Source organism: Haliotis rubra, unplaced genomic scaffold, assembly GCF_003918875.1.
Source record: "Haliotis rubra isolate DU_JTF1 unplaced genomic scaffold, ASM391887v1 Scf76, whole genome shotgun sequence".
In the NCBI taxonomy this organism is placed as follows: domain Eukaryota; kingdom Metazoa; phylum Mollusca; class Gastropoda; order Lepetellida; family Haliotidae; genus Haliotis; species Haliotis rubra.
Window position 1 is genome coordinate 1,649,690 of NW_025767479.1, and position 72,089 is coordinate 1,721,778.

General features: G+C 40.1%; 2 protein-coding genes across 2 annotated transcripts; both read left to right on the forward strand.

Annotated features, from left to right (window-relative positions):
• Positions 1–1,113: 1,113 nt before the first annotated feature.
• Positions 1,114–38,846, forward strand: LOC124260333 (fibrillin-1-like). Its single transcript, XM_046694620.1, has 21 exons — positions 1,114–1,158; positions 4,491–4,607; positions 12,055–12,177; positions 13,210–13,332; positions 13,738–13,860; positions 14,558–14,680; positions 15,103–15,228; positions 15,832–15,954; positions 16,774–16,896; positions 17,695–17,820; positions 18,521–18,643; positions 19,311–19,433; positions 20,323–20,445; positions 28,855–28,980; positions 30,607–30,726; positions 31,748–31,876; positions 33,063–33,288; positions 34,469–34,686; positions 36,066–36,215; positions 37,762–37,913; positions 38,549–38,846. Exons 2-21 carry the CDS (start codon positions 4,508–4,510, stop codon positions 38,726–38,728), a joined length of 2,760 nt encoding a protein of 919 aa, XP_046550576.1. The 5' UTR covers positions 1,114–1,158; positions 4,491–4,507; the 3' UTR covers positions 38,729–38,846.
• A 3,748-nt stretch (positions 38,847–42,594) lies between these two features.
• On the forward strand, positions 42,595–49,856 carry LOC124260334 (chymotrypsinogen B-like). The gene is made up of 7 exons (XM_046694621.1): positions 42,595–42,753; positions 45,586–45,732; positions 45,947–46,175; positions 47,037–47,242; positions 47,939–48,082; positions 48,645–48,793; positions 49,566–49,856. The coding sequence occupies exons 1-7, from the start codon at positions 42,660–42,662 to the stop codon at positions 49,734–49,736; spliced, it is 1,140 nt and encodes a 379-aa protein (XP_046550577.1). The 5' UTR covers positions 42,595–42,659; the 3' UTR covers positions 49,737–49,856.
• The last annotated feature ends 22,233 nt before the right edge of the window (positions 49,857–72,089 follow it).

The following is a 72,089-nucleotide window of genomic DNA, read 5'->3' on the forward strand; positions in this document are numbered from 1 at the left end:
TGAAGCATGAATACCCCACTCAGACACATTATACTGACTCCGAGCCGACCAGTCCTTGTTGTACCCATTAATGCCGAGCGCCAGGCAGGGACCAACAAGTACCATATTTTTACGTCTTTTGGTATGACGTGGTTGGGGATCGAACCCGCGACCTTCCGCTCTCCGGGCGGACGCTCTAACCACTACACCACGGATCATGATGGATGGCTTGACACTGATGCTGCAGATGTAGGAATGGTAGATGTGATCACTGGTCCAGCTTGGGGAACCACTCTTTGAGTGACTGTATTGAATATGGAGGCATCAGTCGTGATATGATACAAGGGAGGTAACCAGGTTTCATATGCATTGAAAGATATGTACCGGTTCGAGCTCATACGCTCATAAATAAACATTAAGCTTCCTTGGATCGAGTATTGCCACAATTATTATTAGATAGTGACACATAGGCAGATGCATTCTTTCCTTAATACTTTCAGGCCGCGGGCCAATGATACATCGTGTTCAAAATAATGAAGGAGTTGTAGAATTTATTACGATGAATATCATAGCTTGATGCATGGTAAATGTATCGCCATCTTAATGTTGATACTTTACATAAATGAAATATCTTTTTCTTTACATTAAATTCACAAATACATTTGGTTGTTTCTGAGTGGTTCAAATAAATTTTTTTTGAATGCATTGCGTATTTCACAACCACGACGGATTCGTATAGAGCAGTTGAAATGCCTTTAAAATTACAATTATGAACTATGATTACCAAATTATGAAATCAGTGACTTCAATTTCAGAGAATAGTAATTTGGTAATTTCCCAGACAAAGAGGTGAATTAAGAACTGATATGCCAGTCATCCAGAGAACATTGATTTAATTGATTTTATATGAATCGAATTATTGGTTTCTTAACCATAGAAAATCATTCTTGGGTATTAGAGTGACTTTTTATTAACCATGTTGACCAGAATAGGAGATCAGAATATGTTTCCAAGCTAACAGATTTTGAAGATGTATTGTTCACAAATTGTTTATGTGTTAGCTAGGTCATCCAGGGCAATGCAAGGTCATTCAGGACAATGCAAGGTCACCAATCATCACTATACCGAGCCGTTAGCAGTCAATTAAGAATGTTCGCGTCAGACAACCTCAATGACTAGGTAATGTTCATTCTCTTTTATGCTAATGTAATGCTAATGTAATGTAAAAACGACATCTTCCTACTTGACCACCTGGCTGTGATGACCAAACCACAATTTCATCTCCCACAACCTTGTCCATGTCATCTCCACGTGCACAGGTCAAGGTTGACCTAAGATGGTGTTGGTATATGTACATTGAATGTTGGTGCTTTGACCTTTGGCGCCTAGACTAGCGTCTACCTTTTGGATATTGACGATGAATTGTAAACATTTATGAGAACAGCCATGTTTACTATTAACCGCTACATAACCTGTGTTAATTAACTATACCAACCCTGCGTTAAACGGACTAAACCCGAAGCTATTAGTTAAAATGTGAATGCTGATGTACTGACAACGTTAAGAAGAGTCTTCCATGACTATTAAATCTTCAAAAGTAATAAGGTGCTTACTTATGTCTTTAATTCATGTTCAAGCTGGGCGGCAGAGTAGCCTTTTGATTAAAGCGTTCGCTCGTCACGCCGAAGACCCGGGTTCGATTCCCGACATGGGTACATTGTGTGAAGCCCATTTCTGGTGTCCCCCGCCGTGATATTGCTAAAAGCGGCGTAAAACCAAACTCACTCTCTCACTTTAATTCAAGCCTCTTCATTTGTGCAATGGCAATTCTTATACTGAATACATTCAGTAAAACTCGAGAAGCTGGTACTGAAAAGTTATTATCACCAAAAGTCGAATAGTAAGGTTTATTTCGTACGAGGAGTAAACACCAACATAGACAATCTGATTATTGTCTAAATTATGAAACTGTGGACGAAAGCATTGTACTGTGAGGTTACGATATACCGATAATTAAGTATCACAGTGAAATAGGCTGAAGTTGTTGGATATTGTTGACTAAATGAATGTGGACTATTGGAAGGTTTAAGTCATCCTTCTTGTGATGCTGTCTTGTGGATTGTTTTGTTTTTTGTCTCTGAAACAATACACAGGCGTAGCTATTAAACAGAAGAGGATGATTCACTGGTCATGTTTATTTACATTTCAGGTTATTTAATAAGTGGAAGGACATTTTCTGGCCACTATTGAATCTGAAACAATACACAGGTGTAGCTATTAAACAGAAGAGGATGATTCACTGGTCATGTTTATTTACATTTCAGGTTATTAAATAAGTGGAAGGACATTTTCTGGCCACTATTGAATCTGAAACAATACACAGGTGTAGCTACACAGGTAAGCTATTAAACAGAAGAGGATGATTCACTGGTCATGTTTATTTACATTTCAGGTTATTAAATAAGTGGAAGGACATTTTCTGGCCACTATTGAATCTGAAAAAATACACAGGTGTAGCTATTATACAGAAGAGGATGATTCACTGGTCATGTTTATTTCCATTTCAGGACATTTTCTGGCACTAGAATCTAAAAAATTTTAACAGAAGAGGATGATTCACTGGTCATGTTTATTTACATTTCTCTTAGCGCTAAGATAGAGTCGTAAGTTAATGTTAACGTATGGCACTTTACGACTATCTTAGTAAGAGAGCTAATCAAATTAATGTATGCCTGGGTTATTAAATAAGTGGAAGGACATTTTCTGGCCACTATTGAATCTGAAACAATACACAGGTGTAGCTATTAAACAGAAGAGGATGATTCACTGGTCATGTTTATTTACATTTCAGGTTATTAAATAAGTGGAAGGACATTTTCTGGCCACTATTGAATCTGAAACAATACACAGGTGTAGCTATTAAACAGAAGAGGATGATTCACTGGTCATGTTTATTTACATTTCAGGTTATTAACTGGTCATGTTTATTTACATTTCAGGTTATTAAATAAGTGGAAGGACATTTTCTGGCCACTATTGAATCTGAAACAATACACAGGTGTAGCTATTAAACAGAAGAGGATGATTCACTGGTCATGTTTATTTACATTTCAGGTTATTAAGTAAGTGGAAGGACATTTTCTGGCCACTATTGAATCTGAAACAATACACAGGTGTAGCTATTAAACAGAAGAGGATGATTCACTGGTCATGTTTATTTACATTTCAGGTTATTAAATAAGTGGAAGGACATTTTCTGGCCACTATTGAATCTGAAACAATACACAGGTGTAGCTATTATACAGAAGAGGATGATTCACTGGTCATGTTTATTTACATTTCAGGTTATTAAATAAGTGGAAGGACATTTTCTGGCCACTATTGAATCTGAAACAATACACAGGTGTAGCTATTATACAGAAGAGGATGATTCACTGGTCATGTTTATTTACATTTCAGGTTATTAAATAAGTGGAAGGACATTTTCTGGCCACTATTGAATCATATGAGATTATGGACGTACTTGAAGTTCCCTTGTGTTGACATCACCAATTCATATGCATAAAGAAACGGATCAGTACAAGAAAGGAGCACAATTGATACACATGGGGATGTCTGCCTGTCATTTCTCCAAGTTTCGTATAAATTATATCATTGATAACGTCCAACGTATCAAATATTGTATTCATAGTCAGATGACACTAGCTTTCATTTTGTCAATTCGTCTTGAACTTTTGAAGGTAAGGATGTAACAACTATGGTCTGTAAGTTCAGTAACAAATCCCCGTGTCTGAAGGCATGAAGATCGTGTCATCTGAAATCACTGATGGACAAATACTTGTAATATGACCGACCGGGTTTCTTTGTAAAGTTGGCATATTGTCTGACTTGATGCAAACATAGCTCCTTCTAGTAGGCAACTTCGTGTCATATTCCCAATTTCCTTACGTCAGAAGCAATCAAAATCCTTTTCAGCCTCATCCCACACCCGAGTGTATACTATTGTGAGAACTAAACATCACTGTTTGCATTGATATTATATTATACATCTGTTTGACCTAGCCTTTGAAACTTGACCAAACCTTGCTGCATTATCAGGCGCTATTCAGGGGAAACCTAAAATGAAACACTCTTTAGTGCTTAAATTTACACAAGATACACTTCAGAGATAAAAATTAGACGTCATGAACTGACAATAAACGTGATCACAAAATTGAAAACATTTGTGAATTTTCTACAAATGTTTCATCGTCAATATGGCAAAGCCTTTATCACAAGGAGGGTCCTTAAGCAGAGGTTTCTAGCGGAGAGACCTCTTTTACACCTTCCACCCTTTTCTCCCTCTATGACCTCATGGGCCGATTTGCTTAATCCAACAAGTTCTATTCAATGCCCATGTTTAAGCAGGGTGGCTTCCACCGTGCCTAAGTTCACGACACATTGTTTGCGTACGAAGCTCAATGAATATATATATTTCAGTTTATGACGGTTAGTTCTTTGCGTTTCTCCAGTACGGCAAGACAACAATATGGCGCCCGCCAACTCAGGAAAGGTTTTGGGGCTGCTGTTTGTCTTTATAACGGTGGTTAATTCCGCGACCATTATGGAAATGATCTGGAGTATAAGCCGTGAGTATTTTACAGATTAACGATGTTTTAGTGTAAAAAAAAGTTAAGATATCCTCTCATTTAAAAAAAAAATTGCAAAGGGAGTTGAAATTGAAATTGTGTGGACATGTACAGTTTATTATGTAGGTTGTTTTATCATAATTGTCCTACATGTATGAAGCTAAAATATTTTCAAATGATGTCTTTACGAACATTTTCGTTCTTGTCATTGGACATCGAACAAGTACAACATCTACCATATCAAGTACAACTTCTGAGTGACACTAATGAGCAGGGCTATGTATTGTTTTGCTTAGAATGGATACGCTTTCTTGTGATGTTTTATTAAGTTTGCATGTAATTCCAGGATTCACAAAGATAATCACTTTAATACGTACTTTATCGACAACAGAGCCTTGGCAATAGTGTGTCAAAGATATAAAGTATATTGAAGTACAACACATTGAGTAGCAGTATATATGTATTTATAGTATCCGATTTTAGATGCCTGTGTAGTGTCTATTTAATGTATTTAATATCATAGTTTGGTTCCATCACTGTAATTCAAAACTAACGTTCAAGAAATATAGTTTTACTAGTTATTTTCCCAATATGAAGTTGAAAGGATACACATGGCTGCTCCGTGAAGATCCGGGTTAGAATTGATCTTCAGTAACCATGCTTGTCATAGGAGGCGACTAACGGGATCGTGTGGTCAGGCTCGCTGACTTGGTTTGACCCATTTCATCGGTTCCCAATTGCGTAGATCGATGGTCATGCTGTTGATCACTGGATTGTCTGGTCGAGAGTCGATTATTTACAGACCTCCGCCTTATATTTGGAATATTGCTGAATGCGGCGTAAAACTAAACTCACTCACTGACACAGTTGCTGAGACTTTAGGTCACATCACGGTAATTAAGATAACAGCAGAACATCGTCATTCAGATCATATTCAGTTTCTAGGTTCGAGCCTTGCAACTGTCCTTGTAGGCCTCATGTAAGCTATTCAAAACCACATTTAATTGTCCCATAACTGAATCAAGAACACCAGTCTCATGCATTACACCACGTTTTGGTCCTGATTGGAAATAGGCATCAGAGTTTAGAGCTCTTTTTTCAAGAGAATCCGTACTGCTTGCGATACGTGTACGAGAATGTTCAGTCAGATTATAGAATGACTGAAATATCTACTACAATTGCAGTTTGTAAACTGTATGAGTGAATCAGGCAATTTATGAAAAAAATAAGTGACTTGACACATTGCCTGTGCCATAAACGTGTATAGGCAACTTTGGAAAATAATGAGACAACTTAAATCATATTTTCGAAAAGACAAAATAAGGCATACATTGTTCAGAATTTCGATTCTTTCGACATTGGTATTTCATTAATACGAAATAGGCTGTATGTGAGCGTAAGGTTCGTGGAATGTGATCGATGTTGTTTAATAGCATATCAATCATATTGAAGAACAGGTTTAGGAAACAATATATATATCAACTAACATTTTTCCCGACGCCCACCCAGACCACAGCATATATTGGGACAACATTACCATACTTACTGGAAATGATGCCATCAAAAACGATCAAGGGTGTTACATTCCAGCCGAGAAGGTACTCATCACTAAATAATCTTCATCTCATTTCAACTGTACATCCTTATGATCTTAATAGTCCCACATGGGTACAATGTGTGAAGCCCATTTCTGGTGTCCCCCGCCGTGATGTTGCTGGAATATTGCTAAAAGCGGCGTAAAACCAAACTCAGTCAGTCAGTCAGTCTTAATAGTCGCTTATATGCCTGTTGTCCACGTCAATCAGTGCTTTGATATACCTCATCATATCTGCAGTCATTTTGTACCCTATAGACATCATCCAGGCTTTCTTCTGCAGCCTTATCGATCTATTGGAGTATCGCCCCTGTAAAAGCTGTTATATAAGGGCAAAACAACCGTGGTGACGCTAAAATTGAACTCTGTTCAGAAACAATATTAATTCCAGTCGACAGTTACATTTTACACATGAAGTTGAACCTAATGTTGACGGTTACATACCTGGAAGTAGACATTTGTGATGTTTAAAACAACAAACCAGTGGAGCATGTAAGGATTTTCAAGTCCACTGCCTCCAGAGAACAATGGAGGTTCTATGTTATTTCAACCACATGGGTCATACAAAAATGAGTTAATAGATGGAATACATCCACAAACCATTCCCAAGGTAAAAACAAAATACATAGCATAGTTTCGTTCTTACTTTTATTTCATAAGTCATATGTATACAATAAAGTTCAATAAATATACACAAATATCACAAAAATGATATTGTCAACACTGTCATGTACAAGTATCAGGTATCACTATTTTATTTTATTAGTTCATTTACATTAATATTACATACATAAATTAAATAATAATATACACAAAGCATGATTAACATTGCATTCAGTACTTAGCACTAGGTCTACTGCATCACACTTCAAAGTCACACACTAAATGTCAGTTCACTGTAACTTCATTAGATGCGACACGGCATCAGCGTAAACCATGACACTCATGGCACCATCTCGGAGTTCTTGCTTCAGAGTCTCTAGTCTTGAGTTGACATGGATGTACTTCCTCCTTTTTGGTGGCGGTTTCCTCCCAGCAGCGTACTGAACAAGCTTGATTTCGTTCAGTTTCTGCTCTTTCCTGAGGAAAGACAACATCTCGAAGACATTGGGGTGAGCCTTAGAAATAATTTTCTTAAGGCGACCATGCCAACCTTCCAGGTGGTTATTGGTTCTTGGACCGGTGTTCTGGTAGTGGTTCCACGCTGTCTTGGGTATATGTCCTTCCACCCACTGGGTGGTCACGTAGTCGGCGAGACGGAGGCAGCGAGGGTCGTCAGGCATGTCTGCAAGTGCGTTCAGCCACACGTCGTCTACCTGGAAGCACAAGATTATTTTATGAATACATAATTTGTGATTATTGATCATCAGCCGCGAAGTACACAAAATGAATGACATAGTTTAAGCATAGTAATATATGATTTATAATAATAAAATCCGATGGGTGGGAAGGTGGATCTTCGGGCCTGGTACAGTCTGTTCTTGACGGTGTCGTACGTCGGCATTTCTGCGATGAACGACCTGTTCTCTTCCGTCCAAGGACCATCGCTCACTGAGGCCAGAACCTCGTTGTACAGCGTCGGTATCGGACCCAGAGATGACTTGGCCACCATCTTCATCCTGTCCAGTGTCTCTCTGACCTGTAAATAAGATATAACCAAAATTAATGTAATGTTATGGCTGCATAAATCTAATGAAGTGCTTTTCGAACACATTTGTCTAAAATTGTGCAAATAATGAACAAATGTAGCAGAGCTTTATACCATTTTAATATTATAATTTATAGATACATTTACGCACAACATACCTTTATCTCATTATGGACAGGTCCATGGTTATGTGGGCTGGGATGCTTGGTGATGATGTCGTTCACAGTAGAGACAGTCGCAGCACATGTCTTCTCCTGGCATCTCCAAGATGCCCATGAAGCATCGTTGCGTCTTCGATTCAATCGAAACACAAAGCCTTCAACAACTAGATAACGTCCACCACGTGAAGTCGGGAGAAACTTATAGTCTAACTGCTGGTTTGCCATTTTTGACAGTGATAGATTCTTGGTGGAATTACCATGATATATACCCAGTGTGAGTTTATATCAATCAATCTAAATTCTATAGTTAATTTGTGAGTTGATATCAATCAAATAATCATAATTGTGTTATTTGTCATTTAACTAGTGAGTTCATATCAGCAACTATGTTCATAGTTAGAACTAGTGAGTTCATATCACTAATTAGTGAACTCCGAGTTCACTCACCAGTTCAAGTTTTAGTGTCACCCATCTCATTAATCCTTTAAAACAACATGTATCTACCTCGGCCGAACATCAAAGGATTTTTACTGTAATAACAAATGTCTACTTCCAGGTACGACACCGTTGACGTATACCAAATGTTATTCAAGAGTACACAATAGTATCAACGTTAATCTCTCTGAAGAAGGATACTGTAATCGTAGATATTTTCGCGTGGGATTAATTTTCGCGCTTTTAGCGCAAAATGATTGTGCGTCAATAATCATACCAAGCGAAATATTCATGGTCAAGTCATGACAAATACTCAAGTAGGAACAACATGCAATTTGTTTATTCTCTCAGATAACAACTTCAAAACAATATACAAAGGAATAGAGGCATATACTAGTATACTAGTAATAGCGATCACAATCAGCAAATGTTTGTTATCAGTTTGTCAGCTAAGTGATAGCTGATTACTCGAAATCACAAAATGAACGAAGCTCACTTACATCAGTCACAAATCACAATGTTGACACAAGTATAATCCCACCTCTCTCTGATTGTTTTAGTAAACACGATTCAATTATGGCGGCTAGCTTTGATTATTGCATGTCTATGGGTTGTGAAAACTTTGTGATGGACACCACCACTCAGGCGTTTGAAATGCGCGAAAAAACTACTGCGCTAATAGGTCTTTTGTGAACTTTCCGCGAAAATTGCACCCCGTGAAATTATATACGATTCCAGTACCTAATAGTTGAAAGTCATGTAAGGGCTTACCAATGAAAGACACATCCACACTGTTTACCCAAATGTGCTTAATAAAGGTATTAAAATCATTAAAGCAACTTGTTAAATATTTAACGATGTATAACTTCTTTAAGTGGTATTTAGAAGCAGGTAATGTTATGTATCACTTGCTTGATAATAGTGTTAGCATCGACACCGAAACGGGGCGGTAGGCCGGAGGGTAGCCTAGTGGTTAAAGCGTCCGCTTGTCACGCCGAATGCCCGGGTTCGATTCCCCACATGGGTACAATGTGTGAAGCCCATTTCTGGTGTCCCCCGCTGTGATATTGCTTGAATATTGCTAAAAGCGGCGTAAAACGTATCTCATTCACTCTACACCGAAACGTCGCATCTGTTGCTATAAAGAAGGTGTATCCATATTAATTATGTTCTATTTATGTATGGAAAACACTTAGTTCTATGTCAGAACTGTTGCAGTATTTGGATGTTGGTAAAGTAATTACGACGATGCGGATATAGTTAATTTATCATTTGCGGATTCTCAAGGGAGCATTTCAGTGAGAGGTCTGTGTCTTTAGAAAATATCAACTTTACAGTATGGAATAAGGTACTTGTACGAAGTAACCTAATTGAAGAGGGTGGTATCTTGTTGTTCAAACATTTCATGTCAGACAGAAACTTTTATGCCCAGAGGCGGCGATGGAAGTCGCCCTTAGAGTACACACACACCTCTCTTCCATCGTATTTGAATATGCTGGGTAACATCTAACCCAACAAGTATGTAAACAAGAGAGATGATGAATATTTACTTCATGCGTAGTGCTGCATTTATGATGGCATCTCGCTCTGAACCAGTCTTTGATAATTATTATGTAGGACCTTTCCGTTCCATTTATAAGTATTTTATACATGTTTGGCTATGGTGTTATTAGAAGTATCGTGTCATAAAATGATTGTACGATAACAAATTTTTTCGAACAGATGTATGAGCCGTGAGTTTTAAGATAACCAAAAATACTTTGTTGTTTCTCATAGAAAAGGTGTAAAAAAAGTTTTTCGCCGAAATGACGCAAGTAGCCTTTGTGATACTCGGATGAACATAGGTGACTAATTATAAATATGAGCGACAAAACACTCTCCATGATAATAGGGAATCTGTGATAGTAGAAAAGTTCACTGTATAATTCCGATCATTTCAGAAGCACGAGTTCATGAATCATTCTCAAATAGTGCTGACATCAAGTGCTCGCGACAAAGTAAGGGTATCCTGCCCGCCCATGTACTTTTAATCTACCCGTGAAGGTCCGGGTTGGAATTGATCTTCCCTGTTGATCAATGTATTACCCGGTGTGAGGTCCCTGTTGATCAGTGTATTACCTGGTGTGAGGCCCCTGTTGATCAGTGTATTACCTGGTGTGAGGTCCCTGTTGATCAGTGTATTACCCGGTGTGAGGTCCCTGTTGATCAGTGTATTACCTGTTGTTAGGTCCCTGTTGATCAGTGTATTACCTGTTGTAATGTCCCTGTTGATCAGTGTATTACCTGGTGTAATGTCCCTATTGATCAGTGTATTACCTGGTGTAAGGTCCCTGTTGATCAGTGTATTACCCGGTGTGAGGTCCCTGTTGATCAGTGTATTACCTGGTGTGAGGTCCCTGTTGATCAGTGTATTACCTGGTGTGAGGCCCCTGTTGATCAGTGTAACCTGTTGTTAGGTGACTGCCTATGGGTATATCGTAATGGTTATAGTTCTCCATTAATATTTTTAGGCAGCAGAAGAGCGCTAGCCCCTTGTGGTCTGGCATCATCAAGGTGGCTTTCAACCACACAGACCTTGTTAGAAGATGCAAAGGCCAATGATCGGGATCGGGTGGTCAGGTTTGCTGACTTGGTTGACACATGTCATCGTATCCCATTTGCGTAGATCGATGCTCATGATGTAGATCCCTGGTTTGTCTGGTCCAGACTCGATTATTTACAGACCGCAACCATATAGCTGAAATATTGCTGAGTGTGGCGTAAAACTAAACTCACTCACTCACTTTTAATCTTACGAGATGTGTATAAATTCCCACTATCATGTCAATTCAATCAACCCATTTCAATGACTAGTGTAACGACATGACGCTCATAAAACAAGGGATTGGCATCATGAACATCGATCTACTCCATTGGGATGAGATGACAGGCATAAACTAAGTTTGCGAACCTGGTCTACCGAAGCCGTTAGTCGCCTGTTACGACAAGCATGGTTTACTAAAGATCAATTCTAACCCAGATCTTCACTGGTCACAATGACATACATAATTGTGTCAATTGCCCATTATAGTAGGCGTCAGCCTTGTCCTTGCACTGTCCTTGAACTTGCTCCACCCGAGTTAAATACTAGGAGATTAAAATATTTACTTGTACATACATAATGTTGAGGAACCCGAGGAAGTCGGTTTAAAAGATTCTTGAAAATTCAATGTATAGTAATAGATGTTTCTTATAAAATGATGTCAATCTTACAAGTTACATTGATCTACGCAATATATGTATTTCTGTGTGAATGAAAAACTTTCATAAGAAATGAAATGACGCCCCTCAAAACACACACACACACACACACACACACACACACACACACACACACACACACACACACACACACACACACACACACACAACAACAACAACGGCAAAAAACACAAACAAACCAAAACAACCCCAAAACAGACAAAAAACACAGCAACAATAACCCCCCCCCCCCGAAAAAAAAGAAAAGAAAAAAGAACCAAACACTCGCAATCACACACAAATCTATGACTGAATTAGTTTGGGCCCTTTTCGTGAGTGATTAAACTTGAAATATATACCTTGTTTCAGAGTGCCAAGTCAGGAACACGGCCAGAAAGTGCTATGCTACCGCATGTCCGGCAGGTTGGGAAAAAGATCCTCCCTTCAGCAACAACCTCCTCTGTTATTCTGGCGTCTGTTGTATACAGACAGGTGCGTAGAACTACGTTCATGCTTACTGCAATCACAGCCTAAATTGTATGGTGTATTTAACACTATACGCACGCCAATTTGTAACGAGAGATGCACTGCAAGGAAGGAAAGCCGGTATTTGAAGTATGTTAATTAAAATGTATCTAAAATAAATACTCAGTGAACCTACATCAGCTCTATCACATTTTCTTGTTCATTTGTACACTTAGAACAGTAAACACAACACAACCCCTTATTATTAAAATCCTGAATCCTGAATTGTAAAGTGTTGTTTTAAGAAGGGTAATTTTGAGACCCACAAAAAAATATTCTGGAGGGATGGGAGGATTTTTTAATTAAAACAAAATTCTGTAAAGATATAGTTTAGCTTAGGTTTTGCTCATAAGCAGTCTTGTCAAGTAGAAGGCAAGACAACAAATATTTTAAGAAGTGTATGTTCAAACGTTGGCAGCATAGATTTATTTTTAAACCGAAAATTCTCATTGTTTCATTTTTCGGTGATGTTTTTTCGAAACTTCTTTGTTAGTTCATGTCTATTTTAAAAACTGGGAATTTCTAGAAAATAATCGAAATTACGAGAAAATAATAAAAGTAACGGTAACAAAATGGAATTTCGAAACAAACACTAATATTTGACACGACAAATTTCGGTTAAAAACAATACTTTTAGTATTCTCCAAATCAATTGGGTCTTTTACATGCGCTTGTTTGGAGGGTTTCACTTTTCATCTCCTAGTCCATAAACTCAAGAAAAGTAAAGTGTCTCTGCCATTTTGTCAAAAAGATACGTATTGGATCCATCTGAATCGTTGAAAACCCATCGGAATAAAACATAAACGAATACCATTAACTTACAGATACAGTGGTGATCGCCCACTGACTTGCTTGGGGCAAATTATTTCCCAGTATTTCGTAAGATAAATTTGCTATTGCTACTGCGGTGTGACGCAACAATCTAACAACAACCCCCATTTTCCTGGTTCACTTGGAGCACATTTACTAAAACTATACTGCAGTAAAAACGGTTTTCAGATGTAAACGAATGTCTTACTAACAACGGTGGATGCGACAGCAACGCTGCGTGCGCCAACACTATTGGTTCCTTCACCTGCACCTGCAACAGCGGCTACACCGGCAACGGATTCAGCTGCACAGGTACGGTAGAAACTGAATTATATGAAATCATTAAGTTGCTGTCGGATGGGATAACAGTTATTATCATAATGATATTTTACAAAAACATATCGCTGCACATTCATTTAACGTATGAAGTTCTTTTGTCTTTAAAACAATCGGTTTCTGAAACTCGCCAGTTTTCACAGTGTGAGTAGCAGTTTGAAACGACATTCTCGGTAGCCAACGTAAACGAATACCGTAAACCTACAGCCAAATATATGTTCAACCACTCCCTACCTGTCTCAAATGAAGTCGATGTAAACTAAAATTGTTTTCAAATGTTTGCTGCGTGGGAGTAAAGCAACAATGAAATGCTACGGTTTTTTCCATGTTTTTCAGGGATTAAAGGTATGAGATTATGCAGAGTTTAACATCCACTTTCAGATATAAACGAATGTAGCACCAACAACGGTGGCTGCGATAGCAACGCTGTGTGCGCCAACAGTATTGGTTCCTTCTCCTGCACCTGCAACAACGGCTACAGCGGCAATGGATTCAGCTGCACAGGTACGGTACAAACTCTTAACTGAATTATGTGAAACCATTCATGTACTTTCGGGTGGGGGTTGTAATCATTATTAGAATGATATTTTCAGATTTTAATTCCGCATTAATGTTTTCGTTGTCATGGTTACAAGACAAGACCATTTCAGCCATCCGCTGGCAGACTAAATACAAGGGAAGTATTGACACGGACGAGATGATAGTTAATTCTCTATATGAATGACCTAATGAATCCGACAAACAATGTCAATAACCTTGAGAAATTGAAAGAGTCCATAGGACGATTCTAATTGTATGATATGCATGTGTTTATTCCTCATTATCAAATAGTGATGATGAGATGGAGGTCGCCACCTCACTCATGGCACCCGTCACAAATACATAGTGTCAGTGCTAAACGCGTCTTAACTATTCTCAGAAACCAATTCCTTAAAGGGTAAACACTACATGTATGAATCACAAAAACACGTGCAAAGGCAGGCCAATTGTACTCGAGGAGAAAGAATGGGAGCACACGGTGCAAGTCAAAATAGAGATTTGCATCAATGTTTTATCACGTGTGCATTGAAATTAAATATGCATTCCACGTGAAGATGAATGGATTAAACACGAAACTATGTTATAATTGCTTATGTTTTCTTGTTTGATAATTCTTGTTTAAAATACATGGGATAAATGCAGCAGTAAAATCGATTTTCAGATGTAAACGAATGTCTTACCAACAACGGTGGCTGCGACAGCAACGCTGCGTGCGCCAACACTATTGGTTCCTTCACCTGCACCTGCAACAGCGGCTACACCGGCAACGGATTCAGCTGCACAGGTACGGTAGAAACTCTTAACTGAATTATAAGGGGACATCAGTAATACACCTTCACAGGAGGTTGGGCGGTACATAAGGGGCATGTTCTAGTTCAGGGCATTACAAATGGTTTTAGTTAATATGTCATGGCCATGAAACAATGTGTTTTTAATGTTCTGCGGAACATATTTCTAACTTATGTCAAGCATGAATTTGATATCAAAACTATGTATCGGACCCATCGTTTCTACAGCCCGACGGGGCCTTATTTTAAACAGTCAACTTGATGGTGGTTTTCAGTGAACTATTTATTATAAACTTATCAGGTAAGGCGATCTGTTCTACGGACATGGTTAAATTAAGTGTAATATATACATAAATATTCATGTGCACAGAACAAATTCATGTGGGAAAGTCAGTTATTTTCTGGAAATCACTTTCAGATATCAACGAGTGTACTTCTGGAAGTAACAACTGTGGCACAGCTGCAATATGTACCAACTCAATTGGAACCTTTTCCTGCGCATGTCCGAGCGGGTACACCGGCACACCAACCATAGCTTGCACTGGTCAATATTTATTTCGATTACTGACTCTCTGTCTGACTGACTGACTGAATCTCTGACTGACTGACTCTCTGACTGACTGACTAACTTCTGACTCTCTGACTGACTAACTTCTGACTGACTCTCTGACTGACTGAATAACTTCTAACTGACTCTCTGACTGACTGACTCTCTGACTGACTGACTAACTTCTAACTGTCTCTCTGACTAACTGACTGTCTGACTGACTGACTAACTTCTAACTGACTCTCTGACTAATTGACTAACTTCTGACTGACTCGCTGACTGACTGACTCTCTGACTGACTGTCTGACTGGTTGACTCTGTCTGACTGATTCTCTGACTGCTAACTCTCTGACTAACTTATTGGCTCTCTGACATAACTATTCATATAAAGACGTCTAAAGACGTCTAAAACATGTCTGGCATTTCAGTGTGCTTTTGATGCTATAGATATCCATGCAAAGAAAGAATGACAAACATGTTAATTGTTAAACGAATTGAGTTTGCATAACCGTTGGTCAGTATCCTATCAAGAAAAAATGTTGAAGGTAATATATATTTATTGACTTGCGTGGTTCTGATTTGAAACTGGTCTTGTTTCAGATATCAACGAATGTATGTCAAGCAACAACTGTCAAGCAAATTCTGTGTGTGAGAATTCGGTTGGTAGCTACGCTTGCAACTGCTTGCCTGGGTACACCGGAGATGGTTTGGTTGCATGTACAGGTAAATGTTGTCTTCCTGTATGTTTTATGATAATATGAAGAGGGTACTTGCTGTAGTCTCAAGAAAGCACCCTTGGCCCAGTTGCCCCAACCTCAGCAAGTCGCTGTAATGTTGTGTCCGTATGTGCGGAAGTGTTTGATCATGGGTTCGAAATAGAAGCGACAAAACCCTTTCCACATCCATAAGCAATCTCTGCTAAAAGCAGAGTCGATTGTACAATTGGGACTATATCGTGAGTATATATTTGACTCAGCGGTATTAAAGCTGCACGATTTTGTGATTTCCCCAACATGTCCACCATAAATCTTCTTGAAAGCTTTACTGAGGCATTGTGTGGTGTAACCCGATCTAATATTTTATGAGTTGTGATCTGTCAACACCACACCAGTGGTTTCAGCAACTGGTAAACGTATAACACATGAACCATCTCGGGATTATCGGATACAGCAACTGACACGCTGTGGCATATCTGAGACATTGTTCAAAGTGACGGTATAGCAACCTTACCATCTCATCACACCATATAAAGAAACTATACGCATGTGTGCCATGCTGATTATTTGATACGAGTGTCAGAACATAAAATCTTCATGATCAGCCATGATGTCTTGTCTTTTATGACGACATTTTGGGCCACATATATGTATAAAACTGTCCCCGTTGTATTTGAAAAGTTGTCTGAGAAATAGTGCCGTTTTCTTCCGTCCTGCTACCGTTGTCTCAAGCAACACACACGCAATCACACAGGCTATTGGAAATGCCGTTTACCGTTAGTTCTTCACCAGGTTCAGGGATTAAATGTATGATATTAACTTTCAGATGTAAACGAATGTCTTACCAACAACGGTGGCTGCGACAGCAACGCTGCGTGCGCCAACAGTATTGGCTCCTTCACCTGCACCTGCAACAGTGGCTACACCGGCTCAGGCACCTTCTGCATAAGTAAGAAGACTACCACTACGTTGCCAATTTAGTGTGTTGCTGTTCACCTGCATGAGATGCCGGCAAGGTGTCCGATATTGAAATATATAATGAAGCCAGTTCAAGTCATGAATAATTTAGCAAGTCTAGATTGCCTCAGGTTTTGGCTGAAACATTGTTATGGTCTCCTTTTTGATTTTATTAAACACCTTGTTGCATTATATTTACACATAAGATAAGGACCCCGAGAGCAGTGGCACCAAGTTTATCACCCTTCATCCTAAATTCATCCCAAATACGACCATGGTCTGTCTGAACCATGTGCATTCGGTTTTTACTTTAGTGCCCATTTCTGGTGTCCCCCGCCGTGATGTTGCTGGAATATTGCTAAAAGCGGCGTAAAACCAAACTCAGTCAGTCAGTCAGTTTTACTTTAGTAAGTGCATCCCACCTGTTTTACGTGTCTATGTAGCCAGCAAGTTGTGTTATAATTTGAACATCTGTTCAAACTGGTGTTGAACCCAACCCACTCACTCACTCCAACCCTAGGGCGGGGGGAGGGAGGTGGGGGTAATCCAGTGGTTAAACCCGAAGGCCTGGGTTCGATTCCCCACATGGGTACAATGTGTGAAGCCCATTTCTGGTGTCCCACGCCGTGATATTGCTAGAATATTGCTAAAAGCGGCGTAAAACTCACTCACTCTTCATGCCTTAAAATAGTGGCAGAATTCCGGACTTGTATGAGTTGCCACGTGAACACACGACCATGGATCTAGCAAACAAATGAAATATTTTAATCTCACTCTCTCACTCTTTCAGATATCAACGAGTGTTTGACAGGCAACAACAACTGTGTTGCCCCTACAGTCTGCATTGACACACCGGGTTCATTCACCTGTGGGTGCCCCGCGGGATACACCGGAGATCCGGCCGTCAGCTGCATAGGTGATTAGCTTCTAAAGCTTCTGTGATGAAGAATCTCAACCATCCTCTTCAGTTTACATACAATTCTGTTAATTTGATAGAAAAGCATAAGTACTACATTCTTGTGGACCCGTGAAGATCCGGGTTAGAATTGATCATCAGCAACCCATACTTGTTGTAAGAGGCTAATAACGGGATCGAGTGGTCAGGCTCGCTGACTTGGTTGTCACATCGGTTCCCAATTGCGTAGATCGATGCTCATGATGTTGATCACTGGCTTGTCTGGTCCAGACTCTATTATTTACAGACCTCCGCATTATAGCCGTAATATTGCTGAGTGCGGCATAAAACTAAACTCACTCATTCACTGGTTTGTTATTCTCAGGTCGCCGCAATATAGTTTAATATTTCTCAATGCGGCGTAAAACAACAAATGACTGGTATATATATGTTCAAGAATATACAACAATAATGTCAACCTTTTGATGACAATAGTAGTTTGAAATGACACTCTCGGTAGCCAACATAAACAAAGTACTGTAAATATCCCATATGGTGATCGAATGGCTTGCCTAACCCAGTGTAAGTGGATGTAAAGTAAAATTCCTTTTAAATGTTTACTGCATTGGGGTAAAGCAACAATCAAATAACTATGTAGGTTTTCCCTGGTTTACTGGGGTGAAATCTAAGGGAATAATGCAGCAGTAAAATCGATTTTCAGATGTAAACGAATGTCTTACCAACAACGGTGGCTGCGACAGCAACGCTGCGTGCGCCAACAATGTTGGTTCCTTCACCTGCACCTGCAACAGTGGCTACACCGGCGATGGATTCAACTGCTTCAGTTAGTGTGTTCCTTGTCCATACATATGTTTCTTTTACAATTAAATCATAGCATGTATGTTCTTTCTATTATCACAAGGGGGCGGTGGGGTAGCCTAGTGGGTCAAGCGTTCGCTCGTCTCGCCGAAGACCTGGGTTCGATTGAAGCATGGGGGCAAAGAGTAAAGACCATTTCTGATGTCACCCGCAGTGATATTGCTGGAAACTTAAACTCACTCACTCACTCTATTATCACATTCGGGTTTGAACGTTCAGGAATAGTTAAGCTATTTTTCTATGAAATAACAATTGTTATTGTATGATTTAGATTCCAAGTGCTGTATCAGTTGCAGGGATGATTCTTGTATAACGTGACACCCTGATACCCTGACTCTTCATGGGGAAGTCTTGTTTTGGGCAATAACTTTCGAGAACGTTTTCTGAACTAAAACTATATGTATGAATCAGAAATTGTTAATCAAAGCGGGTGGACCTATAACGATAAAGTCCGGATTGAAGGAGTTTCAACGTGTGTGTGTGCAGTTTGCTTTCACGTTTCTCCGGTTGCACAGGAAACTCTGATGATGCAAACTATGCGCTGATACACTATAACACAGAATTTATTATCAGGTAACGATTATCTGTTTCATTGTATTTTGATCTTCCTTATTTCTATGTTTCCGTTTCAGATGTTAACGAATGTCTCAACGGAGCCACATGCGGAGCTAATGCTGTCTGCATTGATACATTTGGCTCCTATACCTGTCCCTGTAATACTGGTTACAGCGGAGATGGTAGAGTTGGATGTATAGGTAATATTTCAAATTTATAGCCGAAGCCCGGAGTTCGATTCCCAACATAGGTTGAATATGGAAGCACGATCCTCTTGTTCTTGGTTTTGCTATACCCAGCGTTAAACCTCACTCATTGATTCTTTTTTGACAAAAACTGGGTGTCCGTCGGATATCGAGAGGCGTGTATATGCGTTTTAAATGGTGTAATGGTTCTACAGTTATATGTGAAGGTTTATAGGAGAATAGTTTTCGTAATTAATTTACCGATTCTCTTTATCAAGAAGTGGATGTCCGTCAGATATCGAGAGTTCTGTATATGCGTTTTAGATGAATGGTTCTATATATGTTAGTGAAGGTTTATAGGAGAGTAGTTTTCGTAATGTGGATGTCTGTCAGAGATCGAGAGTTCTGTATATGCGTTTTAGATGAATGGTTCTATATATGTTAGTGAAGGTTTATAGGAGAGTAGTTTTCGTTAATTTGTGGAGGTGCTTGAGATTGGCAATACGAATACCTGTGCTTACGTTTCTTTCCTAATTACTACAGACCCGTAAATACCCTGGTTAGAATTGATCTTCAGTAACCCTGAGGGGCATCGGGTTGTCGGGCTCGCTGACTTGGTTGACACATGTCATCATATCCCAATTGCTGATGCAATATTTCATCTATATGGCGCAGGTCGGTTAATAATTGAGTCTTTCCCAGACAATCCAGTGATTGACAGTATGAGCATTGGGGTACGATGACATCATCAACCAAGTCAGCGAACCTGACCACCCGATCCTGTTAATCGCCTCTTAAGCATGGGTTAATGAAGACCAATTCCAACCCCGATCTTAATGGGTATTGTTTTCTAACTGGTTTATGGGATTATACGAGATGATGCAGCAATAACATAAACTTTCAGATGTAAACGAATGTAATACCAACAACGGCGGCTGTGACAGCAATGCTCAGTGCAGCAACACCATTGGATCCTTCTCTTGTGGCTGTTTACCTGGCTTCACTGGGAATGGACTTACCTGCAACAGTAAGATCACTTAGACTCTTGTAGAACCTCTGCTGATATAACCAGTTAGTCTGTCTGCATTATATCGTGTGTGTCGAGTGTAGATCGATGCATATCCTCGCATCTTACTGCGTTTAAACGTATGCATGTCCTTATACTGCATGTAGACGTGTGGGTGTCCTTATACTGCATGAATACGTAAGCATGTCCTTATACTGCTTGTACACTTATGCATGTCCTTATACTGCGTGAATACGTATGCATGTCTTTATACTGCTTGTACACGTATATGTCCTTATACTGCGTGAACACGTATATGTCCTTATACTGCGTGAACACGTATATGTCCTTATACTGCGTGAACACGTATATGTCCTTATACTGCGTGAACACGTATGCATGTCCTTATACTGCTTGTAGACGTATGCATGTCCTTATACTGCATGAACACGTATATGTCCTTATACTGCGTGTAGACGTGTGGGTGTCCTTATACTGCATGAATACGTAAGCATGTCCTTATACTGCCTATACACGTATGCATGTCCTTATACTGCGTGTACACGTATTCATGTCCTTATACTGCGTGTACACGTATGCATGTCCTTATACTGCGTGTACAAGTATTAATGTCCTTATACTGCGTGAACACGTATGCATGTATTTGCAAGATACTGCGGATACACGTATGCATGCCCTTGCATTATACCGTGTGCAGATGCATGCATGGACTTAAAGTATACTGTACTGTACTTTTGTCCAGTGTCTATATTTTTTCTGTAAGGGTCGGTTGAAAAGGATGCTTGTAATAAATAAATCTTCTGTGTCGTCTATTTCCAAAATTGTATTCATTTAAGTCACAAGCATGATATTTGTGGAGATGAATAGATTACATTTATACAGACACTGGTGACAAGTATACATATAGCTTAATGGAAGGAATTGCATACTGTACGTGTACACACGCACGCACACGCACACACACACACAGAAGAAACATTAAGTGTTGTGAAACGTAAACGATACCATTACGATTTTGTTCTTGCTGATACTAATACTCTTATATGAATTTGTGTTTACTCTTTCAAGGGGGTGGACTACTGTCTATATTACTCTTTCAAGGGGGTGGACTACTGTCTATATTACTGTTACAAGGAGGTGGACTACTGTCTATAATACTCTTTCAAGGGGGTGGACTACTGTCTATATTACTGTTACAAGGAGGTGGACTACTGTGTATATTACTGTTTCAAGGGGGTGGACTACTGTCTATATTACTCTTTCAAGGGGGTGGACTACTGTCTATATTACTCTTTCAAGGGGGTGGACTACTGTCTATATTACTCTTTCAAGGGGGTGAACTACTGTCCATATTACTGTTTCAAGGGGTGGACTACTGTCTATATTACTGTTTCAAGGGGTGGACTACTGTCTATATTACTGTTTCAAGGGGTGGAACTACTGTCCATATTACTGTTTCAAGGGGTGGACTACTGTCTATATTACTGTTTCAAGGGGTGGACTACTGTCTATATTACTGTTTCAAGGGGGGTGGTCTACTGTCTATATTACTGTTTCAAGGGGTGGACTACTGTCTATATTACTGTTTCAAGGGGGTGGACTACTGTCTATATTACTGTTTCAAGGGGGTGGACTGCTGTCTATATTACTGTTTCATAGGGGTGGACTGCTGTCTATATTACTGTTTCAAGGAGGTGGACTAGTGTCTATATTACTGTTTCAAGGGGGTGGTCTACTGTCTATATTACTGTTTCAAGGGGGTAGACTACTGTCTATATTACTGTTTCAAGGGGGTGGTCTACTGTCTATATTACTGTTTCAAGGGGGTGGACTACTGTCTATATTACTGTTTCAAGGGGGGTGGACTGCTGTCTATATTACTGTTTCATAGGGGTGGACTGCTGTCTATATTACTGTTTCAAGGAGGTGGACTACTGTCTATATTACTGTTTCAAGGGGGTTGTCTACTGTCTATATTACTGTTTCAAGGGGGTGGACTGCTGTCTATGTTACTGTTTCAAGGGGGTGGACTACTGTCTATATTACTGTTTCAAGGGGGTGGACTACTGTCTATATTACTGTTTCAAGGGGGTGGACTACTGTCTATATTACTGTTTTAAGGGGGTGGACTACTGTCTATATTACTGTTTCAAGGGGGTGGACTAGTGTCTATATTACTGTTTCAAGGGGATGGACTAGTGTCTATATTAATGTTTCAAGGGGATGGACTACTGTCTATATTACTGTTACAAGGAGGTGGACTACTGTCTATAATACTGTTACAAGGAGGTGGACTACTGTCTATATTACTGTTTCAAGGGGATGGACTGCTGTCTATATTACTCTTTCAAGGGGATGGACTGCTGTCTATATTACTGTTTCAAGGGGATGGACTACTGTCCATATTACTGTTTCAAGGGGGTGGACTACTGTCTATATTACTGTTTCAAGGGGGTGGACTGCTGTCTATATTACTGTTTCAAGGGGGTAGACAAGTGTCTATATTACTGTTACAAGGAGGTGGACTGCTGTCTATGTTACTGTTACAAGGAGGTGGACTACTGTCTATATTACTGTTTCAAGGGGGTGGACTACTGTCTATATTACTGTTACAAGGAGGTGGACTACTGTCTATATTACTGTTACAAGGAGGTGGACTACTGTCTATAATACTGTTTCAAGGGGGTGGACTACTGTCTATATCACTGTTTCAAGGAGGTGGACTACTGTCTATATTACTGTTTCAAGGAGGTGGACTACTGTCTATATTACTGTTTCAAGGAGGTGGACTACTGTCTATATTACTGTTTCAAGGGGTGGACTACTGTCTATATTACTGTTTCAAGGGGGGTGGACTATTGTCTATATTACTGTTTCAAGGGGGTGGACTACTGTCTATATTACTGTTTCAAGGGGGTGGACTACTGTCTATATTACTGTTTCAAGGGGTGGACTACTGTGTATATTACTGTTTCAAGGAGGTGGACTACTGTCTATATTACTGTTTCAAGGGGGTGGACTACTGTCTATATTACTGTTTCAAGGGGATGGACTACTGTGTATATTACTGTTTCAAGGGGGTGGACTACTGTCTATATTACTGTTTCAAGGGGTGGACTACTGTGTATATTACTGTTTCAAGGGGGTGGACTACTGTGTATATTACTGTTTCAAGGAGGTGGACTACTGTGTATATTACTGTTTCAAGGAGGTGGACTACTGTCTATATTACTGTTACAAGGAGGTGGACTACTGTCTATATTACTGTTTCAAGGGGGTGGACTACTGTCTATATCACTGTTTCAAGGAGGTGGACTACTGTCTATATTACTGTTTCAAGGAGGTGGACTGCTGTCTATATTACTGTTTCAAGGGGGTGGACTACTGTCTATATTACTGTTTCAAGAAGGTGGACTACTGTGTATATTACTGTTTCAAGGAGGTGGACTTCTGTCTATATTACTGTTTCAAGGAGGTGGACTGCTGTCTATATTACTGTTTCAAGGGGGTGGACTACTGTCTATATTACTGTTTCAAGAAGGTGGACTACTGTGTATATTACTGTTTCAAGGGGTGGACTACTGTCTATATCACTGTTTCAAGGGGGTGGACTAGTGTCTATATTACTGTTTCAAGAGGGTGGACTAGTGTCTATATTACTGTTTCAAGGGGATGGACTACTGTCTATATTACTGTTTCAAGGGGGTGGACTACTGTCTATATTACTGTTTCAAGGGGGTGGACTAGTGTCTATATTACTGTTTCAAGAGGGTGGACTACTGTCTATATTACTGTTTCAAGGGGGTGGACTAGTGTCTATATTACTGTTTCAAGAGGGTGGACTAGTGTCTATATTACTGTTTCAAGGGGGTGGACTAGTGTCTATATTACTGTTTCAAGGGGATGGACTACTGTGTCTATTACTGTTTCAAGGGGGTGGACTACTGTCTATATTACTGTTTCAAGGGGATGGACTAGTGTCTATATTACTGTTTCAAGAGGGTGGACTAGTGTCTATATTACTGTTTCAAGGGGGTGGACTACTGTATATTACTGTTTCAAGGAGGTGGACTACTGTCTATATTACTGTTTCAAGGTTTCAAGGGGTGGACTACTGTCTATATTACTGTTTCAAGGGGTGGACTACTGTCTATATTACTGTTTCAAGGGGTGGACTACTGTCTATATTACTGTTTCAAGGGGGTGGACTACTGTCTATATTACTGTTTCAAGGGGGTGGACTACTGTCTATATTACTGTTACAAGGAGGTGGACTGGACTACTGTCTATATTACTGTTTCAAGGAGGTGGACTACTGTCTATATTACTGTTTCAAGGAGGTGGACTACTGTCTATATTACTGTTTCAAGGGTGGTGTATATTACTGTTTATACTGTCTATATTACTGTTTCAAGGTGGACTACTGTATATTATATTACTGTTTCAACTGTCTATATTACTGGAGGTGGACTACTGTCTATATTACTGTTTCAAGGAGGTGGACTACTGTCTATATTACTGTTTCAGGAGGGTGGACTACTGTCTATATTACTGTTTCAAGGGGGTGGACTACTGTCTATATTACTGTTTCAAGGAGGTGGACTACTGTCTATATTACTGTTTCAAGGGGGTGGACTGTTGTCTATAACTGTTTCAAGAGGGTGGACTACTGTCTATATTACTGTTTCAAGGAGGTGGACTACTGTCTATATTACTGTTTCAAAGTCTATATTACTGTTTCAAGGGGGTGGACTACTGTCTATATTACTGTTTCAAAGGGGTACTGTCTATATTACTGTTTCAAGGGGTGGACTACTGTCTATATATTACTGTTTCACTGTTTCAAGGGGTGGACTACTGTCTATATTACTGTTTCAAGGGGGTGGACTACTGTCTATATTACTGTTTCAAGGGGTGGACTACTGTCTATATTACTGTTTCAAGGGGGTGGACTACTGTCTATATTACTGTTGGACTACTGTCTAAGGGGGTGGACTACTGTCTATATTACTGTTTCAAGGAGGTGGACTACTGGACTGTTTCAAGGGGGTACTGTCTATATCTATATTACTGTTTCAAGGTGGGGTGGACTACTGTCTATATTACTGTTTCAAGGGAGGTGGACTACTATATGGACTACTGTTTCAAGGGGTGGACTACTGTCTATATTACTGTTTCAAGGAGGTGGACTCAAGGGGGTGGACTACTGTCTATATTACTGTTTCAAGGGGGTGGACTACTGTGTATATTACTGTTTCAAGGAGGTGGACTACTGTCTATATTACTGTTTCAAGGAGGTGGACTACTGTGGACTACTGTCTATATTACTGTTTACTGTCTATACTGTTTCAAGGAGGTGGACTACTACTTTCAAGGGGGTGGACTACTGTCTATATTACTGTTTCAAGGGGTGGACTACTGTCTATATTACTGTTTCAAGGGGTGGACTACTGTCTATATTACTGTTTCAAGGGGTGGACTACTGTCTATATTACTGTTTCAAGGGGTGGACTATATATTACTGTTTCAAGGGGTGGGATTACTGTTTGTCTATATTACTGTTTCAAGGGGGTGGACTACTGTCTATATTACTGTTTCAAGGGGGTGGACTACTGTCTATATTACTGTTTCAAGGGGGTGGACTACTGTCTATATTACTGTTTCAAGGAGGTGGACTACTGTCTATATTACTGTTTCAAGGGGGTGGACTACTGTCTATATTACTGTTTCAAGGGGTGGACTACTGTCTATATTACTGTTTCAAGGGGTGGACTACTGTGTATATTACTGTTTCAAGGGGTGGACTACTGTCTATATTACTGTTTCAAGGGGGTGGACTGTCTATATTACTGTTTCAAGGGGTGGACTACTGTCTATATTACTGTTTCAAGGGGGTGGACTACTGTCTATATTACTGTTTCAAGGGGTGGACTACTGTCTATATTACTGTTTCAAGGAGGTGGACTACTGTCTATATTACTGTTTCAAGGGGTGTACTGTCAGGGGGTGGACTACTGTCTATATTACTGTTTCAAGGAGGGTGGACTACTGTCTATATTACTGTTTCAAGGGGGTGGACTACTGTCTATATTACTGTTTCAAGGGGGTGGACTACTGTCTATATTACTGTTTCAAGAAGGTGGACTACTGTGTATATTACTGTTTAGGAGGTGGACTACTGTCTATATTACTGTTTCAAGGAGGTGGACTACTGTCTATATTACTGTTTCAAGGGGGTGGACTACTGTCTATATATCAAGGGGGTGGACTGTCTATATTACTGTTTCAAGGGGTGGACTACTGTCTATATTACTGTTTCAAGGATGGACTACTGGACTGGACTACTGTCTATATTACTGTTTCAAGGGGGTGGACTACTGTCTATATTACTGTTTCAAGGAGGTGGACTACTGTCTATATTACTGTTTCAAGGGGGTGGACTACTGTCTATATTACTGTTTCAAGTGGGTGGACTACTGTCTATATTACTGTTTCAAGGAGGTGGACTACTGTCTATATTACTGTTTCAAGGAGGGTGGACTACTGTCTATATTACTGTTTCAAGGGGTGGACTACTGTCTATATTACTGTTTCAAGGAGGTGGACTGGACTACTGTCTATATTACTGTCTAGGTGGATTACTGTTACTGTTTCAAGGAGGTGGACTACTGTCTATATTACTGTTTCAAGGAGGGTGGACTACTGTCTATATTACTGTTTCAAGGGGTGGACTACTGTCTATATTACAAGGAAGGTGGTTTCTATATTACTGGAGGTGGACTACTGTCTATATTACTGTTTCAAGGAGGTGGACTACTGTCTATATTACTGTTTCAAGGAGGTGGACTACTGTCTATATTATTACTGTTTCAAGGAGGTGGACTACTGTCTATATTACTGTTACAAGGAGGTGGACTACTGTCTATATTACTGTTTCAAAGGTGGACTACTGTCTATATTACTGTTACAAGGGGGTGGACTACTGTCTATATTACTGTTTCAAGGGGTGGACTACTGTCTATATTACTGTTTCAAGGGGGTGGACTACTGTCTATATTACTGTTTCAAGGGGTGGACTACTGTCTATATTACTGTTTCAAGGAGGTGGACTACTGTCTATATTACTGTTTCAAGGAGGTGGACTACTGTCTCTATTACTGTTACAAGGAGGTGGACTACTGTCTATATTACTGTGTCAACTGGAGGTGGACTACTGTCTATATTACTGTTTCAAGGAGGTGGACTACTGTCTATATTACTGTTTCAAGGGGTGGTGGACTACTGTCTATATTACTGTTTCAAGGGGTGGACTACTGTCTATATTACTGTTTCAAGGAGGTGGACTACTGTCTATATTACTGTTTCAAGGAGGTGGACTACTGTCTATATTACTGTTTCAAGGGGTGGACTACTGTCTATATTACTGTTTCAAGGAGGTGGACTACTGTCTATATTACTGTTTCAAGGAGGTGGACTACTGTCTATATTACTGTTTCAAGGAGGTGGACTACTGTCTATATTACTGTTTCAAGGAGGTGGACTACTGTCTATATTACTGTGTCTATATTCTGTTTCAAGGAGGTGGACTACTGTCTATATTACTGTTACAAGGAGGTGGACTACTGTCTATATTACTGTTTCAAGGAGGTGGACTACTGTCTATATTACTGTTTCAAGGAGGTGGACTACTGTCTATATTACTGTTTCAAGGAGGTGGACTACTGTCTATATTACTGTTTCAAGGAGGTGGACTACTGTCTATATTACTGTTTCAAGGGGGTGGACTACTGGTTTCAAGGAGGTGGACTACTGTCTATATTACTGTTTCAAGGAGGTGGACTACTGTCTATATTACTGTTACAAGGAGGTGGACTACTGTCTATATTACTGTTTCAAGGAGGTGGACTACTGTCTATATTACTGTTACAAGGAGGTGGACTACTGTCTATATTACTGTTACAAGGAGGTGGACTACTGTCTATATTACTGTTACAAGGAGGTGGACTACTGTCTATATTACTGTTACAAGGAGGTGGACTACTGTCTATATTACTGTTTCAAGGAGGTGGACTACTGTCTATATTACTGTTTCAAGGAGGTGGACTACTGTCTATATTACTGTTACAAGGGGGTGGACTACTGTCTATATTACTGTTTCAAGGGGGTGGTCTACTGTCTATATTACTGTTACAAGGAGGTGGACTACTGTCTATATTACTGTTTCAAGGAGGTGGACTACTGTCTATATTACTGTTTCAAGGAGGTGGACTACTGTCTATATTACTGTTACAAGGGGGTGGACTACTGTCTATATTACTGTTTCAAGGGGGTGGTCTACTGTCTATATTACTGTTTCAAGGGCGAGTATTATGGAGGATCCTCCGTTAACCTGTACATTATCGTCCATAGATATCAACGAATGTACTGCATCCAACCTCAACAACTGCCACCCTCAAGCCGCTTGCACTGATTCCATTGGATCGTTCACCTGTGCCTGCAATTCTGGTTACACTGGGGATGGCTTCACCTGTACAGGTAAGAGGACTGACTGACTGATTGAATGATTGTTCTATCGTCCCCGAGCATGTGTTATCGTCTCAGGGCATGTGTTATCGTCCCCGTGCATGTTCTCTTGTCTCAGGGTATGTTCTATCGTCTCAAGGCATGTGTTATAGTCTCAGGGCATGTGTTATCGTCACTGGGAATGTGTTATCGTCCCAGGGCATGTGTTATCGTCTCAGGGCATGTGTTATCGTCCCGTGCATGTTCTATTGTCTCAGGGCATGTTCTATCGTCTCAAGGCATATGCTATAGTCTCAGAGCATGTGTTATCGCCTCAGGGCATGTGTTATAGTCTCAGGGCATGTGTTATCGCCTCAGGGCACGTGTTATCGTCCCCGTGCATGTTCTCTTGTCTCAGGGTATGTTCTATCGTCTCAAGGCATGTGTTATAGTCTCAGGGCATGTGTTATCGTCCCCGTGCATGTTCTATTGTCTCAGGGCATGTTCTATCGTCTCAAGGCATGTGTTATAGTCACTGGGAATGTGTTATCGTCCCAGGGCATGTGTTATCGTCTCAGGGCATGTGTTATCGTCCCGTGCATGTTCTATTGTCTCAGGGCATGTTCTATCGTCTCAAGGCATATGCTATAGTCTCAGAGCATGTGTTATCGCCTCAGGGCATGTGTTATAGTCTCAGGGCATGTGTTATCGCCTCAGGGCACGTGTTATCGTCCCCGTGCATGTTCTATTGTCTCAGGGCATGTGTTATCGCCTCAGGGCATGTGTTATCGTCCCCGTGCATGTTCTTTTGTTTCATGGCATGTGGTATCGTCTCAAGACATGAGTTATCGTCTCAGGGCATGTGTTATCGTCTCAGAGCAGGTGTTATCGTCTCAGAGCATGTGTTATAGTCACTGGGAATGTGTTATCGTCCCAGGGCATGTGTTATCGTCTCAGGGCATGTGTTATAGGTCCCGTGCATGTTCTATTGTCTCAGGGCATGTTCTATCGTCTCAGAGCAGGTGTTATCGTCTCAGGGCATGTGTTATCGTCTCAGAGCAGGTGTTATCGTCTCAGAGCATGTGTTATCGTCTCAGGGCACGTGTTATCATCTCAGGGCATGTGTTATCATCTCAGGGCATATTCCATCGTTTCAGGGCATGCATTATCGTCTCAGGGCATATAGTGTCGTCTCAGGGCATGTGTTATCGTCCCCGTGCATGTTCTATTGTTTCATGGCGTGTTCTATCGTCTCAAGGCATGAGTTATTGCCTCAGAGCATGTGTTATTGACTCAGGGCATGTTCTATCGTTTCAGGGCATCTGTTATCGTCCCCGGGCATGCGTTATCGTCTCTGGGCATGTGTTATCGTCCCCGGGCATGATCTATCATTCCAGGGCATGTTTTATCGTCTCTGGGCATGTGTTATCGTGTCTGGGCATGTGTTGTCGTATCAGGGCATGTGTTATCGTCTCAGGACATGTGTTATCGTATCAGGGCATGTGTTATCATCTCAGGACGTGTGTTATCGTCTCTGGGCATCTGTTGTCGTCCCCGGTCATGTTTTATCGTCTCAGGTCATGTTTTATCGTCTCCGAGCATGTTTTATCGTCCCCAGGCATGGTTTATCTTTGACGCCAGTACATTAATTGTCTGCAGATGTCAACGAGTGTAACACTAATGGAATATGCAACTTACAAGCTACCTGTGCCAACGTACCAGGATCCTACACATGCACATGCAATACCGGCTATACCGGGAACGGAGTCACCTGCAACAGTGAGTTATATTTTGTTTAGGCAACGAGTTTCGGTGGAAGTAGCATATTTTCAGTCACTGACACAGAAAACACACAACACGGAGCCGAACATATTTTAGAGACAAATGTTTCAGTGAACAAGTTACCTTTCCGAACATCAAGAAAGTATATGGACAATTTCAGTCTCATGCAACAACCCATGGTCTATCCCTAAAGTGTGATTACTTATTAAACGTATGAGTCAATATCATATGTAACTCAACGTTCCAACATTAATTCATTGTAAACACTGGCACACAAAGCTTTAATAAACACCCGTGAAGATCCAGGCTAGAATTGGTCTTCAGCAACCCATGCTTGTCGTAAGAGGCGACTAAATAAGCAAGTTCTGTGTGTGAGAATTTGGTTGGTAGCTAGACTTTCAACTTCCTGTCTTGGTACACTGTAAATGTATGTAAGGTAAATGTTGTCTTCCTATATGTTTTATGATAATATGAAGAGGGTACTTGTTGTAGTCTCAAGAAGGCGACCCGTGAAGATCCTGTTAGAATTGATCTTCAGTAACCCCTGCTTGTCGTTAGAGGCGACTAACAGGATCGGGTGGTCAGGCTCGCTGACTTTGTTGACACATGTTATCGTATCCCATTTGCATAGATCATGCTGTTGACCACTGGGTTGTCTGGTCCAGACTCCATTATTTACAGACCGCCTCCACTGAGCTGAAATGTTGCTGATCATATTTCCTTAAAGTGGTTTTGAACACCGCAACTAAGGTCAATGCATTAATAAGTACGTCACACGATAATTGAGGCGGTGGGCTGGCCCAGTGGTTATAGCGTTTTTTGTCACGCCGAAGACCCGGGTTCGATTCACCACATGGGTACAATGTGTGAAGCTCATTTCTGGTGTCCCCCGCCGTGAAATTGCTGGAATATTGCTAAAAGCGGCGTAAAACAAAACTCACTCACACAATAATTGGTGAAGGTGAGCTTCAGAAGCGCATAAGGGTCTATATTGAAATTATGATTTTACCTTTTCCAGACATTAATGAGTGTTTGACCGCTGGTAGCTTTACGTGCGGGACTAACGCGGACTGTCTGGATACGGAAGGATCTTACACCTGTGTTTGCAAAACAGGTTTCACGGGCGATCCGAAAACAGAGTGTATAGGTAATAGCATTAAATCTCATTAATGTAGTTTTAGAGGTGTCTGGGATTATTTGACCAGAGTGGAATAGTTTTTAATATTTTTTTATCCGTGGGTACTGGTTCTGTAGTCACCATTTTGTGTTTGTGTCGAACATCGGATAACTCGAAGTATTAACTTAGCTTCCTTGAACTTGAAACTTACCGACCCATAAAACTAGGGGAGATATTTTGACTTTGTGTAGAAGCCTAACGGTAGCCTGGCGCCTAACGGTAGCCTGGCGCCTAAAGACCTGGTTCGTCACCTCGAGGTCTTGAGATATATCTCGGATATAGTTCAAATTTGTAAAGTTCATTCCCCCTGTCAAATGGAATTTGAAAATACTCACAATACAGTAATATAGTTTGTTTTTGAGCACGAGTAATATGTTCATGGGGAGTACTCAGTATTCAGTTTTGTGTGTGCGTTTCATGATTAGTTTCATATGAAATCGTATATATAACATTAGGGAACTTGGTTAGACTCGTTTCTCTGGGTTCAATTCTACGCATGTGTATTTAAGTTAATAATTTATGGCGCTAGTGAGCTGATAAAATTTTAGGGAAAATCATGTACAATGTGAATGACACTCTAATATTTATGTACAAAGTAAGCCACCCCCCCATGTCATGTGCAAATCCATGATCCCCACCCCCTCCCATAATTTTTAAGTAAATATGTTTTATATTTGTATGTACAAACTTGCTGACTCCCCTAATACATGTGTACGAAATTAATGACCCCCCATTTCCCCAGAACAAGATTGATACCTCCCCATTATTATAATCATCAACACGAACGCACGCACGCACGCACACACACACACCCCCACCCACCCATAAATTATGAACGGTCCTTAAATGTAGATCACATGTATGCTGCCCCTCACTGTCACATGGCTTGAGTATTCCTATGCGAGGAATTAATCCTACTCACCCACTGAAAATGATGTCACAATGGGAAACAGATCTGAACATTCTCCGGGTCGGTGGGGTAGCCTAGTAGCTAAAGCGTTCGCTTGTCACGCTGAAGATCCGGGTTCGATTCCCCATGTTGGTACAATGTGGGCAGTGATATTTCTAGTGTCTTGCCGTGATATTGCTGGAATATTGCTGAAAGTGGCATAAAACTGAACTGACTAACTCTGAATATTCTCCCTTTTTTCCTCAGCTGTAATTAACCACCCCGACTGCGGCACTGTACCAACACCAGAAATAAGAATTGCGTTCGGTGAAAATGAACAGAAGTGTATCAGCCCCTGGCAGGTATCCTTCAGAAGGTTTTCCAACACAGGAATTCTGAACCAAGTACCATCTTTGGCCAACTCAGCGCATCAAGCCGGCGGAGTTCTCATTCAGAGCAAGTGGGTCCTAACCACAGCTTTTGCTCTGATAAGGTGAGTTGAGATCTTGGAGGTATCCTTTCTACTGTTCAGTGTTGAGTGAGTGAGTTAATTTTGAGTAGTAAGATACGTTTTACGCCGCTTTTTGCAACATTCCAGCAATATTACACCGGGAGACACCAGAAATGGGCTTCACACATTGTACCCTTGTGGGGAATCGAATCCGGTTCTTCGGCGTGACGAGCGAAGCGCTTTAACCGCTAGGCTACCCCACCGACCCCGATCAATTTTGAAGACCTAAGTTTGTGCCTTTTCGAGCAGTATGCCCATCTAAGTCTAATTGTTATTCAGTATCCCAGTTGCGTAGATCGATGTTCATTCTGTTGATCACTGGATTATTTACAGACCATCGCCGTATAGCTAGATTATTGCTGAGTGCGGCGTAAAACAACATACAAAATCAGAACGAACAGTTTGAATATGCCGCTGATATATAGGTTTTATATGATACATGACAATTAATTTGGACTGGAGAGCAGGCATGCAGTGGATTTGGGCGCTGAAAGGTTTTGAACTCAGAGTACTCGAGACCTTCAATGTAGATGAAATCATTCTCTTTTCTTTAAAGGCAGAATGTCACACCACACTTCTCTAAAAATGCATAATGCATTTCTCTCAATAATACTAACTATCAGCCCTCTGGGAAGCTAACATATAATTTTTTTTTAAAAAAAATACGCATTTAGATTACAAATTAAAAAGTTCGAATGAATCAATGCAACGTGGTATTAAATCGACTCTCGCGCCCTCTACCGCTAGTATTATTTCAAGCGAACCCCATAGAGTTATGTCCCTTGGAGCGCTCTTTGCGAATATCCTACGCACAACGTGTGATTAAAACCAGTTCGGCAAACACCGACAATACCTCGTGCGACAGTTTTCGAGGCACGGAGCAATTGTTTACATTCCATATATGGCAAGTGTTCTCTGTTTGGAAGCTGTTCACCTAGAAGTTTCAATTATCGATTTCAGGCAAGTCGTAAGGGATAATAAGTATCTTTTATTGCATCAGTAGGAGACTAAGGTGAGTGCATATCCCAATATATAAAATATAGGTCAAAATATTGTCAAAAATGTGTGACATTGTGCCTTTAAGCGCTTTTGTCCAACAACCGTGATGATTGTGTAATGCACTGTAATATAGTTTCAACTAATTCATGTGTATGTATTCCAGAGCCGGTAGACAATCAGCTGCGGATCCCTTTTACACAAACACCCTGTTTGCCTCCATCGGAGATCACAACATCGACGATAACAATGGAGATGAACAGTTCATCCGAATTAAGAATGTTACATTCCATCCACTGAGCCGCTTCCAGATCTCTACCGACTTTTTCTCCTTGATCCTAACTGGTGTTATTTCCCCTGTACAAGTCTCGCTTCCTTACCAGGGTAGGCAGCTTTGTGTTTCTCTGTTGACCTTATATACTACCCATCAAAGGTTTAGACTCACTAGTACCCGTGAAGGTCCGGGCTAGAACATTGGCCTTCAGTAACCCATGCTTGTCGTAAGAGGCGACTAACGGGATCGGGTGGTCAGACTCGCTGTCTTGGTTGACACATGTCATCGTATCCCAATTGCGCAGATCGATGCTCATGCTGTTGATCACAGGATTGTCTGGACCAGACTCGATTATTTACAGACCGCCGCCATATAGCTGGAATATTGCTGAGTGCGCGCGTAAAACTCAACTCACTCACTCACTCACTCATTAGACTCACAAGTGTAAAGTAGCCTCTCACTTCAGTCAACTGTTCTAAACTAAATTTTGCAAAATACTCCACACTGTTTAAAGGTACTGTTTACACATGAACAGATGTATTGTAAAACAAATTCATAACGTTGAAAAGATTATTGTCATGAGTTCAGTAAATGATGAAACTCAGTGAACATTGGTGAATTCTTAACAAAACTTTACACCGAAACGCAGCTGTTCACATGCACGATATTTGCACATGCATTTCAGCAATTTGATGTGCAATGGTTGATTTTGTCTGGTCCAGACTTGATTTTGTACAGACTACCGCCATAAAGCTGGAATACTACTGGATGCGGCGTAAAACAACAAACTAACAAACCTCCGCCCACATTATATGTACTTACATATGCCGCAGCAACTGAGTGGAATAATCTGCCCCAAGAACTCAAAGACTCTCAAACGTTGTCATCCTTTAAATCCTTACTAAAAACTTTCCTCTTCCGCCAAGCTTTCCCTGACTCTTAATATCAAACCATGTTTGTGCGCTTTGAGCATCCTTATGTTTGGAAATAGCGCTATATAAATGCACTATTATTATTATTATTATTATTTACTTCGAGATATACGTAAGAAATACTAAGAATACTGTTAGTGTATGAATTAATTTTGAAAAGTCACTGGTCAGGAGGGCTAGTTAAGTAACATATATTGCTAGCCCACATCATACTGCAAAATATCAAAATGAAAATGCACATCGGTCAGAATTGGTGCGATGTTTTCATTTCTTTTCTTTCGCGCAACGCTAATAGAACAATTATATAACGATCTTCGCGTGACTAGAGATAATGAATATCACGAAACTTTTGCGGACGGACTTTTAACACAGTAATAATTCATGCATTAAATAAAAAGATAAATCGTCTAAGATTTTCAGCTCGCCAGTTGGGATAGCTTTATCAATATATTACTGGCCCGACTCACAATCAGCTAGCATTTAGCTAGAGGGCCAGAAGCTATTTCGAACGCTGTCTGTTGATTGATAAGACTTTCAATAAACATTTCTTTCTCCAGAATATTCTTTCGCTCTGGTTGAGCTTGAGAGGGATGTGACACTGACAGACTGCGCCCGTCCTGCATGCATCCCGACTGTCCAGGACTTCCCCCAGACGTGCGGGTCACCAATCTGCAAGATAACTGGATGGGGTACCAATCAGGACGAAAGTAAGTCGCTTGCCGCGAGAGCTTGATATGAATCTTGTGGTTACAATGTGTGAAATAGCTGATTGTGTGTCTTGTAAGAGTTGAGTAAGGTGGATCAGATGGTTACAATGTGTGACCTGGCTGATTGTGTGTCTTGTTGTAAGAGCTAAATAAAGTGAATCAGATGGTTACAATGTGTGACTTGGCTGATTGTGTGTCTTGTAAGAGTAACTGTTTAGTAATGTAGATTAGATGGTTACAATGTGTGACCTGGCAGATTGTGTGTCTTGTTGTAAGCGTCGAGTACTGTAGATCACATGGTTACAATGTGTGACCTGGTTGATTGTGTGTCTTATTATAAGCGCCGAGTACTGTAGATCACATGGTTACAATGTGTGACCTGGCAGATTGTGTGTCTTGTTGTAAGAGCTAAATAAAGTGGATCAGATGGTTACAATGTGTGACCTGGCAGATTGTGTGTCTTGTTATAAGCGCCGAGTACTGTAGATCACATGGTTACAATGTGTGACCTGGCTGATTGTGTGTCTTGTTATAAGCGCCGAGTACTGTAGATCACATGGTTACAATGTGTGACCTGGCAAATTGTGTGTCTTGTTATAAGCGCCGAGTACTGTAGATCACATGGTTACAATGTGTGACCTGGCAGATTGTGTGTCTTGTTATAAGCGCCGAGTACTGTAGATCACATGGTTACAATGTGTGACCTGGCAGATTGTGTGTCTTGTTATAAGCGCCGAGTACTGTAGATCACATGGTTACAATGTTTGACCTGGCAGATTGTGTGTCTTGTTATAAGCGCCGAGTACTGTAGATCGCATGGTTACAATGTGTGACCTGGCAGATTGTGTGTCTTATTATAAGCGCCGAGTACTGTAGATCGCATGGTTACAATGTGTGACCTGGCTGATTGTGTGTCTTATTATAAGCGCCGAGTACTGTAGATCACATGGTTAACGTTGTGTGACCTGGCAGATTGTGTGTCTTGTTATAAGCGCCGAGTACTGTAGATCACATGGTTACAATGTGTGACCTGGCTGATTGTGTGTCTTGTTATAAGCGCCGAGTACTGTAGATCACATGGTTACAATGTGTGACCTGGCTGATTGTGTGTCTTGTTATAAGCGCCGAGTAGTGTAGATTAGATGGTTACAATGTGTGACCTGGCAGATTGTGTGTCTTTTGTAAGAGCTGAGTAATGTGGATGGTTCCAGACCCCGACTTCTCGAAACAATCTTATGTTTTTACTCAAATTTCAAACTGAGTTTGACAATTCGAAACAGCTGAATTTTAATCTTAACTGCATTTTAAAAAATTTTAAAGCCTAAACAACTTAAGTAATCTATGCTCCAAATTCAAATTTTCTACTATGTTTGGGTTCAATATCGATTTTAGTGTATTCTGGAAAATGCATTTTTCTGTTTTCTCAAATTTGAGTAAAAACTCTAACTTAAGTCAAAACCAGATGGTTTCAATAAGCGCCTTTGGTGAGTGTGTGTCATCAATCTCTGACTGTGCGGATCACTTATTATTAATATTGTTGTTATAGACCTGCTGGGCGTTCTCCAGAAGGCTGAGGTCCAGGTGTTTGATTTCAACGCATGTGAAGCCCTCAGTTATTATCGCAACAACCAAGTACAAACTGTTCAACCTCTGACGACCAAGTGTGCCGTCAACAGTACTGGAGCCACGCCGTGCTCAGTAAGTACAACACGCCTCCTACATGACACTTATGTATGCACCCGTAAAGTTCCGGGTTAGATTTGATCTTCAGTAACCCATGCTTGTCGTAAGAGGTGACTAACGGGATCAGGTGGTCAGGCTCGCTGACTTGGTTGACACATGTCATCGTATCCCATTTGCGTAGATCGATGCTCATGCTGTTGATCCGGTCTGGTCCAGACTCGATTATTTACAGACCGCCGCCATATAGCTGGAATATTGCTGAGTGCGGCGTAAAAGTAAACTCACATACTCAACGTGCAGAGTTCAGCAGTGAGTGAGTGAGTTAGGTTTACACCGCTTTTAGCACTGGGCTATTCTACCGCCCCCATCCGTCGGGCGGGGCGGGGCATACCTCGGTGGTTAAAGCGTTCGCTCGTCACGCCAAAGACCCGGATGCGATTCCCCACATGGGCACAATGTGTGAAGCCCAATTCTGGTGTCCCCCGCCGTGATATTGCTGGAAAAGTGCTAAAAGCGGCGTAAAACTAAATTCACCCAAGCCACCCACTTCGGACATGTTTACCACATCGACCTGATCCGCCGTGATCATCCTTGAACACAAGGCGGCGTATAATATTAATCCAAATGACTAACACAACTTTATCTTGTAGGGTGATTTCGGTGGCACGGTGATATGCCGAGACGCTGCCAGTGGCAAGTACGTTGCGGACGGTTTATCTCTCATGGAACAGGTCACCTGTAACAGTAACCCCACAAGTTCACAGTTTAACATTGGTGATATCAGACAAGCGGTCGACTGGATTGAACAGGTCATCAGAGCGAATCCTTGAAGATAAGGACGTCAAAATGAACACCGTCTATTGGACATGATTAATATTGTTATTGCATCATAATTGGCATTTGCAGATGTGTATTGTATTTAAGGTTATATAAAATATTGGCACAAAATATTTTTTATGTGGTCTGTTTATCGAACGATCGTTGCCCTGAAGATCGTAACAATTTATCAGCATTATTGTACTACTTTTCGTGGTTGTAATTGAAATGTCAAATTGTAATGGTTATGGAGCCTTTGAAAAGAAAGGTAAAAATGTTTTCAAACGTAAGGTTTTTTGGAGTGAAAGAAGTTGCAGTAGACGGAAACTGCCAAACAAAAACATGCTGCCATGCTGCTTCTTTCAGCAACATCTTTTAAATTTATTTCAAAGCGTTAACTTTTATAACTTCAATAATAACATTATCAAATGAATTAATCCAGTCTAAAACTTCAAACTGCGATCATTTTTGTACACAATTATTTCCATTTTTGAACGTTCGGTGTCTAGTAGTGAAAGGGTTTGCCGAGGCCAGCTTTGATTTTCAACATGGTCACATATTAAGGTTAGTCTTGTAGGGCTGGGACGGGTAACTGTGTCTAATAGATTAAACAATGTAATATGTTATTCTTTTATGATTGAATGATTGAATTGTCTTTGAAGATTTAGACATCATTTACAGTCACCTGTTTTCAATATGATGCATGATTAAGATAGTGAAAAAACTCGAAATTTTAGCCTCCGAGCTGAAGAATATATTGCCATTTCTTTCAAATTTGATGTCAGGAATTAACATATCGTTTATCCGGGTAGGGTAATAGGGTGTGGGGTACCCGGTAAGAAATTTTGGACCCATCCCAGCCCTATAGTCTTGGTTTTTCCTTCGTACAGTGATAACGATGGAATGTCACTAAACATGGCGGATGCTAAACAGTCTCCTGCAAGTCACAAGAGGTGTGTTCCGATTGAAAATTTCATATAGCTGCGTGTGGCAACGCAAATACTCCTCACGTGACTAGATGTGAAAATGTTGTAATGAAAGAAGTCGTTTGTGCGATTTTCTGTAGTCGTATAATCGCGTCCGACGCGTCAGGTTTGAAAAGTAAATACAATCTCTCAGTCTGAATTAAAGCTGTATTTATTTTTAAGGAAGGGCGTAGCGTTGGATCTATTGTATCGTGTACAGAGCAGGACATGCTGCGAATGTTTGGAGCTGTCAGTGATAACCCTTTGTATAATGTTTACTCAGAATCTCAACGAAAATTGTCCCATGGTAATTCCGATATTTAAGAAACTATTTATTCATGAAGTAAACAGGACATGTGTTCATATCCTTTAATGATGTCACAGATGTATGCATACCCTGGACCCGTGAAGATCCGGGTTAGAATTGATCTTCAGTAACCCATGCTTGTTGTAAGAGGCGACTGACGGGATCGGGTGGTCTGGCTCGATGACTTGGTTGACACATGTCATCGTATCCCAGCTGCTTAGATCGATGCTCATGCTGTTGATCACTGGATTATCTGGTCGATTATTTACAGACTGCGCCATGTAGTTGAAATATTGTTGAGTGCGGCGTTAAACAACAAACAAACAAAACATACCCTAGTTTAAGAATGATGTTGTGGAAGATTACACAGAGACTGACTTTCAGTGACAATATTTGCAGTCATGAACAGGGTTGTGTCTTTTCATGTGGAGATGCATGAACACTCAGCTTCATTTTGTTCACTGATGATCCGGATAGAGTGATTGATAAATGTTCAATCTTTCATCCTTCAGCAGATCCATGACATCTCTCCACATCCTTCAGCAGATCCATGACATCTCTCCACATCCTTCAGCAGATCCATGACATCTCCCCACATCCTTCAGCAGATCCATCACATCTCCCCACATCCTTCAGCAGATCCATTACATCTCCCCACATCCTTCAGCAGATCCATCACATCTTTCCACATCCTTCAGCAGATCCATCACATCTCTCCAAATCCTTCTCATTGAGCAGAGGGGTGGAGGACGGACTTACATTCAGAAAAACGACTCCTGAGAATTTCTTGGACTTTGGTCTTTCCCATATTTCTTTAAGCAGTTGATGGGTACCTGGTGGTTTATAACTGAAGGCTGGGAGCATGGTGCTAATGGTACCATGAGTATTAAATTAGGGAAAATATTGGCGCTTTATCAAATGAAAACTTTAATACAAATGAAAATTTCAAAAGCAAAAGATCCAATAAAGCAATCCCTGCAAAATAGTAGAAGAAGCACCATCAATTCATTATTTAATGCATTAATATAAATATCAAACCATGCAAAATTGATTTATTTTAAGCTAAGCAGCAGTATCTTGATTTCATGGACCATGAAGGAAAATAGCGACGTTTTGTGATAGGAGTTATCTCCCTTTCATCACACTACTCCCGATGACTTTATATATCATCGAACCAATGGACATCAATTTTGTTTTGAGTCAGATTTGTTGTTTCATTCCAAACAAACATCTTGAAGAGAATATATGATGCGCCTCTTATTCATCAGTGCATGAATGTGACATGTACTAGATATATGTTATTATGTTATATTCCCAGTCATTGTCAGTATGTTGTTTGTTTGTAAGCCAGATACGAACTCATAGTCAATCTTTAGTTTACAATCTCAAAGAAATGCACATGAATAAGAATTGCCATATTGGCAAAAGTAAAACAATGGAATTATGTCACATAATGGTGAAACAACTACTGATTTGCCCATCTCAGCTCGAGAGAAAATAGGCCAGTGACACTAACTCATGTTTAATCAGTAGATCGTTTAATCAGTAGATCGTTTAATCAGTAGATGTATACAGATTCAAATTAAAAAATGCCCGACATTATTGTAATAGTCAAATGCCCCTTCATGTCAAGCAATATTCCAACAGGTACATTTTCCAACTTTGGAGGTACAATCGAACAAGGGCTTAAATGAAATCCACATAATGTTTGATATGAATTCTCAGTAAAGCTTTCAACATGCTCAATGTGGCATATTCTAAAATTGTCATCAGTGATCAACATAGCGTATTTTGCAATTTCCTTATTTTGACATTCACTATTTGTTCCTAAGTTGTTTTTTTAGATGAACAATTACCCTGTCTCTGCATGTGTTTGTGATGGTACCAGCGGTAGATAAGGATGCGGTCACCTTTGTGCAAACACCTGGTATCATTGTATATGAACCATAGACACATGCTTAAACTTGATATTTTAGGATTCGAAACGGACTCTGTTTTAGAAGAGGTTTCTTTTAATTTTTGAAATGTTTTTGTCGCTTCTGTTAAGAAACAAGAAAAGTAAGCGTTAGTTTGTTTTGAAACCTGGGAGTTGTGGTATTTATTTATAATGATACAAACATTATTTTTTAGTTATGATATCTTTTTATAGATACATGTTAGGACATCGCAGACACATGTTTGTATTCATGAGTCACGAATCAAACATGATCATACATTTTTATTAATTTTATTCATAGCTCAGTCAAAACAAAATGTAATGTCAAACAGTCAAAGTTTTACAGAAAGTATTCTTCGTTATACTTTTAAAAATAGTAAAGGCTTTCTTTTATGTTAAATATACATCGGTTTTAGTATAATTCCATTTGACTCGTTGGAAACTGGTAACTATATCTCCAAGAACAATTCTCTAATTTCCGTTAAATATACCAGGAAGTGTTGACTCAGTGTGTCTTCGTGGTTTGTTTCTAAGAGTAGCATCATTTTAATTAAACCTTCCAACCACCAAATCTCAGCACGGGGAGGTTATCCCCGCTACAGTGTGAGTGTTTGGCTTGGGTGTGGAAACATCACACAAATTAGGCCTGGGCGACATTCCCGGAGAGTGTTTGCAGTGCTGGCAAAGGTGTACCAAGCCGATATATAACGAGATCAACCGTAGATTTGAGGATCAAAATGGCGACCAGACTGCAGACTCTTGTCCTTCTTGTGGGCTTTCTGGGAAACTCTGCCTTGGCGCAGCTCCCGTGGGCATTTCAGAGGAACAGCTGTAAGTATAGACATTATAAAATCATAGATTTTTTTATGTACATATATATTTCTTAAATACTGAAGTTTCCTACATTTTACGTCAAATAATTCCCTCAAGCGCAATGATAAAATTATCAACAATTTGGTTTTAAATTCTTTAAATTAAGTCATGAATATGGATACAAGTTGGCTGTGTTTATGCCTTTTCAGTTTAATATGTTTCGTAAATTTTGGTTTGTAATAATGTTTAAACGAAATTAGCAGTGTAGAACATACAACGTACAACAGCGCGTATCTAATAAACCTGGATTTGTTTTTAAACGTGTCCTGAAACAAAAAAAGCAACCCAAAATCAACTCAAAGCAAGTTTTAATCTGAGCAAATATATACTCTGGCTTTCCCGAGCTTCTCTATTGTACCCTTCCCATACCGACTGGGGAGTGTTCACACATCCTGGGTAGTTAATCAACTGCATGTGTGAGAGGAATACAGATACAACGATAACACTGAACCAGATGACTTAAATACATCAACCACCACCAAGCTGCATTTCAGAGTTTTCTGGAAGGTATTCTAGTCCTTCATTGCGCAATTATTAGACTCAAAACGTTTCAGATATCCCTTGTCCATAAAACGCATTCGCCCTGCATTGCGGTATCTGGACACGTTTATGGACGATCATTAACCTGAATGACATAAAGTGTCCCTAAATGTCTTTTTAAAATATTTTTTCCAAATCAAAATACATTAAAGCATTAATTCGACATTGCATACGTAAATATTTTACACGTGATATTTTAAACCAGAATCAAATTTGTTTCTGTATTTAAGCTAGAGACCGTTTATCTTTGAATCTTTTGTTAAATATATTACAGATTTATTTTTTTTGTACAAAGATTCAGAACAGAATTTGATTGGCAAAATCGAAATAAGAGAATCTGACCTCCTGAAATACTTATGATAAGCCGATGTAATTCAGTACTGGTTACTGAATGAATAAGAGACCAGTGAAACAGTCATTCCTTAAAATGTTCTGATTAACATTTCCTTTCCACAAAATAATTTTGATGGTTCACTGCAGTTGGGCACATATAAGACAGCAATACTTATTTGATTGCAAACATATACATCGCAAACAAAGTAATGATAATGAATAAGAAAGTACCAGTACAGCCAAAGGATATCGTGAAGAATATTCCTACAAGCATATACATCGTCAACGACAAAAATGGTTATGAGGAAAATACAATTTCTTAAGACTTCTAAATGTAATCGTCTATTTGTTTGTTGTATTGAAAGATGCCTATATTAATGGAAATAAACATTACTTAATATACACTAGTGTATTGCAACATTAGGTACTAAAAGCTTCATTTATTAAAGGACATAAACATTAGTATAATATTCACTCATATCTTGTAACATCAGGTTCCAAACGCTTCGTGTATGGAAGGGCATAACATTGCTATAATATTCACCAATGTACTGTAACATTAAGTTTTGAATGTTTTGTTTATTTAAAGACATTACATTAGCATATTATTCACAAATGTGTTGTAACATTCCCGTAATCATCAGTCACTGTCATTGCTTTTAACACAGAACGTAAGACGTATACGTGTATTAAGTATCTTCTATAATTCAATACGAAAAGGGGGCGGTGGGGTAGCCTAGTGGTTAAAACGTTCGCTCGTCACGCCGAAGACCCGGTTTCGATTGACCACATGGGTACAATGCGTGAAGCCCATTTCTGGTGTCCTCCGCCGTGAAATTGCTGGAATATTGCTAAAAGCGGCGTAAAACTAAACTCACTCACTCAATACGAAACATCTTGGAACCAGTCGTTATTCGTGATAACCTTACTGGACATAAAGAGGGAAACGGCATGACAAAGCTAAATGTGACGGGTCGACGACAAGGTAATTATGTTCCTGAAAGAGAAGGTTTCCCTCGTGTGGACTTGTACTGTGTGACTGTGCTAGTCTGACATTTGCAGTTAACCACATTGTAGGCGAGGGATTTAGAAGAAACAAACAGCTTGAATACGTTAGTACGTTAGTATAAATGTGTATTATATTCTTAAAGGTGAAATACTGAAAATATTGGTAAAAAATAAAAATGGTATTTTCACTGAGAAGAATAACATGATGTTATTTCACTGAGTAGAATATCACTTTTGCCTGGAACTACTTTCTGCTCAAGGGCTAGACTGTAGTTGTGTTCTGTAATAAAATGCTGACTTACTCGATGTCTCGATCATTTATAGACAATGATCAAAATATAACAAATAGAATATTTTGTTAATGTTGTGAAATAACATGTATATTTCATCTTGTGGTCCGACAAAGTTGATATGTTCACTCGTGGCTCACTATATAATGAAAATACAGAGGTGAAGAGAAAACACAGATAGTAAAATGTGTTCAATTTTCAAAGAAATAATAGCAATATACTTAATATTCAACCGTTGAAAATGAATAAGGGGCGGTGGGGGTAGCCTAGTGATTAATGTGTTCGCTTGTCACGCTGAAAACCCGGGTTCGATTCCCCACATGGGCACGACGTGTGAAGCCGGTCCTAGTGTCCCCCGCCGTGATATTGCTGGAATATTAGTAAAAGCGGCCTAAAAGTATACTCTCTCTCTAACTCACTTCTTCCAATTCTGAAATGATCTGTATACACATGTACCTACTATTGTGAGCGAGCTTGTATCACAAAGTAATATTAGCTAAAAAGTTACATTAAGTAATGTAGTTTTACCGGAGAATCATAATTATTCTCTTTCATAATATGTGAGGGGAATCTTTGAAAATTGAAATTTGTCTTCATTATTGCAATACATTGTTTTCAGTGTGTACTCGGGGAGCTAAAGGCTCGAGTGTTCGCAGTTGTCACCCTGGAAGATACGCATCAGATTGTCCGGCCGGATGGAAGGCTGTCAACCCCCAGAACTACCTCCTCTGCTGGGCCACGGCAAACATATGCTGTGAACAAGATGGTGAATTAACTGAAAATATCAGAACATTCCAAATACTCGTCTAACACATCGCTAACATTCTGATCGTCCATTCGGATCGTTCAGATTAAATTTTATCATCAATTGAAATTAATCGCCGCCACATAATAATACATACTCAAAGCAGCGATCAACTATATTACAAATAACCCTCCAGTAAAAATTAAAACCTGACTAAAGATGTTTCCCCTTCCAGCCGAGGATCCAACATCAGGAGTGAATCACCCCCAGTGTGGCCTTATTGGGGTCCAAGCCCGGTTTACTCAGTCCGAAGATGAAGAACCCTGTCAGTCTCCATGGCAGGCGTCGCTACGTCGTGTCACTGACGTAAACAGGCCTCAGTCAATCTCTAATTCCGTTCACGTTGCTGGTGGTGTGTTGGTTCAGTCCAAATGGGTTCTCACCACTCCACTCTCAGTGTTGTTGTAAGTAGATGATTGTCTTTGAAAATGACAAGTTGGAACATGAGTTAATATAAAATGATAATCTGGGCCCCGTTCCTCAAAGCGATCGTAACCCTAATGCGGTCATAACTACCATACTTTAACATAGGCTAACATGGACTGTCGAAGCGCAACGGTCGCTTTGAGGAACGGGGCCCTGAACTACTTAATGATAAATGTACGACTGTGCAGAATACTAGTACGTAATTACGTCTTGAAATGTTGCTCAATGGTTAGAGGTTCGACTTCCAGATGGCTATTGTTAGTTTGAACCTATTTCCTTACGCATTTCGTGACGTCCGAGGGCACAAGAGAGGCTATCAGGATAGCCCCTGTTGATTGAAGTCTCGATTCTGGATTATTCTCCAAGGGCTACTGGCCCCAGCTCAAATCCCTCATAGGGTAACCCATCCATCTCCAACCCACTACTAGACACACGCAAACACGCACGCACACGCACGCACGCACGCACACACACACACACTTCAGGATTGCAACCATAGAAGTGTACATATGGGAAACTTTAGTAGAACAACTGCCTGATATCCAGTTAATGCTCGAAGAGTGTTAAAATGAAAGTATCAGCATATACGCAGACCTACCGAGAACATTTCATACAGTTGAGGGACCAGATCGCCACTTTCGGTTTTAGGGTCTGGACTGGTCATCCAAACGTCTGGACTTGCATTGGTGTAATTGAGAAGCTGGAGAAGCAGAACCTCTCCACCGCCACCAACAACACCACCCTTCCTTGGGGCAAAGGATAAATTGGCGTCCCAGCATATATAATTTGTTCAAACAGTGTGGTTGTGTCATACTGACGTGATTTGTTTCTGTTTTTAGCGCAGGTAGGAACTTACCAACGGAGACCTTCCAGAACCAGATGTTTGTTGTTCTGGGGGATTACGACCACCAGACACTGAGTGGAGGCGAACAACTCCGTCGGGTTAGGCAGGTTTACTTTCACCCCGAATTCAACTTTGACGTCAGCACCAACTTCCTCAACGTCCTCAACATCTCCCTTGCCAACACAGAGAGAGTCTGGCAAGGTAAATATCATGACGATAGCAATTAGAATACGTTAAGCGAATGGCAATTATAAGATGTTCTTGAACATCAATCGATAGTTCTTTTTACTACGTGTGTCTAAGTGTCTAAATGTTATTATGTTTAATTGTATATTGGGAGAAGGCGACGATACGGGGTACACTTGAGCCCAATGCCTTTATCTGTTTGGCAATAAAATATGGATAAAACAAACAAACAAACGTATGATGGAACTGTGTTGGAACTGGTCTTCAGCAACTCATGCTTGTCTTAAGAGGCGACTAACGGATCGAGTGGTCAGGACAGCTGACTTGGTTGACACATGTCATATGCATCGTATCGAAATTGCGTAGATCGATGCTCATGCTGTTAATCACTGGATTGTCTGATCCAGATCCCGTTATTTACAGACCGCCGCCATATAGCTGGAATGTTGCTGAGTTAAACAACAAACAAACATACAAACAAAACAAACAACTGCAGCGCGTTAAGATGTCTTGTCCAATACAATACCCTGGAACCCCACTGTGGGACACTTATTATTGCTATTCTATACGCATATTTTATATAATGTGGAACATTTGTGATAAGACGTAAAGCAAATTAGTTGTAGGATTGTTGTGGTTACTATGTGAACACTGTTAAGCAATTGACAATGCAACAATTTTATAAACACATGCAATGTCTTTGAATTTCAGAAAATGCATTTGCTCTGATCGAACTAGAAAATGATGTGGACATCAACGACTGTGTTCGTCCCGCCTGTCTACCAAGCACATCAACACAGAGATGTACATCTTCTCAGTGCAAGGCCACTGGATGGGGGGCTAATGAAAATGAAGGTATTTTCCAGAATATTAATATTCCGGCATAAAACAAAATAATGACAAAATGACAAACACATGTGAAAACAGGTGTTACTATTTACCAATCTCAAGATAATGAAAATGAAGGTATGTTCCAGAAAAATAATGTTCCAGCTTATAACAAAATAGTACAAAGATATGACAAACAGGTGATGTTATTTACCAAACTAAAGCATTCAAGAGTGAATGTTCCAGCATGTAAATAAGTGAATATTATATTACGCCGCAGTCAATAGTTCATGATGAAGTGGTTGATTAAAGAGAGGAGCTTACTTAAGTTCGAATAGCATTTCTCGATCTGGTTTTAGAAGGTACATACAAGGTATATGAAGATGGTCAGCTGGCTGTGTCATGTTCAATCCATATTGCTTTATAGTGTAAAATTACCTTGAAGTCTCATCACAGGCCCACAGACAACGGAAACGCGGAACCAATACTAAAAGACTGGGTTTACATATTGATTGATAAGGAATTCTGAGCACCTAGCAAAATCCAATAGTTGTGTCTAAATATTTTTTTGTTAAATTGTGTATTGCAGAACTGAGAGATCGACTGCAGAAAGTTGACATGACCCTGTTTGGCAAAGACGCTTGCGAAATTTTTGAGTATTACAAGAATGGGGTTGAGACCAGCTATACCGCCAAGACCGGCTGTGCTGTCAATGACAGGGGGAGCTTTGCATGTGTGGTAAGATAATCCATCGTCATATATGTGAAAGACCAGTTTTACAGTTTCTGTAATTTTGTTGTTCAGATCTTTTTGAACTAGTGGAATAAAATATGTCTAGTTGCTCATATGATGCATATTTTATACACATGGTGTATTGTCCTTGCTACATGTTTAACGGAGAGATTTTAATAAATTTAAATTTAAATTTGAATAACATTTTCTGGTTGATGTTGTATACATATATAGTAGTGCTGTAACGATGCATCGAACTATCGATGGGTTGAAATTGTTGAGTGTCCGATAGCAATTAATCGATGGTAGAAACGATAAACTATCGATGCATCGAATGTATGTGTGACTATCGATAGCTTAGTAATTGACTTGATTTAACTGTTTACTTGATCTGGGTTTCAAGTTTCTTGTGAGTTGTTAAGAGAGACTGAAACTACTTCAACCTGTTTTTATTTCATATAAACTATACATCCATTTAAGAATTGTCTTCAAATGAGACACTTCAAGGAGAGAACAACTATTGCTATAGTATTGCAATAGTTGGTCGCAATGGACTATCTCTGTCGCAATAGTTGTTCCCCCCCTCAATAGTCATCCTAATATATAGTTTCTTTCAATTTTAGGCAACAAACAACAAACCTTTTTTATGCCGAGACTCGATTTTCTCTAGCTTTGGCTTTTTAATATTTCGTGAAGTTAATTCATATCATATTCGCATCAAATGCCTTTATTGTATAGTGTATTTCGAGATGAAATATATTTTATTTAAATTTTAAAGGGAGACTTTGGAGGACCCGTGGTATGCCAAGGAGACAACGTGAACTCTCCTCGCACAGTGGAGGGACTGGGCGTAACACAGCTACGTTGTGATGACACGTCAAATCCCATGAGAGTTGCTCTTGTCAGAGATGCCATGAACTGGATCGAGCAGATAATTAGAACTAATTGAACACCCATACATAAGCACATGTAAATATGCACTTTCTATGTCATTGATATTGTTGCATCATAATTGGCAAATGCAGATGTATTACTCATTACTTATGAATAAAATAACTTCGCACATTGATGTTTGCTTTATTCCTATTTGGTTTAATTGACTTGGCTGAACGACGGATTGGACACTTGTAGATATCTCTCATATATCTCGGCGTGTCAACTAAATATAAGATTTGTTTGTTTAACGTCACACTTAGCAATATTCCAGCTATATGGCGGCGGTCTGTAAATAATCGAGTCTGGACCAGACAATCCAGTGATTAACAGCATGAGCATCGGCCTATATATGGGATACGATGACATGTGTCAACGAAGTCAGTGAGCCTGACCACCCGATCGTTAGTCGCCTCTTACGACACGCATGGGTTACTGAAGACCAATTCTAACCCGGATCCCAACGGGTGCTGAATATAAGAGGCAAACGCAGAGTGATAAAGGTCCCAGACGTTTACCAGTTTGGTGAAACTCACGGAGTATAGTGATCACACATTTAGGAACATAACCTGGGAGAACCGGAATTCGAACGGGATTCATACTCTCTAGCATAGGTTTCCGGCTTGTCCAATGAAACTTGATTTCTAATCTAATCTAATCATTTTGTATAGCGCTGAAAGGTTCCAGGTATACTGTTCACTGGCACTTTCACATGTTCACAGTATACACACAGTGCCTCTTGGTTTAACAGTCAAAGGAAAAGATGGGTTTTTAAGTTCGTCCGAAATGCTGATGGCGTTTCTGATAACTTGATGTTGTCTGGAAGAGCATTTCACATAGATGCTGCTGCGCATCTGAAGCTGCGTTCGCCCTTTGCTGTTTTACAGTGAGGCTTTTGGAGAAGGTCCTTGTCTTGGGAACGCAGTGTCCGGCTTGGTGTGTGAGGCTGAACAGGGGCTTTGAGATAAGAAGAAGCAGAGTCTGTCTTGAGGCATTGGAAGGTGTGGAATAGGATTTTTAACTTGATTCTGCTGGAAACTGGAGTTGTTTAAGAACAGGAGAGATATGTTCGTGCTAAGATGTCCTGGTAATGATCTAAGTATTGAAGTATGGGTTGCCCAGCAGCCAAAGTATACAAGTTATTATGATCACTTCACGAACACCCAGTATCATCACCACTTGATAGTAACAAACACATCATTTTGATGTAGCCGGAATCATCCAGCAGATTCTTAAAGTTGCTCATCGTCGTGACGGCCATCATTGGCCTTACCTTAGTCAAATGCTATTGAGGTAATTAATGAATGTGCTCGAATAGGTCCTGTATGAATTGTATATATGCCCAAGACATGTATTTCATAACTCACCTCTATAAAGAACGACGTTGGCGTGTGAATAAGGGAACATATTGTAAGTGGGTCACGCAGGATGCCTCACACAGTCTTCTCACAATTTGGTATAGAGGCCTATGGGAATAAGGATATCGAAGAACATTCTGTGAATATATTACCCCCTAAGACGCTTCGCACCACCTGAATCCGTGGTAGGGTGCTTAAAGTGTTTATTCAGCTCCTTTGGTACTCAATTAAGGGTGACAAATCTGATCCTCACAAGCAAGGGTTGGGGCGGTGGAGTAGCCTGGTGATTAAAGCGTCCGCTCGTCACGCCGAAGACCCGGGTTCAAATCCCCACATGGATACAATATGTGAAGCCCGTTTCAGGTGTCCCACGCCGTGATATTACTTGAATATTGCTTAAAGCTGCGTAAAACCATCCTTACTCACTTTTTATACGAAACTGTCATATCTTCAGTAAACGCAACGTCTTTCCCCTCAGGAAAAGTCGACCTAATTTACAGATGATTTACAATAACTGCTCCTAAATGTCCCCTTTCAAACTACCACAGCACGCTCGATGAACAGTTGTGGAGGTACTATCGACAAGAACCTGGCCCCTCGGTATTACAAAATTTCATTAATTTTGGATGTATTGTTACATACACAAAATCGTTTGTCACATACACAAAACATATTGTCACATACACACAAATATATTGTCACATTCACAATATATATTGTTACATACAGAAAATATATTGTCACATACAGAAAATATATTGTCACATACACAAAAATATATTGTCACATGCACAAAATATATTGTCACTTACACACAAAATATATTGTCACATGCACAAAAAATATATTGTCACATACACAAAAGCGTATTGTCACATACACAAACATGTATTGTTACATACACTCAAAATATATTGTTACATGCACACAAAATATATTGTCACACACACAAAATGTTTATGAAATTGGTGTCTTGATATGTCAGAAGAACGACAATCCGAGATACAGGTCAAGATGTGTATGATCGTAGAAGTTGTCACAACTGTCCTGGAAATATTACTTGTAAATGCGTCGCAAACAGGGTTGAATGATTTGAGTTCTTGTTGACTGAAAGATAAACAAGCGTGTTTCATCCTAACAAATATAGCAATGCAAAGAGCTTGGAAACTCAGAGTTACTTGGAGGTCCCGCGAAAGATACTTTGTGGAGGTCATTGACAGTTTCCATTAAAAGAGATCATAAAGTCACTCTCTCTTATTTATTTGATAGTTAGAATTATAATTATGTATGAGTGTGTGTGCGCGCGTGTGTGCGTGCGTTCGCGTGCGTCTAGTACACAAACACTTCATAACTTGTCTCAGGAAGCGGATAACAAGCACAGAACTGGATAACATTTCCTGCATATCATTGCATTAACAAAAATTAAGAGTCTCAAAATACCAGATAAATGGGTCGACATTTACCTGTATCTATTATGCTACACGTGTAGGTATATATAGTGACTTGAAGGTATTTTAATTTAAAAAAAATATGTTTACAGTGCTTAGTAAGTCACAATACCCATTGATAGCATGAACCGAGGCTCAAAAGTAAATTTGAGTAAGGCAAATACGTTGAGAGAAGGACGTTACGATGGAATAACTTTTTCCAACCAAGAATAACATTAGAACAGCTTGAGGATCTTTTGCACCAACATGCTAAACTGATAAAAAGCCTGGAATGATGTTTAGGTTTATGTTTATGTTTAAAACGGAAAATATTATGTAAAACCATTGCAGAAGACTCAGTGTTCAATGAAAGTGAGGAATCTTTGAAGTATACTGATTTCCCCCACAGGTTATACGAACTGGTTTTATTGTCGTTACTTGGAAATAACTATCTTGGGAGAGTCATGGTTAATCATACATTTTATTTGACAGGACATATGACATTTATCTTTGCGTCGTTCTATAAACACACTAATGAGGTGAAAATGGATCTGAGGCGAAGCTATATACGTTGTTAAATAGTCTATTGACTCCGTTGACACCATGCGTCACCTCTGGACACACAAAACGGGAAGCAAACATGACTGAATATAAAGTTGAAAGAAGTTCCGTTTCTCTTTATCATAGCAAAATCAAGTCAGGAGCTATGGTTCTGTCTCAAGTGTGTTTGGCAGTTCTTGTTGTGGCTGTTTGTGCTGCAGCACAAACTCCTACAAAATACACCTACCAAGACACCAGTGCAAAGGCAAGACATGGTGCAGCTGACCAACAACAGACTCTTAAAGGACAAAGGTACAAGCATGCATATGGAAACAGTCCTGTGAATTCCGACAGACAATCTGCCACTGGCTCTCTTCACAATGATTACCTATATCCCATGAAGAGGCCATTGTCCGTTAACCCGACACCTGGGATCCTGAATAATAACCAACCTACTGGATATAACAGACATATAAGCCGTGGATATTATCCCAGGAGACAGATGTATGATGGCCAGGATATTCCTAATCCTAATTATCGACCTAGTAATGGATATTCATCATCTTTCCTGTATAGACGACAACCGTTTTCGTATGGCAGGTACGGTGTTTCATACAATGGGTACTTTAATCCTTACTCTTATCGACATCCAGTTCAACCAACGGTGCCGTCATACACGCAGGGAAAACCCGCAACATATGTACCATATGGCCGAGAGGGACCATACCTTAGGGACATACGGTATGTACCCAATAACAATGATCAAAGGAAGCCTCAGAATCCGCCAAGTAACAATGATGAAGGTAAAGGACAACGCGGGGCTGGCAAGAGCAGAGGTGGTGATTCTGAACAAACGGTGGATCATGGCAGTAATGCACCATATCATCCTACTGTCCAACCCAGGCCAAATGGAAATGTTTTGTTGGATGGTAGGAATCCCCAATCTGCCCAGTACGGACGATACCCGGACCCCAATTCCAACAGGAATCCACGGCCTTCCGGTAATGTTGACTTTTCTGCTCTCTTTGGAAACAACAGCGGTAGACAAGGAGCAGGAGCATCTCGACAGCCTTCAGATATTGATATCAATGCTCTGTTAAAGAACATAGGAAACAACAGTCTGTTTGGTGGTAGACCTTTGAGACCTACGTCGATGGATCTTGGGTCGCTTTACGCAAGTGGTGGCGGGATACAAGGATTCAACGCTAATCCTTCTTCGCCACTTGACAACAGTCAGCAGAACCCTGGAGGTGTACCCAAAGGACAAATCGTAGGTGTTCCTGTGATTTATCCCAATGGCGGTCAGCAACAAACCATTCTTCCACAACGACCTAATGTACAGGGCGCACCTCAAGGGGTACAAGGCAGACCAGTTTATGATCCCTCTAGACCGAATGCTTTACCTGGAAGAGGCAATCCGCGAGTACCTACGCCTGGAGGTAATGATGCTGCTCCTCAGAGGTATCCTCAGCGAAATGGTCAATCGGAAAACAATGGCGGTATCATATTAACACAAGAGCAAGTTGAACAACTTCTTGGTCAGTCGGGAAACTCGCAAGGTTCTCCAGAAAGACCAGGAAATCAGAACACAATACCATATTATGGCCCTTCATCAGGGCAACCGTCACGTCAGCCTCCCACACGTGAAAGACCAAACATATCAGGGCCTGCCCAATCGGGGAACACCGGGGACAATCAAAGGTATCCTGAAGAGAACAACCAGCGCCAGGATATCAACCAAGGCATGCCCTTGACACCTAGGCAGCAGGAGGTCACTGTTCCATACTATGGCCCGACACCCGGGCAACCTCCGAGGAGACCAAGTCAGCCAGGACCTAACAACCAACGTGTTCCTCAGGGTGGTGACCAAGGGTATCCTCAGGGTAGTGATCCAAGATATCCCCAGGGAAGTGATCCAAGAAATCCTCAGGGTGGTAACCAAAGGAATCCTCAGGGCGGTGTTCCAAGATATCCTCAAGGTGGTGATCCAAGATATCCTCAGGGAAGTGATCCAAGAAATCCTCAGGGCAGTGGCCAAAGGTATCCTCAGGGAAGTGATCAAAGATATCCCCAGGGAAGTGATCCAAGAAATCCTCAGGGTGGTAACCAAAGGAATCCTCAGGGCGGTGTTCCAAGATATCCTCAAGGTGGTGATCCAAGATATCCTCAGGGCGGTGACCAAAGGTATCCTCAGGGAGGTAATCCAAGATTACCTCAGGGCGGTGACCAAAGGTATCCTCAGGGAGGTAATCCAAGATTACCTCAGGGCGGTGACCAAAGGTATCCTCAGGGTGGTGACCAAAGGTATCCTCAGGGAGGTAATCGAAGATTTCCTCAGGGAGGTAATCCAAGATTTCCTCAGGGAGGTAATCCAAGATTTCCTCAGGGAGGTGATCCAAGATATCCTCAGGGCGGTGACCAAAGGTATCCTCAGGGAGGTGATCCAAGATTACCTCAGGGCGGTGACCAAAGGTATCCTCAGGGTGGTGACCAAAGGTATCCTCAGGGAGGTAATCCAAGATTTCCTCAGGGAGGTGATCCAAGATTTCCTCAGGGTAGTGACCAAGGTAATGAAGGTGTAGCCCTGACTCCAGAGCAAATTCAGAATCTGTTTGGCCAAGCTTTGCCACGAAATCCAAGTCAGAGTGACAGCAATGGTGCATCCCAGAATGAAAATCCTCGGTCGACACCTGGAGGGCAAACAACAGACAAGAACCAAGGTCTCCCGAGCACTTCAGGCGGAGGAATGGCCCAGGGTTAATACCATTGGGAAGTAGACAAAAGAACATATACATTTTAGCACGGAAAGTTTGCTGTGCACAAATTCATTTATATCAGATTCAAGTTATTCTGTGTGTCTGAAGGTGGGTCTGATATGGTTGTGCATAACATTTTATATTTAGATTCAAACATGACCTGCTTCCAAGCATAAGATTGACATTTGAAGAATGATAATGCCCGGTTTGATGGCACGAATAGTGTACAGTTACTTCTCCCAGCTAGCATATTGTAGGTCATTTGAGCCTCTAAGGTACAGTAGATATTGAAACTATTAATCGGAAAGGATTGTCTTCATACTGTCTTTCGTCAACGGACTGTACCTTGAAACTAATACCTATAGGTGGTTTTGCCTATCACAAAGATTTTACAGTATCAGGTTCGTTACATATGTTTCAAATTATGTATGTTATGATAAATAAACAAACATTGTATTTGCATCTCTGCGTTACATCAGTCATCTTGTATCAGTATGTGATTAAGTATGGTTTTATGCCACTTATTGCAATATTCCAGCAATATCGCGGCTGGGGACACCGGAAATGGGCTTCACACATTGTGCCCATGTGGAGTATCGAACCCGGGTCTTCGGCGTGACAAGCGAATGCTTTAACCACTACGCCATCACACCGCCCCTCATCTTGTATCAAATAATTTCATCTGATGATTTGAAGTTCCGCCTACAGCGAAATTTGATGAGCACACTCCGCAGTGAGAAATCTTGGGCAGAAATTGCTAAGCGGCTGCCAAATAGTGACTTGCTCACCTAATTCATAGTGTGGCATCGAGCTTGGATAAAAGGAACTGAGTGAGTGAGTGAGTAAGTTAAGTTTTACGCCGCAATCAGCAATATTCCAGCTATATGGCGGCGGTCTGTAAATAATCGAGTCTGGACCAGACAATCCAGTGATCAACAACATGAGCATCGATCTGCGCAACTGGGAACCGATGACATGTGTCAACGAAGTCAGTGAGCCTGACCACCCGATCCCGTTAGTCGCCTCTTACGACAAGCATGGGTTACTGAAGGTTCATTCTAACCCGGACCTTCACGGGTGGCAAAGGAACTGCAGGACAATCATTCATAAGCTATTTTTTATATATTTAACAATAAAATCTTTAAGTCATTTGACTCACGGGTAAGTGTGAAAGGTAAACCAGATTTGTCTTTCGCAAGGGAGCAGTCATTTTTTTATCATCATTTTATTCCAGTAAACACCAAAAAATGCATTTTTACTGTTTAATATTTTTTAAAAAGCAATTAAATTATTGAATTTCAGTGACAATTCTGCCTAATTGGATTTTACAAATGTAAGATAATATATGTTCTATATATTTCCTTTGTATACCATTTCACCAAAATTAAGTTGTGAGGTTTTGGATTCTAGAAAGTTGATAATGCATTAAGTTTATGTTCATAAAATATGTTAATTTAAAAATTGAAAACTCGTGGTGACACAATAATCTTCTTCGCTTACGGGCACCGTGGCAGTTATACTACAAATGACAAATTACGATATTGAATTTGGATTTCATGCTCAAGGCCATACTGAAATATATCTATGATCATTAACCATGCACTAACCTACTTTTTTAAGATGAGTGCGAAAACACATGTTGGTGCATATGCTTTGAAAATCAAAATTACACGGCTTAAAATAGTAACTGCAACACATTTTACTCTGATTTCAATAAAAACAAAACTGAAATTGAAATATAGTAACACATTACTGCAATCTGAGATGAATATGATTACACAGTGCCATTTTAGAAAGTGGTTAAATGTTACATATGTCATATTTGGGATTAGTATGCAGTACACAACCCTGTGCACAGGAATCCACGAGTATATGACCAGATGGTGGCCACATGAAGACGTGCAAACACCTAGTTGCGGGTACAGCAACGTGCAGTGAACTTTGGACAAAGTACTGTGACTATGTGTCCCAGTTCACCCAGCTGTGAAAGGATACCTCATTAGGACGAGAAAATCACAATAACTCGGTGCGCCTAGTGGCTGCAAGAGTTGTATACTCCCCAGGGAGTTGAGATTGATAGTGCCTGGATATGTGCGCTAATGAAATATCCTATAATAATAATCACACTTTCTTAGTAAAGTACAAATTCTAGTACTTTTGGGGGTTGAGTCCCATCTGGGATTCGAACAGACACCGTGGACGGCGCAGTGGCTGAGCGGGTTAGGCGGCTGGCTATTAGGTGCCTGACTCTGAGGGTGTGGGTTGAAATCTCGGATTGGACTAAGCCCCGCTCCCCCCGAAAAGTACTAGATTTGTACTTTACCAAGAAAGTGTAATCCCAAATATAACTTATGTTACTGAGATGAATACACAAAAACGTGAACATCAACAATGCTGGAAAGTATGGTCACCATGACTACCCCGAACATCTGATTGTCGCACAGCTTTTAAACAATGGTTGTTCTGATTGTATGTACCACTTCGGACTTATAACATCTGCCAGTCTCTTCATACTGTGTCCCCTCGGCGGAAAACTAGACTCACTCACTCACTATTATTAGCATCTGATTCCTCTGCCATTCCCTATGCAGTGAATGCCACAATTCGTCACTTTGAACATGGTAAAGTCCAGCTCGAACTAGGCGTTTAACATAGTCCGAAAGATGTTTAATGGGGATTATGTCGGGGCTCCTTGTTGGCCATGGTAATGTTTCGATGGAATGGTTCAGCCTCTAAAAAAGGTGATGACGGCACGAGACGGCCTAAAGTTGTCATCCATGAATATCAGACTATTTGCAAAGTTAACAGAACGTGGCACCATAGCTGCATCCGGTACTTCCTCCTGACGGAAACGTTGACCTTTGTGTTTCCCAGGTACTGTAATAAGATCTAACTGGCAGCCACACGAAACGCAACCCCACATCATCACTGATGGGTTCAGCTGCATAGATCATCTTCTGATGATACGACGTCCAGATGGGCAACGTGTAGAAGAAAACATACTAGAAAGACTTTCATAAGACCAGTGAACCCTACGCCATTTCATTAAGTTGCGGTTCTTGGTTTATACACGACACCAGACGTTTCTGCCTGTTCCTATCAGTGAGGAAGGGACGTCTGATCAGACGACACACCCTCAGAAGGAGGCTACGATGGAGAGTCTGAGGGACTCCCACTTGCCCCTTGCAGTCATCAAGAAACCGATACTGACGTCATACTTCATGTTGCTCATGTTACAAAACATGGCCATGGAAACATTATGTTACGAACAGTAGCTGTTATGTTATATATAGTGCTTGCAGCAAAGCTCAATACATGCACCCACCAAGGCATGCAGCTCTTGTACAGCATGTTAAAAACAGCTTACCAGGCAGGACATATATGGGGTAAGTCACTTCTTCCACAGTCTTAACTCTGAATACAGCAGGAACGTTTCCTTATGGATGACACCTCACCACGCATCAACGTCATGTCAGGGGGTGGCTGCCGAAAGGGCTGTAACATACACTGCTGCCCTAAAGTTCATTTGCCATACACGCGTGTGCAACGCGTGACGCAAGCCGTGTGAGTCGCGTTGGCCACTCATGTGAACCCGTTGGCCACGCGCGTGAGACCCGTTTGACACGCGTTGCACAAGGGTGTGAGTCGCGTTGGTGACACAAGCATTTCGGAGGGAACACATTTTTGACCAAAGGAGGACCCATGTTAACGTAGAATTGGAGGTGAGGTGAAATTGGGTTTAACGTCGTGCTTGAGAATATTTCGCTCATATGACGACGTGCATGCGTGTGTATGTGTATGTGCGGCTGCTTGTACTAGCCCAGACTTAAGCTGGTTTTATAGTGCTAGCCCAATGAGATACCATGCCGCATTGAAGCAGGAATACCCCACTCAGACACATTATACTGACTCCGAGCCGACCAGTCCTTGTTGTACCCATTAATGCCGAGCGCCAGGCAGGGACCAACAAGTACCATATTTTAACGTCTTTTGGTATGACGCGGTCGGGGATCGAACGTGCGACCTTCCGCTCTCCGGGCGGACGCTCCAACCACTACACCACGGAGGCGGTCCCCTAGAATTGGAGGTTGTAACAGAGAGATCAATTTGAAATTATCTGATGAAGTATTTTTAGATGTGATCTTGCAGGAAAATAAGTCATGTGATCTGTCAGACCAATCTTATATATATGACCTTTTGTTTCAACATGTTTTGGCATTGTGTTCTTGTCACTGAATGGTTTGTGTAAATTCACACTAAACAAATTCGGCATGACTTCCAGTGAGTTTATGCATGGGGGAGGTTCGCCGGTGTATTGTTTTTATAGGATTGTAATTACTTTAAGATGGCTTCGGTAGTTTTGTGTTAGCTCCATGGCCGTAACGCTCTGAAGAGCAGCTTTTAATTAATGAGCGTTGGTCACTGCAGAAGGAAACACATGTGGGAGAGGATTTTTTTGTACCACACCATAATACTTTAGCCAATCAGAAGGCATGTTTACAATTGTACTATCTCATGTAATGTGTCGTCTTTGCGAGGATGGGCGGATACATGATCTTTCATATTAATTGTGGTTGTCAATGAGTCGGGGGTCTGTCTACAAAAATTTAGTAAACGTTAGTCCCACTTCGCGATCTACATTAATATCATATTCCCCCCCGAAAATCTGAAAGCTTTTGTCTTCTCTTTTAAACACAGAAATGTCTGTTCGGCCAAGTAAATCGCTTAAAACCCAGGAAGACCAGCGGCCTGTGAAAGTGACTGAGCAAGGTTACGACTCAAAGAGGCATCGTTAAACGAAAAATGAGCTAAAACGTGTGGATACATCAGTCAATCCCGATACACATTTCTGTCGGCCCGGAAAAGCTTTTACGTCTATATCCAAGCAAATACCACCTCACTGTTCATCGTATTTAAAGCATGTCCACTGGTAAATTATACGATTTTTTCCCCACACTCTAAACATCATCTCCACCACTATTGATCGGTTGGCCCGGTCCGTCAAAAGCAACTTAAACCTCACACAATCATGTATCTTGAATTGTATCTAAATCCATAGATTAGTATTACATCTACCTACATATTACTTTGCAGTGTTACAAAATGCCACATGTAGAGGTGACTGGTCCGCTAAAGAGAAGCCCCTTTCCTTCTCTATTCACAAGAAAGCCTCATTCAAAAGTGTTTAATCTCTGATCAGTCCGATTTTACATTGGGGGCAAAAGCAGGTTAAACCCCACACGTGTATCTTGAATTGTGTCTGAATTCATAGATTAGTATTACATGTACCTATATGCTTTTTTTGTAAAGTTACAAAATGCCACATGTAAAGATAACTGGTCTGTCATTTGGTCAAAAGATTAAAATTCTGTGAAATTTCTGAGAAAACCCCATTGTTGAGACATCATTTAAAACAAATGTTGCATTTGGGGTATTGCCTAAAACTGTTCCAGCAATCAGTCTTACTACACACACACACACACACGCACGCACACACGCACGCACACACAGGGATACGTTAGAAGGTATTAGTTTACAAGAAAGCTTAACAACGCAGCTTTATGCAAATCACGAAAAATATTTCTCAAATGCATTCATATTTAGGTGAAATGCATATTTTTTCAGAAGATTTAAATTGTCCTATTTTCGTCCATGTCGAAATAAGCAAATAAGAGTGTTTTAGATGTCCAAAGGAAAGGTTGAAATAAAAATCTGCTTTGGGACAAAGATAAACCATTTAAAGTTGCCATTTTTCAACTATTAAAACAAGAAATAACTGTTGTAGAGTGTGTAAAATTGTTAAATTATCATTCCTATGATTTCAGTCTTTTAAACCATTTTCTACTCATCTTTATACGTAACTTAAACAATCACGTTGCTCAAAGCGAGACTCTTATCCTCATTCTCAACATGTCACAAGTCATCAGTACGTCCGTCATACGGAACCCTCTTATAATTGTTTGGCCGGACTTTCATTTTTCACGATTCTTTGCTTCCCTTCTTTGAGTGGCATTTTAGAAGTTCGGAAGTACAATATAGAACAAACTTAATGGATAACAACTTCTTTTAATCGTGAGTGCGACGTTTCGAAACAGAGTCTTGTACCGTTGTCAAGCATTCCTGCTGTATCGAAACGTCGCACTCACGAATAAAAAGAAGTTGTTATCCATAAAGTTTGTTCTAGATTGTCTTTGCTTCCCGCATGGGATTTTTTGTTTTGAAAATTCGAGGATGTGTTTTGGTTAATTATTTTTAATCCGTAATACCAGAAATTCACGACGGAATAGTTGCCAGGCCAGGCCACGAGTAAACACAAGGAATTGCTGGTCAAAAACGTTCATTACTACAAACTCTAGGACCACACTGTGGATGCTGTGTATTATTCTTCTTGAACACGTGGCTGTCATGCGTACTGCCTTTCCATCTCGCCACTGTGTTAGTAAATAACGATTCAAAACGGTCAATTTCAGTACAGTTACATGGTATCATTGCATTAGGTGCATACAGCAACCACTGACAATATCCACATAAAATATTGCATCTGAAAAATATTCGCTATTGTATAGCCACGCCTCGAACTCAACATGTGGTGTCAGGATAATCAGCTGCGTAATCGATAAGTATTTCTACTTTGTGACAATACTGCCTTTCTTTTGTTTAATCTTGACAGGCGGTAGTTTGAAGATGTCATATATTTCTTCCGTTTTTTTCTTAATTTTCTATCTCGAATAACATTGAATCACACATGATGTACGGAAATTACCGATGTTTTGCGAATGCAAATCGATGGAAGGGAGATAACTTTACATTTGTTTTTCTTGTCGTCTGGTACTCCATGCTATGATCCGATAACCGTGCTTCAAATAGTTCACAATTACCATTGAGGTGTTCGGTAAGATAAATACCTTGTTCACTGGTCAATCGGGGACGGGCTCAGGGAACATAAACAAACATCGAGGGTACATCAACCCATGTCCCCCTCGAGACCAGTGAACAACTTAAAGTTACTTTAATATGATCTGTCATGACAGTGTGTTGTCATGTTAAAGGATACATATGTGTTCAATCTGTATGTGACATTTATGATGCACCAACAACTAAGGATGAGATACCTGAAAGCACTCAGCATCTCAAGTGCAACAAATCCTCTGGTATTGATGACACTATTGAATTCAGCGGATATGTTAATACCATATTTGGAACTAATATTTAATGTCATACACTAATATTTTCCCAATTGGTGTAATTGTGGCCATTCATAAAGAAGGTGATATAAATAGTATGAATAATTATAGAGGTATTACCCTCCTTAGCATATTCAGTAATTCTTTTACTTATATCATAAATATAAGACTAGTTCTATGGACAGTTACTCAATAAATGAAGAGTAAGCTGAGTTCAGAGAAAGATAATATACAGTTGACACTATTTTTATTCTTCAAACAATTGTACAAAAATATTTAAGCGTTAAAGGTGGTAAATTTTATGCTCTTTTCATAGATATCTCGAAAGCATATGACTCGGTGAACAGAAATAAACTAGATAATCTTTTGCGAATGCATGGTTTAAGTAGGAAAATGAACAAACTAGTATGCAATATTTATGAAAACGTAAAGGTATGTGTAAGAAATATGTGTAAGACAGGGGTGTTTCCTTTTCTGTTTACTTTCTTCATAAATGGTTTAGCAGATAGAAAGATAAAACAAAACTTGTAGTTTTTAAAAAAAGGTGGGAAAATATCAGGTAAAAAAAATGTTTCTTTCAAAGGAGAACTAGAAATATCATCGTTCTATAAATATCTAGGTGTTAATCGAGTAGACACACTAAACAGGCAGCCATACAAGCTCAGAAGGTTTTTATGTGTATCTATAAGCAGTTTTAAGTGCTTAGAAAATGTTTCATTAAGTCGCTCTTTAAAATAGTGTATGTTACAATAAGCCCTATACTACTGTATGGATCTGAAGTCTGGGGCTTACAACATTTCGTTGTCATGAAAAAGTTAATTTATATTTCTGTAATATTGCTGAACATGTCTGCACATAGATTTCCCAAAATGTGTTACAATACGGTGATAGTTTATGACAATAATGGAAAAAATAATTGGATAACGAACATAAAAAGCATTGCTGTTTTTAACTGGTTTTAACGCTTGGTATGACCAAAACGTTAGCTGCTACCCTAATTTTATCATGTCAGTTACTCAAAGACTTAAGGATATTTATGTGCAGACACGGTTTGAATCACTGACTTTATCAAACAAATGTTTCTATTACAAACGTATTAAAGCGCAAAAGAGTTTGGAGTGGTACCTCTCTAAGATAACAGTAAAGAGGTTCCGAGTTGCATTGTCAGGTTTTCGATGTTCATCTCATGATTTCTGGTGTCCCCCGCCGTGATATTGCTGGAATATTGCTAAAAAGCGGCGTAAAACTAAACTCAGTCAGTCATCTCATGATTTATTTATAGAAACTAAACACTATACTAATATTCATCGACAAGGGAGACTATGCCAACTTAAATACTGTCGAAGATGAGTACACTTTCCTTCTTGTTTGTCCACTGTACTCAGATTTTAGAAGAAAATATTTACCAATCATTTTTATAGATATCCAAACGTTCTGAAATTAATATCAATCCTAACAAGTACAAACATTTTAATACTTCAGAATGTATCAATGTTTATACTCCATGCAACATTACAAAGAAGGAAAAATATTAATATTATTTGGACAAATGTAAAACTTCAGTCGAATACTCGGGCAAATATCAATGCATGTATGCTTTATGTACTATAGGCCTGTGGCCTCTTCAGTACGGAATATAGGTTGATTGACACTGACGAAAATGAATCAATATTTGAACTTTGTTGTTTCTTATGATTCACCCCAACTATGAGGTTAGGCCATTAGTTTTGGTGTCTGTGTTCTTTCATAAGTGCTCCATGTAAAGCTTTTTATTTCGTCCTATAAAAATCTTCCAAACTGGCAAAGTAAATACCAAAATTCAAAATCATAACTGAACAATCTATTAAATAAAAAACAACAACACACACAAAAAAAATCACTATAAATCTAAAATATTTACAGGACAAAGGCCAAATTATAAACAGGCCATACAAAACTAAATTCCAAAAAGACAAATTCACAAACTGCAACGAAACATAAACGCCCGAGCACGTCCTACTACATTATACACTACATGTACCAACAACACAGAATGATGCTCCAGAGTTCACTGGACACAAACACACACCTAAAACTACAAACACTTCTAAACTCACTAAATAACACCCCAACCTGTAAAGCCTTAGGTACAGTCCTTATCAAATCTGTCCTTCTTGTTTCCATATAATCCCATATAACCAGAAGGTGCTTACTTAAAAAATGCAAACCCAAAACATAAAAATAAACAAAACAAGTAACATCCCGTAGTTCATCCCCGACCACTTCTTACAAATTTCCGAATTCAAAATATATACAATTTTAAGGATGCAACCTTAACGCTTTTCATCAAATTCAACTCAAACTTGGTCCCGAGTTACACATGTGGTACACGCGTGTGTGTCCTTCACACTGCATACACTACTACCAACAACACAGGATAGTGCTCTAGAGTTCACTTGACACAAACACTCACCTAACACTACAAACATTTCAAAGCCCATTAAATAACACCCAAACCTTTAAAGCATTAGGCATAAGTCTTATCACAAATGGCCCTCTACTTCGCATATAATCCAATATAACCAGATAGAGCAAACTTTAAATAAACACCAAAACACACAATATGAAAATAAACAAAACAAGCTCTAACATAAAAAGTACAAAAAACAAAACATAAAAATAAACACAAGTACCAACTAAACCATCCCCGACCACTTCTTACAAATTTCGAATTAAAAATTCATACAATTTTAAGTATGCAACCCTAACGTTTTTCGTCAAATTCAACCATGCGTTGCACACCCGTGTCACATGCGTGCTACACGTGTTCTGAACGCGTTCAAGGGGAATGAGCTTTTAGGCTGTAGTGTATGCAAGTGCAAAGAGTCCTCACTTAAATGCACTGGAATTGGTGTGAGGGCCAATGTTCATAAAACTGACTCTCTTTTATTTTAAAGACATTTAACCGGAATATAAGACTATTGTAACAGTCTATTGATTGGTGCCACGAAACCTCAGCTACAGGGTTTGCAGCGAGTTCAGAACACCGCTGCGCGGATTGTCACACGAACAGGGAAGTACGAACACATCAGGCCTGTTCTTCAATCACTCCACTGGCTACCAGTTGAACAACGAATTCTCTTCAAAGTTTTATGCATTGTTCTCCGTTGTCTCTCTGGCTCTGCCCCGATCTACTTCTCCAGTATCGTCACTTCATGTTTGCCTTCCCTCGATCTCTACGATATCAGAGTAAAAACCTCCTCAAAGTCCCAAAAGTACCATTAACACTACATGGACGCCGAACCTTTTCCTACTCTGCTGCTATAGAATGGACCAATCTTCCTTAAACTCTCCGCCTCTGTACTTATCTCTCCTCGTCCAGGAGCCAAGACATACCTCTACAAGTTAGCTTTTCACTAGTGACTCCCAATAATCTGTCTTCTTTGATTTACTTGTATATAGTGACTCCAGAACTCCTTTTTTGTGCCCATGTCACGGACATGGATATATGCGCTGTATAAATAGTCTATTATATTTTACAGGTTAAGATGAAAAATGCAGCAGAGAGCTCGATGGTTTGGGTGATCCTGGCACAGTCAGGCTGGGAAGACTTATCATCAGCTCAGGGCCCTTGCTCCCTCTACACGCAGCCTAGACAGCGAATTGGAATTATCCCAGGAAACGCTGCCTAGTCGAACCCAACAAGAACTTTCCGGAGAATATGTAGACTTCCCAACACTGCAGCCTTCTGCATAACCCAGAGTGTCAGAAAGGATGTGCTTCCGGTGGAGAACCCGGGCACTCTCCTGATCTGCGCCAAGAGATCAGGAGGTACCAAACCAGGGGGTTGAGGAGTCTGACGACAGTGTGCTTGGGATGCAAGTGAGACATTTCAAAGGCGAGGTCCGCATACTTGGCGTGGTTTTCCTGAATCTTGCCAATCACGTTGCTGCCAAAAGGGACAGAAAATTCAATGATATAAATAAATTCATTTGCTTATCAGAAAGAATAGGATCAGGTTTGTTGGCAGGAATTCTTCTGAGGCTGTATATGGGCCTATTCCACAAAAGTTTGAAAGCAGCAATTTCCATGACGCCTTTGACATGTTCAGGGTGGTTTCATGGATGGAACTTGGAGTCAAAGCCACAGGCATGGCGGAGACGGTAGTAAAAGCAATGAGCCATGCCATCATGTCTTTTAAGATATGTTGTTTGTGCCAAAGAAGGGCATCCACTGACAAGGTGTTGGACAGTCTTTGTGAACTCATTGCAAAGTCGGCATTTGATATTGATATTTTCACTAAGAATCACATTTTGGCGATTACGAGTGGGAAGTGACTGGTCCCGAGCAGCAAAAAGAAAGCACTCAGTTTCACATTTAAGACCAGCCGACTTCACCCAGGCGAAGGAGTCGGTGGGATTGCTATACTGTTCCACGCTCTGCATGTACACACGATGCAATGGTTTCTCAGAAAGCTTTTCCACAAATGACAGACTCTGGGCAGACTTGGTGAAGGATTTCACCTGGTTTACTCTTATCGCTCTACCGTTCAGCAGTACATTGCCATCAACAAAATTAACCTCAAATTTCAGATTTTGTCCAACAACCTTTGCACGCTTAAAATACCTGTGGAATTCCTTGCTTTGTATCGTGAGTCTTGACATGCATCACCAGAGGATCATCCGATAAATACATATGTGCAAAAGTACACAATACAATTCTATCATGAAGAGCCTCCACATTAATCAAACCCCGACCTCCAGAATTGATTGGCATATATAAACGATTAAGAGAGGAACGAGTGTGGTGGGCTCTGTTATCAGACATGATTCTTCTGGTCAGACGGTCAAGACTCTGGATGTCGTGTTTCGTCAAATCAGCTACTCCAAAGGAATAGGAAAGGACTGGCACAACCAAAGTGTTGGTGGCTTTGACCTTGTTACGAGCATTTAGCTCTGAGCTCCAGATTTTCTTTAAGCGAGTTTTATACTCGGCCCAAAGTTTTTCTTGAATCTGATCATTCTGAAGCTTGTCTCGAACTTGTATTCCAAGATATGTGTAGGCCTGATCTTCCACAAAATGCTTAATAACCCCTCTCACTTGTAATTTGACCGATCCATCATTAGTTACCTTGCCACGTTTCAGATGACGAGTATTACATTTGTCGAGTCCAAATGTCATGCCAATATCATTAGAAAAGTACTCGACAAGGAGAACCTGTTCTTTTAAATTGGTATCTCCTTTGGCAAGGAGCTTGATGTCATCCATGTAAAGGAGATGAGTAAGAGGTGTTGGGGATCTGTGCCGGGGAGGTCCGGGATAGTAACCCTCCTCTTTATTGAACAGAAAGCTCAAAGGATTTAAAGACAAACATAAAAGCAAAGGACTAAAGGACCCCCCCACCCCTAAAAAATATTCCCCTTCTGATTGGAATAGATTCCGAAATCTGCACCTGTCCTTGCGAGTACATCTCAGGTTGAGTCGACCGGCAACGCATTAAAGAATTGAGTAAATCAAGTAGTCGCTCAGGGAGGTCAATACATTGTGAGACTTCAGATATGATATGTTTTAGCCTTTCCAAACTCAAAATTTGTACAAGAAGTTAATCCTTGCACCCCAACATCTCTTTCTTGCCCCCTTCTGCTCTCTATAAATTATGTCATTAAAAGAGCAGTAGGATGACACGAGGTTTGTCAAACAACCTGTGAATATTTTATATTGAGTATTCAAACATGTAATAGGACGGAAGTTTTGCGGATAGGTCAAGTCACCCTTTTTGGGGAGGAGTATTGTGCGACCTTTGCAGAACCATGGAAAAACATCACCTGTGTCCACGAGAGAGTTGAAACAGTGAAACAATGGTGTTTGGACACAGGGGAACAATATCCAATACCGGTTTCGAATACCATCAGGCCCTGGAGCTGTTTTAGATTTGGACTTTTTGATAACTCTTTTCAGGCAATCTGGTGAGATTAAACAGACAAACGACCAAGATATTTTCTAATGCATTGCATGATCGTAATCACTGACCCATGGTGCCTTCAGGTTACAGTCGCCGGGTACAGACCACAACTGTTTTCAGAACCTTTCATTGGCATCCACGAGAGCCCGTTTATCATGTTCACCATCACCCGTTGTTTTTGAGTTGCTTTTCAGTGTTTCTAAAGAGTTGATTTTATAAATTTGTTTTTCTTTTCCCATTTTTTCTTTCTTTCTGTTCAAACCTTTAATTGTGTCTGAAGGGAATCGAAAATTTGGAGATGTACCTTTTCTTTTGTTGTCGTATATTGTAATTTTAATTTTCTCCAAATCGTCTTTTGCCTTTTAGACATTGGGTTCCCTGATGATCTTATTTTAAGGCACAGCTCTATCCAGGAAATGTTCCTTCTTGTTTCATTAAGTTTTACTAGAAATCGTTTTTTTCTTTGGTCTTTTGTTGTTATTATTAGATGGTTTTTCTTTAGAAACTGTGTGAAGTTCCTCCAAAGTTCGAGCGGCAGCATAGACACAGCAATTCACTTCATGTAACGAACAGTCCGCAGAAAATTTTAGAGAAATAGCTTCATTAAGTAAATCAATTTCATTTATGGGAAAAGATGCGTTTAGTTGTTTAACTGGCCTCCGTTTCTCTAAGGTAAATCACAAATTTCCTCATAAATAGAATGGAACAAAATGTAAACATGATTTTCGGAAAGATCTGCAACTGAGGAAGAAGAATGAGGGTCAGAAATTTCGGGTCCAATTGGCTCTATGCCGGAAGAGTTTGCACCAGGAGGAGGAGAGAGATGTTAACGCGGACGTCCATCAGACGTTTTGCCAAAGAGAGTCATTTTACTCCCTCATTTCAATATGTAGGTGTGTGGACACAAAACAAGTAAAGAATATCCACAGCACTTCACAGTAGTATGCCATAGAGAGTCCTTCGTCTAACGTGTTCTAATATGCACGTGTGTGGAAAACATAACAAACATATCTCCATTTCCAGAGTGTGATGGCACTACTTTGTATTACTTCATTGTGACGTAGTTGTGCGGAAAGAAACAGTACACTCCCGAACCCCCATCCCCTTCACATTAGACCCGTGAAGATCCGGGTAAGAACTGATATTCAGTAACCCATGCTTGTCGTAAGAGGCGGCTAACGGGATCGGGTGGTCAGGCTCGCTCACTAGGTTGACACATGTCATCGTATCTCAGTTGCGTAGATCGATGCTCATGATGTTGATGACTGGTTTGTGTGGTCCAGACTTCATTAGTTACAGACCTCCGCCATATAGCTGGAATGTTGTTGAGTGCGGCGTAAAACTAACCTCATTCACTCCATTCACGTTATGGGCCACAGAGTTTGCTTGCACCTCCTCTTGCCAATGTGCAGATACGTGAAAAGAAAACAGGTGCAAGTGAAACGTATCCCAAGCAACATAAATGAACAATTAAGTGCTGATTCGTATCAGCATCTCGGTGTGTGGATAGAATTCACATTAGAAGGATCGCTATCTCGTTCTAATATGTGAAAAAGTAATGTGAAACCTATCCCTCGTCACATCAGTGAACAAAAGTAACCACATCGTTTTTCACAAAGCACTAAGGTGATCGTAAGTCACTAAGGTAACCTAAGCGCAATGTTAATTTTTTTATTATCCGTTGCTAATTTTCGATGTCGGTTGAAATATCACAATATAGACAGGCATTGGGTACATTTGCTGCAGCGCTTCATTCTAAACACTCAGGTAAATTTGCTCTTTATCTACATTTATTCAAATTTCGTTGTAATGATTTCACTCTTGCTACTGTGCTGTAGAGATATTCATCCTACTGCAGGACCTAAATGCAGAAATGCTTTAAGGATAGTCCATCTAAATGTACGTACTCTTAAGGAGAAATTAGATATTTTAAGAGTTGAACTTGGATTTTATGATGTGATATGCCTAACCGAAACTTGGTTAACTTCCGATACAAATAACATTGATATGAAAATTCCTGGTTTCCATCTACCTTTCCGTACAGACAGACACACTCGCGGCGGTGTGGCAGTCTATGTAAAATATACTATTTGTGCGTTGTTGATGTCTGATTTAGATATAGTCGGAGTTGAGGCGATATGGATACAGATTAAATGTAAAACAAGAAAGTACCTGATTGGAAACGTTTATCACGCTGACAAGAGCTCCAAATATTGGAATTTGATCGATAAATCAATAGGTAACGCAGCTGCAGACAATTATAACCGATGATTTCAATATTGCTATTCTTCATGGCAATAATCAAAAGATAGACTATATACAAAGTTACTACGTCTTTCGACAAATAATCAGTATAATTTTGTTTCCACACGCCTACATATATATTCCAAACTGTAACAATTAGAGGCAAAGATCCAGGGTGGATGAATAACAAAATCCGATCCTTAATAAGAAAACGAAATCGTGTGCATAAGATTGCAAAAAAACAGAAACCTTCCTAATGATGGACTGAGTTCAGAACACTTCGGAACAAAGTAATATCAACAGTTGGAAATGCAAAACGTGCCATATCGAACATATCTATTATTCAATCATTTATCTGTTATTTTGTCTCAGTATTAATCTTTTGTTGTCAAATTTTTTCAATAATGTATCCAGCTATTGGAACAATGTACTGGAGCAGCGTTTATATAAGCCACTAGGCTTGTTCGCCTGTCCAGGTTTCTGCTTTGGCGAAATAAAAATAAGTTATTTTTAAAGGGGCACTGATCCAGAGCGATTAATGTTTCTCGCCAACAGTCTAATTACGAAACCAAGCTGCAAGCTGGTCGGTACCAGTTCCATCGACCGTGACGGACACAGGAACTGAGCTACTGTCCACCTTGGCAAAATGTCTGAGATAAAATGATACTTGATAATGGGTAATTCTGTGGAAAAAGGCATTTTCAGCTTTTGCTCTTAAGAAAATTTTAGTTATATTTAAAAAAAAATCTTTTATGTCTTCATGTAAACTTCTTTGGTTTGTATGATTGGTTTATTGCATCAGCAGAGAACAGTTGCTTAAAAAACAGCTATGAAATGGAAAGAGTTGTTAAGCGTCACATATGTGGCTGTTTATAAGTATTTTTGTGCAATAAATGGTCATTCTTCCAAAATATTTTTA

Excerpts from the sequence above, each read along its gene's own strand:
- LOC124260333 (XM_046694620.1), top strand. The coding sequence starts at position 4,508 with ATGGCGCCCGCCAACTCAGGAAAGGTTTTGGGGCTGCTGTTTGTCTTT. Across the intron at positions 14,681-15,102 it reads CAACGGATTCAGCTGCACAG|ATATCAACGAGTGTACTTCT; the intron begins GTACGGTAGAAA and ends AATCACTTTCAG. Across the intron at positions 36,216-37,761 it reads GGGTACCAATCAGGACGAAA|ACCTGCTGGGCGTTCTCCAG; the intron begins GTAAGTCGCTTG and ends TTGTTGTTATAG.
- LOC124260334 (XM_046694621.1), top strand. The coding sequence starts at position 42,660 with ATGGCGACCAGACTGCAGACTCTTGTCCTTCTTGTGGGCTTTCTGGGA. Across the intron at positions 45,733-45,946 it reads CATATGCTGTGAACAAGATG|CCGAGGATCCAACATCAGGA; the intron begins GTGAATTAACTG and ends TTCCCCTTCCAG. Across the intron at positions 47,243-47,938 it reads CACAGAGAGAGTCTGGCAAG|AAAATGCATTTGCTCTGATC; the intron begins GTAAATATCATG and ends TTTGAATTTCAG.